Source organism: Dreissena polymorpha, chromosome 8 (assembly GCF_020536995.1).
Source record: "Dreissena polymorpha isolate Duluth1 chromosome 8, UMN_Dpol_1.0, whole genome shotgun sequence".
NCBI classification, from domain to species: Eukaryota; Metazoa; Mollusca; class Bivalvia; order Myida; family Dreissenidae; genus Dreissena; species Dreissena polymorpha.
The window spans coordinates 64,008,056-64,063,362 of NC_068362.1; the positions used below are offsets into that span (position 1 = coordinate 64,008,056).

At 36.1% G+C, this 55,307-nt stretch overlaps 1 long non-coding RNA gene across 3 annotated transcripts; it reads left to right on the top strand.

Moving 5' to 3' along the window:
* Nucleotides 1–31,362: 31,362 nt before the first annotated feature.
* Nucleotides 31,363–55,030, top strand: LOC127842012 (uncharacterized). Of its 3 annotated transcripts, none has more exons than XR_008031458.1 (7): nt 31,363–32,409; nt 32,774–36,653; nt 36,781–40,916; nt 42,234–42,545; nt 43,229–43,343; nt 50,733–50,886; nt 54,928–55,030. It is a non-coding gene; the product is annotated as an uncharacterized LOC127842012 (long non-coding RNA). The 3 variants fall into 3 exon arrangements; XR_008031457.1 differs by having other exon boundaries at nt 36,781–40,215; nt 40,647–42,545; XR_008031456.1 differs by having other exon boundaries at nt 36,781–42,545.
* Nucleotides 55,031–55,307: the final 277 nt, after the last annotated feature.

Here is a 55,307-nt window from a genome sequence, read left to right on the forward strand (position 1 = left end):
TGAACGAAGTCTCTTCTTAGCGGAAATCCAGTTTGGGCGGAGAGTGTCGACTCTAATTAGCCTGCGCAGACTGCACAGTTCTAAGAAATTGCATCGTTTATATTATGATTATATTGGCTTGTGCTTTTGTTGTTTGCTATTTTGTTTTTTCACTTTTATTGTTGTTGCTGTGCAGTCCGCACAGGCTAATTTGGGACGACACTTTCCGCTTGTATGGTATATTCTGTTTAAACGAAGTCTCTTCTTAGCGGAAATCCAGTTTGGGCGGAGAGTGTCGACTCTAATTAGCCTGCGCAGACTGCACATTTCTAAGAAATTGAATCGTTTATATTGTGATTATATTGGCTTGTGCTTTTGTTGTTTGCTATTTTGTTTTTTCACTTTTATTGTTGTTGCTGTGCAGTCCGCACAGGCTAATTTGGGACGACACTTTCCGCTTGTATGGTATATCCTGTTTAAACGAAGTCTCTTCTTAGCGGAAATCCAGTTTGGGCGGAGAGTGTCGACTCTAATTAGCCTGCGCAGACTGCACAGTTCTAAGAAATTGCATCGTTTATATTGTGATTATATTGGCTTGTGCTTTTGTTGTTTGCTATTTTGTTTTTTCACTTTTATTGTTGTTGCTGTGCAGTCCGCACAGGCAAATTTGGACGACACTTTCCGCTTGTATTGTATATTCTGTTTAAACGAAGTCTCTTCTTAGCGGAAATCCAGTTTGGGCGGAGACTGTCGACTCTGATTAGCATGTGCGGACTGCACAGTACATGTACTAAGAAATTGCATTGTTTATATTGTGATTCTATTGGCTGGTGTTTTGGTTATTGCTTTTTTTTGTTGATTGCTATTTTGTTTTTTCACTTTTATTGTTGTTGTATAGCCGCACAGGCTAATTTGGACGACACTTTCCGCTTGTATTGTTTATTCTGTTTAAAGGAAATCTTTTGTTATTGTTTTACTATTATTGTTGTTGCTGATAGAATTATGGAAAAGAAATTATTTTAAACAAATTTGCATTGCTCATATTTTGCTTATATTTGTTGAGTAACAGAGGCGTTTACATAACGTGCAAATGAATTACTAATTTATTAAATTTGTGAGACCTCCATTTTCATAACTACACAGACATATCTACGAACATAAGATACATAAGTCTTCAGACCAATTAAGTGCAGTTAAAACCCCGGTGACCGGCGTCCTTCGAACGTCTACAAATGTCAAATATTGAGAAGTTAGTCAACAGGTGTCACATTCATTATATTTGTATATTAAGTTGACAGATTTCGCACCTTTTTCGAACGCACTATCCCACAATAAAGGATAATCGGACAGACACTGTAACAGACCCCTGGTTTAACATGTATAACACTCCTTTCAAACGGTCTTTTGTTTATTCTTAAGCTTCTCATATCGTTCTTCAATTCTAACAAGTAAACATGGCAAAATGAAACTTTTTCACGTGTCAGAAATATGCTTGCTCCATTTTCTCCCTTGGATGAGGATTAATTTATGGATGATAACACAAAACAAGGTACAATCCAATTCTTTATTGCTCTACTGAGTTCGAAACGTATAATGCTTTTATATTTCATCATTTAATATAAATAATGACCACCCGCGCGAAACCTGCCCAATTAGTCTGCCTCCATATCTACATAGGCTGCGCTAAAAGCTGCGTTTACCATATATATATGTGCTGCGCTGTCAGCTGCCTTCCTGCTTACGCATTTAATTTCAAGTAGAAATCTAATTATTTAAATAATTTGAAAGCAATAAAATGTGTAAAATGTGTATTGCATTAATAAAATAATTTTTAATACAAATTAGTATTCTTTTATTAAAACGCGTTTACATTTGTGTGCTTTGAAGATTAAATTCAACTTGTTCGATATTCCGATTGAAAATATATTAGGTTAAAAGTTTTACAATAATATGGACTTTATATACTTTCATACATATAATGTTAATTAAAACCTTCGAATTATTGATACAGAGTCAGTCATTTTAAAATTTCACAAGTTTTTGATTTCTATTTCCATATTGGCTGCGTATTCCTTCTATGTCTATATTGGCTGCGTTTTCCTTCTATTTCTATATTGGCTGCGTTTTCCAAGGTCCAAGGTCGTTGGGATTTAGTGGAGCTTTCTTTGAAGCTTTGTATGCCTCTGTTTGCGGAAATATCGTTGGAATTGCACCAGCTTTGAGCTTTAACTCCATTCCAACACTAGCCATAACCCTTGGAGGATGAAAAAAAACAACTGTCGTCAAAATGTTTCAAGCACAATCTAGATGCCTTACTCGGTTTGAAATCAACCAGTCTCCCATCGATTACTCTCCTGGAATTGACTGCCTTTATCCATTTCTTACAAGTAACATCATCCATCGGAAAACGGAAAAAAAACCTTCTTTCCCTTTTCCTCATGTTCTTTGCACCCGAAAGCAACACACTGAACCATATCAAATAACGATTGTCATGCAAAAAATACAGAAAAAGCACACGATTTCAATAAAACTTGTGTAAAAGAATTGAATTATGCTAACGTGATAGATCTATTGAGTGTCAAATTTGACATTAAGCGCGAAGTGTTCACGCTTCGATTCGTAATAACAATGGACGAGTTTCCGATTCATGCGCGTTGAGTGCCTGTGACGTCACAACCAAAATAGGTGGCGGAAATACCCGGGCGGTTTACGGAAAACAAAAACATCGTTTTTTAGTATCGTAACATTTTTTGCCATAGCTCTTGATGATTCCACTCGTTTTAGAATATACATATTTATAAAAATGCATTTTTCGTTATAAAATCGACAGTTCACGAAATTTATCGATCCTGCAATGATTAAACGAAAAGATGTCATTGATTTATTGATTATATGCATGTGTTATAAATTACTTTCCTTTACCTGTGGAATAACATAATCAATAAATCATACAGTAATTCTCTGTATCGCCGAACTTCATCTCATTGTGTATATGTATTTATGATATGATTCATTTTGACAAAAGCATGTATCGCTGATTATGGGAATAAATAAACAATTAATGTACGTAAATTTCATTCACACTTTTTGGAGTAACGTAGCTAGTGGCCGCCTTATTGCGTAGATCAGATCTGGATCACCACAGCAGGTCGCTTATACCCAGTGTAGGCAACCGCTGTTTTATGGAGGGGGGGGGGGCGGGGATGGCGGGTGGTGCAACTAAAGAAGTGCTAATTGAGCTATTTTACTTAGAGCTGTAAAATATAATTGAGTTTATGTTAATCAGAAATATCATCCAAGAAATGCCGTTTGATGGATATATTTATTACATATTGTATATTAAACATTTTTTTTTGAAGTTGCAAACAAACGATTCATTGTTATTTAAGCGCTTACATACATAACAAAATTAAAAATGAAATTACTGTTAAAATACAAAAAAGCAATGCTCATGCAAGTTGTATAAATTGATCATATATATGCTATACGCGTTTTCTACATATATTGTTTTGTGTGTTGATTTATATTACGTATTGAATAATTCTTAAAGAAAGTTATTATATTGTTTGATTTTAATTGTTAGGTCGTGGTGATCGTTGCGGGAGCGAACGACATCGGCCAGTCGTCTCCTGCTGAGATCGTTCGCGATTTGCAGCAGTTGTTCGAAAAGGTTCGCTCTGCGAACCCATGGTTATGCCAATATTGGTCATACTTTAATAATAAATGTTTAAAAATAATGTGTAGAAATTTTGTTATGGTCAAGCATTTGTCTTTATATTTATTAGTTATCATCCTTGATTGGTCCTTAAATTATTCCCTTTTGTGCTCACAAATACTCCGAACAAATGCGATTTTACACTATACTATTATATACGTAAATACACAGAAACACGCACTGAATTAATATAAATCGTAATTGTTTTAAGTGCGAGCATCGTTCTTATGGGCATCCTGCCGAGAGGCAGGAATATGTTTCCTGGGGGCTCTGTTCCGGCGAGCGTACTTGAGGGATACAATCAGGATGCGACCGCCGTGAACCTGATACACCTGATTTAATTATTACTGTATAGTGCTTTTACAGGAACGGAATGTTTGTTAAATTGTTGCGTTCGTTTTTGTCTTGTATTCATTTCTTAATGGTTCAAACATTTTACGTTTTCATATGTCCTACATTAACTATTATTATATATGTATGATTGTATTTAACATGAAGTCAATATTCTTTAAAACAGGTATCGTCCGGGAAATGCTGAGTAGAGACGGGCTGCATCTGAGCATTAGGGGAACTGCAGTTGTAGCGCGCGTGGAGCGAACAGTGAGGCAGCTTTTATCCAGAGCTTCAGCGCATGCTCCTGCTGCAGCCAGAGCTCCAGCGCCTGCCGCAGCTCCTGATTGTGCCACAGCTCCAGCGCCTGTCAGAGCTCAAACGACTGCCAGAGCTCCAGCGCCTTTTCCTGCTGCAGCTCCAGCGCCTGCCAGAGCTCCAGCGTCTGACAGTGCTCCAGCGCCTACCAGAGCTCCAGCGCCTGCCAGAGCTCCAGCGCCTTCTTCTGCTGCAGCTCCAGCGCCTGCCAGAGCTCCAGCGCCTGCTCCTGCGGCAGCTCCAGCGCCTGCTCCTGCGGCAGCTCCAGCGCCTGCCAGAGCTCCAGCGCCTGCTCCAGCGCCTGCCAGAGCTCCAGCGCCTGCCAGAGCTCCAGCGCCTGCCAGAGCTCCAGCGCCTGCCAGAACTCCAGCGCCTGCCAGAGCTCCAGCGCCTGCCAGAGCTCCAGCGCCTGCTCCTGCTGCAGCCAGAGCTCCAGCGCCTGCAGCTCCAGCGCCTGTCAAAGAGGGGAGAAAGGATTCTCATCACCGACGCCGGCACCCAGAATAACACCAGCAACCACAACACCGACGAGGACAATTGGAACCACAGCATCGAAACCGGCCACCACAGGAGCACCTCGAACCATAAAGACGCGGAGTACAAGAGGGGGAAAAGGAACCGCAGCACCGACGCCGGCTTGTAGAATAACACCAGCAACCACAACGCCGACGATGAGTACTAGAGCAGATCAACCGACTAGAACGCCGTTGACTGGAGGAGGTAATGAAGTTCCCTTTTTTTCAAAGACTGATAGATTTTTAACGAACTCGGAAGCTGTAGATATTTTACAACAAGAATGTAGTAATTCTATAACAACTGAGGTGCCTTTTAAATCGAAACCAGGAATAGTTTATTTATATTCAGATATATTCAGATAATGGAAATACTCAGAACAAAGAGGATTGGCGCGCGGACGGATATACATGGAGACATTACGGGAAAAGATTATTTGAAAGCGAAGGTTTTTTTGTAGAAAAGCATTCGTTTAGGATTGTTAACAACGAAGTAAGTGCCAAATTTCAAAAACATGCATTTAGGTTTAGCGAAAAATATAATGGTAAAACGTTAATTGTTTATTACGGGGATATTGACGAATATGAAAATATGCCTCGTGGAAATCGCAAGCGTAATAAAAGACCGCACAAACGTGTTAAACCATCGTTAATTCAATCCATACAAAGGCGAAAAGACGAAAACCCACAGGAAGCATACAATTCTTTAAAATCCGACAATCCCGATGAATTATTGCAAGGTACTTCAGTACCTAGAAATAATAGGCAAGTGCAAAACATACAGGCGTATTTTCGTAAGAAAACTAAATTATCGCATGATTCGTTCTATGGTTTACATTTTTTGGTCAATCAGTTAGATAATTTCATTTTAAGTATGAAAACTACGCCTGATTTAGAGGATATTGTAGGGAGCAACGAAATATTTGAAAAGTTCAATCGCATACTATGTCTTAAGGACGAAACGGTGAACGTGTTTTATGACACTACTTTCTGTCTAGGCGATTTCTACGTATCCGTTATATCTTTTCAGCATTTGATGTTCCGAGAAAAACCAGTTATACCACTAGCATTCATGTTTCACGAAAGAAAATTTCAAAAGTGCCACGAACAGTTTCTTGAATTAATTAAATCTAAAATTCCGAAGATGGCTAATTCAAAATTTTGCGTGATTATGGACAAAGACATAGGAATCGTAAACGCTTTTAAGAATTGCCTTCCAAACGGTTAAGTTTTGATTTGTTGGAATCATATCTTGAAAGATTTAAAGTTTTGGCTCACGAATCATGGCGCTACAGCGGATGACAAAATGATTTATGATAAAGATATTAGATCTCTGTTAACTTGCGAATCCCTTGATCAATTCAATTTAAAGTATGAAGAGCTAAAAATAAAATGGAGTGAACCGATGGTAGAATACTTTGATAAAAACCTAAGCGAAACAATAAGAGAGCACGCGGGTAGATGGATTCTTGAACAATATGACAAGTACAATCCGTATTCCGGCATTACAAACAACGCTGCAGAATCTATTAACGCGGAACTTAAGCGACTTGTTGATTTTAAAGAGAGGGAAATTGATAGCATTGTTTTATTTTTTAACTACTTGCAACTTATACGCGTTTTTTTTGCGAAACTGAATGGTAGTTACTACCGCGATTCCATTACACTAAACAAGATCCCGACACAGTAGAAATTCCTAAAGCATGTTGTCAACCGGATAAGATCATAGATTTAGTAAGAGCTAACATAACTTCTTTAAATCAGCCTACTTCAGTTCCTTGTACGTCGGAAGACGTTGTCAATAATGCAGTTTCTACGGCAAACGACGTCCCGGATCAATTACAAACACAAAGTCGTACTCAACATTCATTGGCCTTAAATACACTCAGTAATAACGGTATTGTTTTAGTTCCAGAAATGGGCGCTTTCATGGTAAAAGGTTCCAAATATGATAAGTATTCTGTGACACTATTTCCAAACGAAAAATATAACTGTCCATCAACTACGCGCTGTTATCACATTATCGCTGCTATGCTTGCCATCGGAATGCCAATACCTAATGAAAAAAAGAAATACAATCTTAGTCAACTCAGGCGAAATGCACGTCCAAAACATAGCAAAACATGTGGTACTAAAAAGGGTCGCAAGGGGGGTCGCGATATTGAAGACGAAATAATTCCAGCACCTGATTCCGCGGTTAAGAATCGTTCATTGGCATCGGCCGAAACGCCAACATCTAAAAATAATACTTTTGACAATGTCGGTGAAATTCCTAATACAGCAACAACAAAAATATTTTGGGAATCGACACCAAAATCCATTCTTAAGAAACGCGACGAAGCGAAATGCCTCTTAGGTCGGAAAAGAAACGAAAATTAACATTTCATGACAATTTGGAGGCACAACTTGCAAAAATTCCACACAATGATATCGAAAGTAACATCGGCGACGATTTATTAGCACTGTCTCACCCGGTTAATATTGAGTCGCAAGACAACAATCCCTCTAATGATTTAAATGATTTAAATTTAGAAGTTAATAGTAATGTAGAAGCCAATATTGAACGAAATCAAGTATAGGGTCTGACACAAGCAACGTTGACGAGTAAATTGAATTAGACTCAAGTAGAGACGACATAGTAGTCGAAGAAACCATTTTCTGGAAACAGCACCTCGCTTTAAAAATACAGGACAAAAAACGAAATATTACAGAATAAAAAGCTGACTTCGTAATAATGGAGGCGGTAAATATTTTACTTAAAAAGCAATTTAGTAGTATTAACGGTTTACAGTTAACGGAACAGGTGCCAGCTGTCGCGGCGAAAAATAAGAAGAGATGGGTAAGCAAAGTCCCTATGAATTCAGTAATTGAACCTGCTTGTCAAATTCATCACACCCATAGAGATCATTGGGTTTCTACTATCTTATTCAACAACAAAATATATTTTTTGGACAGTTTGGGTAACGAACGCTCGGACGATGCAATAATTCCAGACGGTTTAAAAATTCAGTTATCATATATATATGGTCGCGATAAGAAACAAATTTGTATTAAACTCCCCGAGGTTATGCGTCAAAATAATAATGTCGACTGTGGGTTATTTGCGATTGCTTTTATTACTGCATTTTGTTTTCGAAAAGAGCTTTGTTTAGACCTCATATTCGATACGACACAAATGCGCCAACACCTTATTAATTGTATAGACACCGAACTAATGACCGAATTCCCATTAACAAATAAAACAATCAGCGTACGACGACAACAAAATTGTAAAACTATTATTATTAAAAACATTATACATATGTTGGAGGGAATGTGTGGATAATTTTGCTCTCCTCAAAATGCATTAAAATACATGTTTATAGTGAAACAAAAATAGTAATTTATAGTGCAACATGTGTATAAATATCTAGTGAACATTATTAGAAAGTGGAAATAAGGAAAACTTATGGGATAAATTAGTAGTTTGAAGAAGTTTCTACAGAGGAATATTATAATATTTGTGTGACACCTGAGAGATTACCTGTATGATACAATAAAACATCACCTTGAACAAATCCCTGGACATCAAGGTGTAGAAAGGATTAAAAAGGACTATAGCTATTGATAAGTGGTTGCCAATTAGTGCAAATTATTTACTTTGATACCCCAGGCAAGAAGATAACTGTTGCTTGAACAATGAGTGAAAATACAATAAAAGGCCAGACAAAATTGAATTTCACGGGGACAAAACCTCAAACAAAGCAGGCTATTAAGAAATCCCGACCTGACAGTGAGACAAGTAATTCAAGCATGGATAAGCTACATGCTATCCAAAGTTTACTTTTTTCAAGGAAAGAGAACTGGTGCGAAAACTTTGGAAACAACTAGACGGATCAGTGTACCGTGTGTTTGAACAGTTTCCGCAAGAGGTAATAAAAAAGAGACGAAAGTTAGTGCCTCAAATGAAAGAAGCCAGGCGGTTAGGAAAACGCGCCTATCTGGCATATGACACTCTTTACATAAATGGAACCGCGGTAAGAGCATAGGGGCACGATGGCGGTGAGGTGTCGGTTTTATCGTGGAACATTCATGGTTTAACTGATTTGAAAAGATCTAGTTCAGAGTTAACAAATATTTAAAGTTCATTTATATCTGTTTTTTGTTTGAAACATGGACAAAGCTCTCTAGTAACATTACGCTTGACGGCTATCTATCTTTTAATTTCTTTAGAAAATTTCAACATAGAAACGCTCGACGGTGTAGCGGTGGTATTGCTATTTATATAAAAGATCATTTAAAAAATGGAATTGAAATTATACGTAATCATTATGACACAATTATTTGGATCAAATTAAATCATGTGTTTTTTAATACGGCCCGTGATATTTACATATGTGGAAGCTATATATGGGGAGAGGACTCACCAGTCTACAATACAATTAATGTTGATCTTTTTGATATTTTAGAAAATGATATCACATATTTTTCTGAGATTGGAAATGTTTTTATAACAGGCGATTTGAATAGTAGAATCGGCAATAAAATTGATTTTATTGTACATGATACAATTAATACCGAACATGATGATGTCGATTATTCACCAGACCAAGCCTTTGCCAGGGCCTCAATAGATAAAATACATAATTGTCATGGCATTAAATTACTTGATCTGTGTAAGTCCTCTACATTACGTATTATCAATGGTAGACTAGGCGATAGTTGTAAACCCACATTTTTCTCAAATAACGGTTCTTCAGTGATTGATTATCTGTTGACTACAGAAAGCAATTTTCAATTGTTAGCAAACTTTACTGTCTGTGATTTTAACGAATGGAGCGATCATGCACCATTGCAGTTTTCATTGTATTGTAATAATTATTCACCTTGTTATGATTCTTTCACTGATGTTAAATATCAATGGGACAATACATTTCGAGATGAATTTCGTTCAGGAATTATTTCTCGACTTCCCGTATTGACAGAAATTGTTGAAAATATTGATTGTACAAGTAAACTTTCAATTAACGTAGCTGTAGAAAAATTTACTACTACAATCCGGAACGTTGCGGAGCCGTTGTTTTTAAAATCTCGTGTTTACAAAAATAAACCCACGTTCTTTGTTGACAGTTGTATAAAACACGCTGATTGGTTTGACAACGAGTGTATAATTGCTCGAAATCAATACCATGACGCTTTACGATGTTTTAATTGTATTAAGTCTGATATAAATAGGAAAACGTTGTGTGAAAAGAAAAGTATTTATAAGCAATTAATTAACAAAAAGAAAAGAGATGCATTTAAACGAAAAATGATAGAAATTGAAAATTTAAAGAGTAAAAAGCCGAAGGAATTTTGGAAATATTTTAAATCTAAAAACAAAATAAATGGCAATAAAATTTCAATACATGCATTCAAGGATTATTTTGAAAATTTGAGTAATACTATTAATCATACTAATAATGCCGAAGCTGAAGATTTTTGTTCAAATAATAATTTTAATCAGGAAAATTAAACTTTTCCAGAACTAGACCAGCCGATAACATTAGATGAAGTTAGGAATGCAGTTAAACGCTAAAAACGTAATAAAGCGGCTTGTAGTGACTTTATTTTAAATGAATATTTTCTTGAAAGTTTGGATATTTTATCAAATCATTTATGTGACATGTTTAATAGTATTTTAGTTTCTGGCCTTTTCCCCGATCAGTGGACAGAAGGAGTTATCATACCTCTTTATAAAAAAGGCTCTGTTGATTATGTTAGTAATTATAGAGGGATAACACTTGTTAGTTGTTTTTCTAAGTTGTTTACAAACATTTTAAACAAACGTATCGAATCGTTTTGTGAAGACAATGCTAAAATTTCTGATGCCCAATTTGGATTCAGAAAAGGATGTTCAACTGTTGATGCTATTTATATCTTGTTGTCTGTTGTGCAGCATTATTTAAATGAAAACAAACGTTTGTATGTTATTAATGTTGATTTGCTCAAATGTTTTGATAGTATATATCGCAATGCATTATGGTTAAAAATGTATAAATCTGGTGTACAAGGTAAACTTTTGAGAATAATTAAGAATATGTATGAAAATGTTAAATCTTGTGTTAAGTCGTGTACATCATATTCTGAATACTTTAGTTATGCTGTCGGTCTAAGACAAGGGGAGGTAATGTCCCCGATTCTTTTTTCACTGTTTGTAGAAGATTTGGAACTATTTTTGCAAGATAGCACATTGTCTGGCCTAAATATAGACGACATAACCTTAATTTTATTATTATTTGCGGATGACATGGCTATTCTAGGTAAATCACCAGAAGAAGTACAGAACCACTTAGATAACCTATATGTCTATTGTAATACATGGGGGCTTAATGTGAATACTTCAAAAACAAAAATAATGGTTTTTCGTAAAAGGGGTAAAATTCGAAAAGATGAAAAATGGACATATAATGGCCAAGATATAGAAATCGTAGATAATTTTAATTATCTCGGCACTGTTTTAAATTACACTGGTAGTTTCACTTTAAATCAAGAACATTTGGTTGGAAAAGCCCTTAAGGCTATGAATATTTTACTCTATAAATGTAAGCAGTATGATCTTTAACCGAAATTATTTTGCCAGTTGTTTGATTCTTTTGTTGGATCTATTTGTTGTTATGCCTCTGAAATATGGGGTTTCAATAAATCAAAAGAGATCGAACGCATTCATTTAAAATTTTGCAAGAGATTGTTAAGTGTGAAAATAAGCACATGTAACGCTACAGTTTATGGTGAGCTAGGCAGATATCCAGTATATGCAAATAGATATGTACGCATTGTTAAGTATTGGTTAAAAATTATTAACAGTAAAAATATTATTATACAAACTGTGTATATTCAAGCATTAAATGATTGTAATAAGGGATGCAACAATTGGGTTGCAAATGTTAAACAATTGTTAAACGATTACGGATTTTCCTATGTTTTTGAAGCTGCAAATATAACTAAAAGTCATGCTTTTGTTTGTGAATTTAAATGCAGAATTATTGACACCTTTAAGCAAGAATGGTTTGGAAATATGAATAGAGTTTCTACTCTAGATATGTATAGAATGTTTAAAACTACTCTTAAATATGTAAACTATTTAGATTTATTACCCAAGAGTCTACGTTTATACTTTGTGAAATTAAGGGCTTCCGCCCATCCATTGAGAATTCAGACAGGAAGATACTCACGCAACAATATCCCCCGTGAAGAACGTTATTGCCTTTGTTGTAATCAACGGGATATAGAGGATGAATTCCATTTTATTTGTGTTTGTTCATGTTACCGTTTTCTACGGCAAAAATTCATTAAACGTTTTTATTTCGTGAATCCATCGGTTGTTAAGTTCCATAGTTTATTAACATCAACTTGTAAATTTGAAATATTAAACGTGTGTAAACATGTTAAGGAAGCATTATCTGTACGAAATGCTATTTTAAATAATACCACTGAATTATAGATTGACTTTCTTCAAAGAAGTGTATGTATCACTTTGCAGTCACTGATAGTATTTGTAATTCTTACTGCCTTTGAAATTATTATGTTTCTCCTTGTCAAAATCGTTGTTTATCTCTGTTCTTATTTTGTTTAGAAATGTCATTTCATTGAAGTTAGTTCTGAAATGTCATTTAACTTACTAACATATATACATCATTATATTGATTTGGTTACCTACTATAGTATAAGGATACGTGACATTACTTTATTTATAATTATATGCATTAAAGACGATGTACTTATGTATAAGTCTTAATAAACTGTCTGTTCTGTTCTGTTCTGTTCTATCCAAACACAGCTGCAAAATATGACAGAGGGAATTACCAGTTTGAGGGAGGAGCTCAAGAGTATGTTAAAACAAGAAGAGATAGAAAAATTAATTACCAGCACAATAACAACAATTATGGCCAAAATTGAAGAGAACATGAACAATAAGATAGAGCACTTAGTTAGTTCAAAGTTTAATGAAATGCAATCAAAAATCGACTCCCTAGAGTTTGACAATACAAACCTAAAAGAAAAACTACAAAAAATAGAAGACATCACAACCTCTGAAAATAAATCACTACAGGAACAAGTAAATAAAGCATATGCGCTGAGCAAACTGGCACATCAAAAAGCAAATTACAATGAACAATACTTTAGGAAGAATAATATTAAGATATTGAACATTCAAGAAAATAGGGACGAATCAGAAGAATTACTAACAAAAACAGTAACATCAACCCTGAAGACCCATGCAGGGGTAGACTTACTGCTGACTGATATAGTGGCGATCCCGCCCAGTCCTCATTAAACTGAAAAACAACTCCGCAAAGTCCACCATTATGCGAAAGAGGGCCCCGATGAAGAACAATGGCTACCAACTGGTGGATGACGTCATCAAGCCCAATCAGGGGCTTATCAGTAGGCTTCACCTGCACCCGGACATTAGTAGTGCCTGGTACTTTAACGGTTCTGTATATGGTCAAACTGTTGCCGATGAGCGCATCAAATTTGACATTTACGACAACGTGAACAATGTAATTGAAGAATTCAGGCGCTTCAGAAGAACGGGAGTGAGTGGACGTTAGAGACACCATTGCTACCGTGTATGGAACCCATGTCACTGAAACATGGTATGATATTCTTATTAAATGGTATATGCTTTTGTAAGTTACACAATTCTCTGTAATTCAAAAAACCTTTGTAACTATATCCTATTAATTTTTGTAACTATACCCAATAAATAACTTATAGCATTTGTGGGGTTTTTTTTCTTTTAAACAATGCTTGATATATAACAGAAATGCACTTCTCGATACATTATTCAATGTTAGTATATTTTGTAAACAAATTAGCAATGAAACAGACTATAAAACGGCATATATATGTCAATCTTCAAACCAGACTATACATAATGATTGATATATAACAGAAATGCACTAATCGATACATTATTCGATATAAGAAAAACCTGTAAGCAAATAAGTAATTAAACAGTCTATAAAAAAGCATATAAATGTCAATCTGTAAAACAGACTATACATCCTATAGTGGGCGATAGCCAACAAGTCTATTGTTAGCATGTGGTCATTCACCTTGATAAATTGGATTACTTTAACCATCACAAACCACTAGCGAGACTATAGTCCTTATCTTATTTAAATGAAGTCAACATGTGTTTGCAATATGCAAATTTAAAAACAAGTAACATATAAACCTTTTCTGAAATAATAAAAACCAATAAATACTTTCTTGTAACTTTGATTGAATGATTTTGTTAATAACGCTGATGTTTATTTGTCACTCCTTATATGTCATTGCTATTCATATCATACCCTTATTTGTTTGCAAACAAAGTGGTCATTGTCTTAACTTTGTGTGCTTGTTATTGCATGTTTTTAGCTCCACTGGCCAAAGGCCAGCGGGGCTTATGTCATGGTCCTGTGTCCGTCGTGTGTGCGTCCGTGCGTGCGTGCGTGCGTTAACTTTTTCTTTAAACATCTTCTTCTCCTAAACTACTGGTCTAATTCTGATGAAATTTTTCAGGAATGTTCCTGTGGTGAACCTCTTTCAAATTTGTTCAAATTATGCCCCTGGGGTCAAATTTGACTTTGCCCCTGGGGGTCAAAAAATTGAAAATTTGCTTATATAAGGCCTATTTTGTGTAAACTTTATAAATCTTCTTGTCAAGAACCATTGGGCCTAGGGCTACCAAACTTGGTATGTAGTGACATATTATAGTCCTCTACCAAGTTTGTTCAAATTATGCCCCTGGGGTGAAATTTTACCCTGCCCCGGGGGGTCAAAAAATGTGCTTATATAAGGCCTTTTTTGTGCAAACTTTAAAAATCTTCTTGTCCATATCCGTAAGGCGTAGGGCTACCAAATTTGGTATGTAGTGACATCTTATAGTCCATTACCAAGTTTGTTCAAATTATGCCCCTGGGGTCAAATTTGACCCTGCCCCGGGGGGTTAAAAATTGAAAATTTGCTATATAAGGCCTATTTTGTGCAAACTTTAAAAATCTTTTTGTCCACAACCATTGGGCCTAGGGCTACCAAATTTGCTATGTAGTGACATCTTATAGTTTTCTACCAAGTTTGTTCAAACTATGCCCATGGGGTCAAATTTGAACCTGCCCCGGGGGGTTAAAAAATTGAAAATTTGCTTATATAAGGCCTATTTTGTGCAAACTTTAAAAATCTTCTTGTCCATAACCATTGGGCCTAGGGCTACCAAATTTTCTATGTAGTGACATCTTATAGTCCTCTACCAAGTTTGTTCAAATTATGCCTCTGGGGTCAAATTTGACCCTGCCCCGGGGGGGGGTTAAAAATAGAAAATTTGCTTATATAAGGCCTACTTTGTGCAAACTTTAAAAATCTTTTTAACCATAACCATTGGGCCTAGGGCTACCAAATTTGCTATGTAGTGACATCTTATAGTCTTCTACCAAGTTTGTTCAAATTATGCCCCTGGGGTCACATTTGACCCTGCCCCGGGGGGTCAAAAAATTGAACATTTGCTTATATAAGGCCTATTTTGTGAAAACTTTAAAAATCTTCTTGTCCATAACCATTGGGCCTAGGGCTACCAAATTTGGTATGTAGTGACATCTTATAGTTTTCTACCAAGTATGTTCAAATTAAGCCCCTGGGGTCAAATTTGACCCTGCCCCGGGGGGGTCAAAAAATTGAAAATTTGCTTACATAAGGCCTATTTTGTGAAAACTTTAAAAATCTTCTTGTCCATAACCATTGGGCCTAGGGCTACTAAATTTGGTATGTAGTGACATCTAATAGTCCTCTACCAAGTTTGTTCAAATTATGCACCTGAGGTCAAATTTGACCCCGCCCTGGGGGGTCAAAAAATCGAAAATTTGCTTATATAAGTCCTTTTTTGTGCAAACTTTAAAATCTTCTAGTCCATAACTGTATGGCATAGGGCTACCAAATTTGCTATGTAATGACATCTTATAGTCCTCTACCAAGTTTGTTCAAATTAAGCCCCTGGGATCAAATTTGACCGTTCCCCAGGGGTCACAAAATTGAACATATGCTTATATTGGGCCCATTTTGTGCAAACTATAAAAATCTTCTTGTCCATAACCATTGGGCCTATTATTATCAAATTTGGTAGGTAGTGACATCTTATAGTTCTCTACTTAGTTTTTTTCAAATTATGTCCCTGGGAACAAATTTGACCTTGCCTCAGGGGTCACAAAAATGAACATATGCTTAAATAAGGCCTATTTTGTGCAAACTTCAAAAATCTTGTTCTTAATTATAGAGCCTAGGGCTACTAAATTTGGTATGTAGTGATATATAATAGTCTTCTACCAAATTTGTTCAAATTATTCCCCTGGGCTCAAATTTGACCTGGCCCTGGGACTTTGTGCAAACTTTAAAAATTTTGGCATTACCATTGGGCCTAGTGTTACCACATTTGCTATGTAGTGACATTGAATAGTTCTCTTATTTGTTTGTTCAAATTATGCCCCTGGGGTCAAATTTGACCCTGCCCCAGGTGTCACAAAAAATGAACATATGCTTATATATAGCGTATTTTGTGCAAACTTTAAAAATCTCCTTGTCCATAACTGTAGGGCCTAGGGCTACCAAATTCGGTATGTAGTGACATCTAATAGTTCTCTACTAAGGTTGTTCATATTATGCCTTTGTGGTCCAATTTGACCATGCCCAGGGGGTCACAAAATGAACATGTGCTTAAAGAAGGCCTATTTTGTATAAATTTTAAAAATCTTGTTGTTCCTAACTGTATGGCATAGGGCTATCAAATTGGGTATGTTGTGACATCTTATAGTTCTCTACCAAGTTTGTTCAAATTAAGCCCCTGGGATCAAATTTGACGGTTCCCAAGGGGTCACAAAATTGAACATATGCGTATATTGGGCCTATTTTGTACAAACTTTAAAAAATTTCTTTTCCATTACCATTGGGGCTATTTGTACCAAACTTGGTATGTATTAAAATCTTAAAGTTGTCTACCAAGTTTTTTTCAAATTATGCCCCTGGGGTCAAATTTGACGCTGCCCCGGGGTCAAAAGAATGAGCATATGCTTAAATAAGGCCTATTTTGTGCAATCTAAAAATCTTCTTGTTAATAATTATAGAGCCTAGGGCTACTAAATTTGTTATGTAGTGACACAATTCCCAAAATGAATCTTAAATTTTATTTTTTTATTAATGATTAAAAACAAGCACTTCTGGACCTGTTCTTTAAGACACACTATTTATAAATTTGAATGGGTTGTTTTCATTTAAAACTTGAAAATAAAAAGCTATAACATAATTTTTAAAACTGAGTTGCGTCTGAAGTACAACAGCGAACACCTTCAGTGCCTTCAGCGCTTTGATTACGCATGCGCATAATCGGTGGTCGTAAGCGCGGGAAAGGTTTCGCGGGAAACAACAGCCGACATTTTGTGAAGCGGACGGTTCCAAAATTCAACAAGAAAATGGCAATGAAGAGGAAAGCGGAAGATGTGAATTTAACTGGATACATTTCAAACGTTAGCCCCGTGAAGCTTTCTTCGAACGAAAAAACAAGGTTAGTGAAATCCATGTTCGTGCAATTATCTACATTAGTCATTAAGTCTGATCTACACACGCGCGAACAATGGAAAATTTCCTTGAGGATAATTCTTTGTCACTAATTGTAATGTATCCGTGACCATTTGTGTGTGTGAACAATTCGAGTCATAATTACGTGTGTAACAATATGCAAACATTTTATGTCGCCGGATAATGTTAAGGCTCCTTTGTGCAAAACGATGTAGGCTTATTCGGCCAAAAAAAATAGACCAGTTCACGTGTGACGTCACGCGCACTTGCGTGTTTACATCTGGTTAATTTGGAAGGCAAAAGAAAGACAATCAGTGGGGAGAAATAGAGCGTGTTCGGTTTTTTTGTAAACTAATATATTAAGATTTTATTTTTCAACATGCCAACAAGTTATTCTACGTTACTGTAACAAATGAGATAGAAAACAATCAATAAATAGATCAATTTCAAACATACAACATTTAAAAATTAAGCATAATGGTATTTGTCTCGGAAAACAGACACGTTGACACTTTAAATGAACATTTTCAGCCTCGTTCTGAAATAAGACGAGTCATGTGATTTCTAAAAATAGCAACAGCGGTAGCATTGTGAAACTGGTCTATTAGACACATAGAGCAGAAACATAGCAGTCAGATATAAGTAGGTAAAGGGTTGATTAACCATTAATTGATGGCACATTTCACACTTAAGCTGTAAACTTTTTGATATATACCTAATCAGCAATCACCAATCAAATAAAGATCAAATACTAATAATCTTTATATTCATGATTATTTACCACACATTGATGTTGTCTTTTTACAAGATGTCGAACATGTTACAGATTTGGTGGCATTATTTTGTTTTGTAAAGAAAAGAGTTGTTCAGTCTGGTAATATGTACAAGTTTACCAGACGACGGTTCTGTAATATATGTGTGACTGTCCTGTAATATATTTGTAACTTTCGGAAAGACTGCAATATCCATAAGCATCCTTATCTGCACATCATTAAAGCAACGATCAACAAAATAAAAATTGGAGTACCGAAATGGTAATGATTGCTCTTCTGTATTAGAAACAGCAATTTTGATACACACAAATGTCAATCACACACCTTGTGTTGCTGATGTTAAAATAGTCTCTGAGCTATTCTTATAGTTTTTGTATTTTTTAGATTCTTCACTGCACAGTTGCAAACAGAGAAAACGGAAATCCAAAAGGTTGTGTGCTTCTGCCCCGAAAAACATGAGACGTTCAAAGGGGAGAAATTATGGACAAGCCATTTTAGATAATTAATGCGAAAGTCCAACCTGATGGACAAGGAACTACTACTATCAAATGTTTCAAAGAGGCAACTCTGTTGTCGTCAAACAGAAATCTAGGGTTTCAGAAGACCTACAAGAAACATTTAGACTTTGAGGCACGCCAAGAAGTCAGCCGATTGGGAAATATTGAAGAATAACAAATGGTAATATTGCCTTTATATTTTTATTCTCTCCTTAAAAAAAAATGGTGGAGCATATAGTTGCCGCTTTGTGCTTAAATTTGTGTCTCTGTCTATCTGTGTACAACTCTTGCCCTGGCTATTTTTCTGCAACTTGTGCCTGGAAGTCGATGAAACTTCATGGGAAGCTTCACTACCAAGAAGAAATACAAATATTATCATCAGGTTCTTGGTTGACGAAGTTTCAGAATTTTCACAGCGCTATGGCCTTTTGAAATTTTCATTAATTGTAGATAGAGTGCAATTTTTGTGCAGGGCCTCCGCTGTCGGTTGCTTAATTCACCAATTGAATATGTTTAAGAAATGGCAAATAAAAATGAGTTTGGCAAAAGAACAAAGATCTTGGATGTAAACTTGGCTATGTTTTTGTCTTTCTGTCCGTCCGTCCGGAGCCACATGTTGGAAGTGGTTTTGATAGATTTCATTGAAACTGGGTATGAGTATAGATATATATATATGGAAAACAGGATGATGCAAGCCAAATGGCATTGTACACCATCTGTTAATAACCGAGTTATGGCCCTTTTAACAAACACAATTTAGAACTTGCACAATGCTTAACATACACACTTTCCTGTTATTCTGCACCCATGAAGAAACGCACTTTCTTCAGCGGGCATATCAAATTGAACAAATTTGCTTGTTTATTCCAGGTGACGGTGCACATCAAAGTTGTTTCCCTTCCAGAAACGCATTCAGAGGTTAATACACAGTATGGGAAGAAAGACATTTATTCTGCGAGAGTAGCAGATTCTTCTGATCACAAAAGCCTCACAATATGGAGCAAAGAAATTTATAGACAGCTTAAAGTTGATGAATTCTACGTTTTGACCAACTTAAGAAGCAATATGTACGACGGTAATTTGACATTAAATACCACTAGTTCAACGACAGTCACATGTGCTACTCCATTGCCAACAGTGGTTAACATTGAACGGGAAGTTGTCAACAAAAGTTCAGTCCTTGCTGATTTGGAAAATGTCCAAGTGAAAAAAACACTTATTTGCAAAAAGTGTTCCAAAAGTGTACAGGAAGTTAACTTCGCTGATCCAACTTTCCTTTGCCCATCGTGTTTGTATAAGCAAAAAACAACCAGCATCTCAGTAGATATCCAAATTTCGGCAAATATGGAGGGAAATAAGCAGAAGCTGACCATAAAATCAAAGGTCCTTCAAGAATTTGTCAACATGATTGAAAAGCAGAAGCTGTTGAAAGACATAGATGCACTTGGAGACTTTCTACTCTTGAATGGTCCATTCCTATTTGTCTTTGATGGACATGGAAATGTTTCGAAGATGGAGCATCCAGAAGTTTTATAATGCATTTATACAAGCATAACATTTCCATCAATTTTTGATTAAAAGGGCCATTTACAAGATAATAGAACTTCGGTATGTGAACAGATGGTATGTACTGTCATGGATTGGTTTCAGGTCTCTGTGACCAAAGGAACTTGAAAGTCTGCCAGTGAGAATGTCAGCCTCATGATAAACGACATATTAAAGAACCAATAACTATCGACACAATCTAAATATGCACCCATGCACATCAGATATTTTAGTTTCTGTCAAGAAAATTGCAATTTTATGTGTTCGATAAGCTGTCTTAAATGCAGAAAGTATGAATGTACAAGATGATAAGGGTCAACATTTAAAATTTAATTTGAAACAAAAATTTGTTTTTGAAACAACGTGGAAAATTTCGTGTTGTTTTTTACCTCACCTTAGTACAACGTGCTCATTGTGAGCTTTTGTGATTGCCTTTTGTCCGTCGTCCGTTGGCTGTGTCAACATTTTGCCTTGTGAACACTATAGAATCCACACTTATTGTCCTATCTTCGTGAAGCCATAATGTTAAAGAAAGATAACCTGTACATATTTTCTAATAATTAACTAATCGTTAATTCCCTTGTTTAAACCTGGGACTTCTTCATCAAATGTGGTGAACATAAAGACAGTAGTTTGCATTCAATTTAATAAACCTATGTCATAAAATAACTGTACCTGTACTTATGCAATGTAGAGCCTTATGTATGATCTTTTCTGATAAGCCAAGTTAACCTACCGTGTTTTGGTGTATTTAGCAGACTACAGTGCTATGAAACTTTTTCCATGGCAACCGTGTTATTTGGCATTTTTTAAATTAGAAAGACTCTTGATTAAAATAACTTTTGGAAAATCTTCTTAATTTTTACATTCGAGACACTGGAGTTTTCCACTCTTCATCAATTGTGTTCTTTTGATTAATTGAGACTTATTTTATAAACTAAATTTTAAGCAACTTCTAACAGTAACTAATATTGATATCAGTTTTTTTACAGATTGTGAACTTCTTTTTACATACATTAAGGTATTTGCTGTATTTGTTCATGTTTAACGATGCATAGATTCTTTAGACTAAAGTTAGTTATTTTCATTAAAGCTGCTTTGGTTTTCACTTATAGATTAATTCTTTCATTGTATTCAGGCGTATCTGACTGGACGCCTTAAGTAAATTGAATTACAACCAGTAAGAGTGTTAGAAATAAGCAATCTTTAATTACACTCGACACATATTTCCGTATTACATAAGTGACAATCTTTATGAGCATATTTTTTGCTCGTGGTGAACTTTTGTTATCACCTTTTTTCAATTGTCTGTATTCCGTTTGTCATGGATATTTTCCTTTTTAACACTGTAGAGGTTGCATTTATTGTTGTATCTTCATGAAAATTTGTCAGAAGTTTTGTCCCAATAATATCTTGGACGAGTTCAAAAATGGTTCCGTCCGCTTCACAAAATGTTGGCTGTTGTTTCCCGCGAAACCTTTCCCGCGCTAGGCCTAGGATCATGAAACTTCATAGGTACATTGATCATGACTGGCAGATGACCCCTGTTGATTTTGAGGTCACTAGGTCAAAGGTCAAGGTCATGATGACCCGAAATAGTAACATGGTTTCCGGTTGACAACTCAAGAACGCATACGCCTAGGATCATGAAACTTCATAGGTAGATTGATCATGACTCGCAGATGACCCCTATTGATTTTGAGGTCACTAGGTCAAAGGTCAAGGTCATGGTGACCCGAAATAGTAAAATGGTTTTCAGATGATAACTCAAGAACGCATATGCCTACGATCATGAAACTTCATGGGTAGATTGATCATGACTCGCAGATGACCCCTATTGATTTTGAGGTCACTAGGTCAAAGGTCACGATGACCCGAAATAGTTAAATGGTTTCCGGATGATAACTTAAGAACGCTTACGCCTAGGATCATAACTTCATAGGTACATTGATCATGACTCGCAGAAGACCCATATTGATTTTCAGGTCAAAGGGCAAGGTCATGGCGACCTGAAATAGTAAAATTGTTTCCGGATGATAACTACATAACTCTTAAGCTTAGGATCATGAACCTTCATAGGTACATTGATCATGACCTTCAGATGACCCCTATTAATTTTGTGGTCAGTAGGTCAAAGGTCAAGGTCACTGTGACCCGAAATAGTAAACTGGTTTCCAGATGATAACTCAAGAGCGCTTACGCCTAGGATCATGAAACTTCAGGGGTACATTGATCATGACTTGCAGATGACCTCTGTTGATTTTGAGGTCACTAGGTCAAAGGTCAAGGTCACGATTACCTGAAATAGTAAAATGGTTTCCTGATGATAACTCAAGAACGCTTATGCCTAGGATCATGAAAATTCATAGGTACATTGATTGGAAATCTTTATCAACTTTAAATATGGGTCAATTTGCTGCGACACGGATCAGTCTGTAGATATTTATTGCATGTAGTTAAATTGATAGTTTTTATTTTTATTTTTAGTGATTTCGTTTGTTGTAAGTCAGGCAACCTTTGTTAAAATTTTATGTAAAACCTTGTATTCCTAGCTCTTCTGAGCATATTTTGTTCGAGGTCTACAATCTAAACTAATGTTTATTTCCATCCTTGTGCATTTTATCCTTGCATTACTTTTTCAGAACTGGTCCATCTTGGTGGCTCTAAAAAAAACTTTATGAAATTTCTCGAAACATTTGCAAATGGGCTTTCTTAGATTCTTCCCTTGGGTTTCGAAAATTTCTATTAAATAACAATTTTCCCATTTATTTTTCTGTGGCTTTCAATTGCAGTTAGAGGTACCATGCATAACTAAACTGCAGGTATTGGTACCTTAAAACTCTGATGAAAATATTGTAAGGGTAATGAAAGCCTGTTGTTTATTTTGCTAGTTTCAGTTCGTTGTAGATCAGGCAATCTTTTGTTTGCTTTGTTTTATGAAAAATGTGTATTGTTTTGTTTGACCACATGTTTGTTATTGTTTTTTTACGTTATTTTTCATAAAATGCTTGTTTTATAATTTTGACCAGGTTTTCCAAAGAAAAGTTTTGGTTATAAAATAGGTGAATGACAGCGATGTGTGGAAACATTTCTTCCCTGGAGAAACTTTTACATTTCTCTAAAGATTTGAATGAATCTTCTACAAACCTATTGTCAACAAGGGCACCGGCACATATTTAAGGATTTTATTATTTGGTCAAGGTCACAAAAGCTAAAAATATATTGAATTTGAAAATAATGTTATCAGTCCAACTTTTTTGTTACAACAGCTTTGGATGATTTCACTAAGATAATAACCATTGTTCATAAAGAACAAGGTTTTGTGTTTAGGTCAAATTTATTTGAGGATGCTTTTTATATTGACCAAAACCCACCGACTCTCTGAATTTGATAGCGTCTCGTTCCCTTTGATCAAGGTCAAGATTTATTTTGCTTTAAGTACAACTATCTACTTTTCTTTATAGAACCATTATTATGCCCCTCTTCGAAGAAGAGGGGGTATATTGTTTTGCACATGTCGGTATGTATGTATGTATGTCCCTCCACCAAATGGTTGTCAGATGATGTCTCAAGAACGCTTAGGCCTATGATCATGAAACTTCATAGGTACATTGATCATGACTGGCAGATGAACCCTATTGATTTTCAGGTCACTAGGTCAAAGGTCAAAGTCATGGTGACCCAAAATAGTAAAATGGATTTCGGATGATAACTCAAGAACGCATATGCCTAGGATCATGAAATTTCATAGGTACATTGATAATGACTCGCAGATGACCCCTTTTGATTTTGAGGTCACTAATCAAAGGTCAAGGTCACACTGACTTGAAATAGTAAAATGGTTTTCGGATGATAACTCGAGGACGCCTACGCCTAGGATCATGAAATTTCATAGGTACGTTGATCATGACTTGCACATGATCCCTATTGATTTTGAGGTCACTAGGTCAAAGGTCAAGGTCACAGTGACCTGAAATAGTAAAATGGTTTTAGGATGATAACTTAAGAACCCTTACGCCTAGGTTTATGAAACTTCATAGGTACATTGATCATGACTCGCAGATGACCCCTATTGATTTTGAGGTCACTAATCAAAGGTCAAGGTCACACTGACTTGAAATAGTTAAATGGTTTTCGGATGATAACTCGAGGACGCCTACGCCTATGATCATGAAATTTCATAGGTACGTTGATCATGACTTGCACATGATCCCTATTGATTTTGAGGTCACTAGGTCAAAGGTCAAGGTCACAGTGACCTGAAATAGTAAAATGGTTTTAGGATGATAACTTAAGAACCCTTACGCCTAGGTTTATGAAACTTCATAGGTACATTGATCATGACTCGCAGATGACCCCTAGGTCAAGGTCACAGTGACAAAAAACGTATTCACACAATGGCTGCCACTACAACTGACAGCCCAAATGTGGGGCATGCATGTTTTACAAACAGCCCTTAGATTTGGTCAATAGATTCTTCTCATTTCTACACTTCCTCAAGTCTATGCAATACTATCCTATGTGGTGGTAATTTAATGGCACCATACTATTGGACTTTCTTGTTGACTTGTTACTTTTAATCGAATATGTGATATGAAATTCAAAACCTGGTTGCTCATGTGACAATTTTGTCCCACTTTGTACATTTATTTGTGACAAGTCGTAGTTTGTGATAACTCATAGAGAGGGTGTCCCAGTTGTTTTGCTCAAGAATTGCATACTTACTAAAGAAAATTCTTAATGTTTATTATAATTAACCAGGTTTTCTAAAGGAAAAACTGGTTATTAGATTGGCGAATGTATGCGGGCGGGCGGAACAAGCTTGTCTGGGCCATAACTTGGTTGTTCATTGTGAGATTTTTTAATCATTTGGCACATATGTTAACCATCATTAGACAATGTGTTGCACGAAAGAATTACGTCAATATCTCCAAGGTCAATGTCACACTTTGAGTTCAAAGGTCAAAAATTGCAATAAATGAGCTTGTCCATGCCACAATTATGTCATTCATTGTGAGATTTTAAAATCATTTGGCACATTTGATATTCTGTCGATATCTCCAAGGTAAAGGTCACACTTTGAGTTCAAAGGTCAAAAATGGCCATAAATGAGCTTTCTGGTCCACAACTGTGTCATTCATTGTGAGATTTTAAAATCATTTGGCACATTTGTGCACCATCATTGGATGGTGTGTTGCTCGAAAGAATTACGTCGATATCTCCATGGTCAAGGTCGCCACAACTAAAATTAATTTATTTTGAAACAAAGGGAGTTCATTATATACAATCAGTTCAGCTTGAATTGTCTCCCTTTGTCAGGCTTCTTTGTTTTACATTGAAAACCTGATTTTGTGACAATTTTGTCCCTTGTTTTAATTGTCATCTGCAACACCTTTCAATGTTGTCACACTGTTAGTGCCAGTAAACTCTAGGTTGCTAAATCAACATGGAAATTCATAAACCAGTCTTACATGAATGAGTTTGTAGAAATGACATTTTTTAACATTTTGAAAGATTTTTTGTGTAATGAGCGATTTCTTTTCTTTTTTTCTCATGCCTTTGTCATGCATAACTTAACTGCATGTACTGGTACCTTAAAGCTGGATTAAAATATTTTAAAAGTTTAAATATATTTTAATAATTTTTCAAGCTCAACTCCCTACATTTTACAACAGATTAAGATGAAGCTTTCACTTAAAGTATAACCATAGAACAAAAACAATGAGGTTTTTTGTTTGGTCAATGTCAATATTGCTAAAGGTTGCTTTTTATATTGATCAAAATCTGCTTATTTCTCCACTTTCATGGTGTTGTGTCACTTTCAATAAAATCTAGGTTGCTATTGCTTCAACTAGAACAATCTAGTTTTCTCCATAATAATCTTTATTTATTATGCCCCCTTTGAAGAAGAGGAAGTATATTGTTTTGCACATGTTGGTCGGTCCGTCCACCATATGGTTTCTGAATGAACACTTAGGCTTAGGATCATGAAACCTAATAAATACATTGATCATGACTGGCAGATGATTCCTATGATTTTCAGGTCATAAGGTCAAAGGTCAAGGTTACAGTGACTTGAAATTGTAAAATGGTTTCCGGATGATAACTCTAGAATGCCTAGGCCTAGGATCATGAAACTTCATAAGTACATTGATCATGACTCGCAGATGACCCCTACTGATTTTCAGGTCACTATGTCAAAGGTCAAGGTCACAGTGTCTCGAAATAGTGCAATGGTTCCAGATGATAACTGAAGAATGCTTAGGCCTAGGATCATGAAACTTCATAGGTACATTGATCATGTCTGGCAGATGACCCCTTTAATTTTCAGGTCATTTGGTCAAAAGTCAAGGTCGCAATGATTCGAAAAAGGTAATTGGTTTCCAGATGATCACTTGAGAATACTTACGCCTATGATCATGCAGCTAAATAGGTACGTTGATCATGACTGGCAGATGGCCCCTATTAATTTTTAGGTCACTTGGTCAAAAGTCAAGGACACAGTGACTTAAAACAGTTAAATGGTTTCCTGATGATAACTCAAGTATAATTAGGCCTAGGATCATGAAGCTTCATAGGTACACAGTCAAGGTCACAGTGACAAAAACGTATTTACACAGTGGCTGCCACTACCACTGACAGCCCATATGGAAAGGGGGAATCATGTTTTACAAATAGCCCTTGTTGACTTTAATTCTAACCTTTGGATTGTAGGTTTCTTTAATTTACACTTATTGTCAACTTGCTGCAAAACTGTACTTAATGTTTGGCAATTGTTTAGAGAACTTTCCAAAGTATTGTTCCATACTTTTTTTAAAAATAAACTATTTAAAACTGATAACCCGGATTTTGTGTGACTTTTCTTCCCCTTTGTATACATTTGTCATCTTTGGCAAGTCGAGTTGAATATGTGATCACTCGTGGCGGGAGGGCGTTCAGCTGTTGACCACTCAATAACTAAAGTACCCTTGCATGTATGGACACCAAAATTGTGTCTAGATAGATGGTACAAAGAAAAAGTTCCCTACCTGCTGAATTTGGTCAGTCAGGTCAAAGTAGTTAATGCTATAATTAATGTCTGTTCAATTACTTCAGTCACAGCATGTAAGTGCATTAAACATGTTGTATATGTTGTTTTGTAAATCATTATACCCAAAAAAAACTTGTGACAATTGGAAAAATTACACAGCATGAGGTTTTCGAGTATTGTTTTCAATTATACAAAGATGCATAAATGTGTCTGCAAATACCAGAGAGTTAAGTCATAAGCTACTTGTCCCTTTGAAACCGGTAGTCCTGTTTTCAAAACGAAAACAAACTCTTCATAACGAATTATGGTCTATTGGAAGTTAGAGCATGACTTTTGGTACTTAATCATCCCATAAAGGAATTAAATTTATATGCTTTTTTCCGTTAATATGATAACCATCAGTTCAAAAGCACGATTGAAAAGATTCCTGCATATGGGCAAACCAGTCTAAAGACGTTGTTTACATAATTAGTTCCAGGGTTACCAGTGACTTTTTTACATGCGAGGCCCGAGTCCTGGACTCACAAAAATCAGGGAGGATGCAAAGTTTCAAATTATGCGAGTCCCAATGATGCATGGACATTTCTAACAAAATTTAATTTTGAAGATTGCAGAATATCTTAATATTAGTAATAATAATCAGTATGTGGGTTTTCAACAGCGTTAAGTGTAAAGAGGCCAGTTATACAAATTTCTGTAACAGGTTACTTTAATGTTGTTGTTTTTTAAACTGTTTGGACTTGTTCTTTCAATTTTTGGACTCGTACATTTACCAGTCATTGAGTCCCAGGACTCGTTTATGGCAAAAAAATCATTAGACTATATTGGTCTACGTCGTGAATAAATGGATTAAATTCATCAATGGACTTTGTGTGCCATGTGTCCCCACCCCACACCCACTATATATCTCAACGGGGGTAATTAAATTTGAAAAGATAAAATGGTTGAAAATTCAAACAATATGTTTTTGTTTTTTTTGAGTGTCATTATTTTATGATTTATAAACAGATTGCAAACAATATTTGTTCAAGATAAACTTAACAACATTGAAATAAGTGATTTTAATATTCAGTAGCAAAAAAGTAAAAAATATTACTAGCATCCTATCAGAGAATAGATCAGATACCTTATTTCAATATATGACAATCCACAGGAGTTTGAAATTCTATCCATAAAGCTAATCTAATGGCTAAATAAAAAAATACCCCTATATAGTATAAAGACTACAGGAATGAAACGCAGCAGACGCCGGACCCGCCCATTTTCCAGTAAACAAGTTAAATTACTGGAAAAACAGGGTACCCTACAACGACCCATGGTATAATAATCAAAAGGCAGGTGAAAGAAACTACGAACACTGCTTACCGTGAACTACCTTCCTCTTAATTCACAATTATTCAACACTTTCCGCTCATCGTCGGATCCATTGCGTGTTGTTGTTGTTTTTTAGGCTAGATTGCACTCTACCGGTACGCAGTTGTTTACCACTATCGACAAAGCGGTGGTTTGGGGGCGGTAGCTCCCGATACTAAGGAAATATATAGGATAAAAAAGGATTATTAGGTGTTGCGTAAGGTGTAAGGTATTGGGCGCTTAGCAACGATACAATTATACGCTTTTCCATTCTTTTTTACATACCGGTAACGTGCAATCTTCCCGTTTTTTATTCCCATCCTAATATTTATACATATATCACAGTGTGTCGTCATACATGTGTTAATCAACTCCATGTTGTCTGCTAAAATGTCTTAATATTTATGTTTTAAGTTTTTTTCCAAGTTATCTAAATTCAGAAGAATTATTGTTAAATCTTCAAACTGCTTGGAACCTGACCAGATCCCAGTAAAGGCTATAATGATTGACCTCAGCAGTTAGTTATCAGTTTGTCTACGGCAGTTTAGATGTGTCGTTATTCTATGCATTTAAACATACATGTTGCTTAATTAATTAGTACAATGTCCGCTGATGTAGACCTTACGATTGTGTCGTTACTTTATGCATTTAAACATACATGTTGCTTAATTAATTAGTACAATGTCCGATGATGTAGACATTACGATTGTGTCTATCTGGTTTAAGTGCTGGTGTAACCAAGCTGAACGATCAGCGGTTCTAGGGAAATGTCCGATCGTGCTTGGAATTATATCCTCCGAAAGAGACAATATATGACAATAATAATATCACAGGAGTTAGCCTATATAGTCTATAGAGACTATATAGGAAGGGAGGGGTATATTTTTATTATTTAGCCATTACATTAACTTTATGAATAGAATTTCAAACTCCTGCATCAATATACATGTACTGTTTAGTAGCTATAAACGCTTTGTTAGACAGGATATACTCTATATGTTGATGATGCATTATGTACACGAATACGAGTACTAGTATGTTCGCAAAGTATTTGCGTGTATAGTAATCATTAAAGCTGTAGTGATATTTACTAAGGGTGTTCGTTATTATTTACTTAAAAATAACTATATCATTTCCCAGTCACTTATCATAACATTCGTGACATATCATAAGGTCAGTTAATACAGTCAAGTTATAAGTGCCAAGCTGGAGTGGTCTATGAAGACATCCATGTGACTAGCAGCGGAAGGTCGGTTGTTCTAGTAGACTACCAAGGTCGCAGCCAGTCCGAGTCCGAAAGTTGGGCGATTCATATCGTATGCCAAATGTGAAAATCAGGCACCCGTATAAGAAAATGTCTCTTGTCTAAAAAGGAAGCTATTCATATACCTTGGAGCGCACATAGAAAACATACCATATCGCTATGCTTAGATGACTGGCCATGATAAAATACCACTATCTAGGAAATTTTCCAATATCCCGCTTCATGATCATTGGGTTACGTGTCTTTTGTTTACGTTAATACAACATCAACAACAACATCTTCGAATAAAATAAACATTTTTATTAACTGAAAAATAAAAACAAACACATTCTGTTAATTTATAGGACTTTTTATTATAACATATAAAATAAAGAATATATTTCTTATGACCTGTGCAACAAATCCCGGGCTTTTAAGTCTGTTTAGTTAACACTGTAGTAACGTTTTCCATATATAAAAATGCTCGCCCTTCCAACTTTAAGCGCCCAGTAGGACAAGGGATGAAAAGAGAAAGTCACTTGCTTGGGTACATTTCAACCCATGCGCATTGCACGCTTTTTTCGCACAAAAAACCAGTGGAGCGATACAGGGCCATCATGGCCCTCTTGTTATTATTAAGAACGCACAATGACAGTAATGTTAGCTGTGCGGCTGAATATTATTAAAAAATGAAATATCTATACTATTTTTATTTAAACAATTAATCTGCTCAAACTGCCTGTGTAAGCCATGTTTTATGATTAAGCATCCACAATGACTGTAATGTTGGCTGTGCGGCTGAATATTATTTAAAAAAATGAAATATCTATACTATTTTTATTTAAACAATAATCTGCTAAAACTGCCTGTGTAAGCCATGTGTTTTTATGATTAAACATGCACTATGACTGTAATGTTGGCTGGGCGGCTGAATATTATTAAAAAATGAAATATCTATACTTTTTTTATTTAAACAATTAATCAGCTAAAACTGCCAGTGTAAGCCATGTTTTATGATTAAGCATGCACAATGACTGTAATGTTGGCTGTGCGGCTTAATCTTATTTAAAAAATGAAATATCTATACTATTTTTATTTGAACAATTAATCTGCTAAAACTACCTGTGTAAGCCATGTTTTTATGATTAAGCACGCACTATGACTATAATTTTGGCTGTGCGACTGAATATTATAAAAAATGAAATATCTATACTATTTTTATTTAAACAATTAATCTGCTAAAACTGCCATAGTAAGCTTCTTTTTATATATGCTTGACAAAGTTTAAGCTGCATGTTATAATACTTGATTTATTGATGCTGCTTTATTTGTTGGGTTCTTTTCTTCTCACTATAACAACTGTATTCTTGATGTATACTTTAAGATGCTTTTATTTAGGATATATATATTTAGCTGTAAATGGGTATGTTTTTGTGTATGTGACGGTGTATGTCAGTATTTATATAGATGTTAATATATATATATATATATATATATATATATATAGTTTCAGATTGGGTAAAATGGTGGGTCAAACGTCCATTTTACCGCCGTATTGTTGGGTCTTTAGTCGATTGTCGGGTCCCAAAGTCGATTATCGGGCACTTGGACCCGACAGTTGAAGACCCACTTAATAAAAGGCTGCTTAACATCCTCATGACTATTTTTTAATTCAAATTTGCGTATGTAATTTTACTCGAATTGTCGGGCCTATATCTCCCATTCGCAAACTTTAGATCAAACTCCTCACGGCAGTTACTTCCCTTGGGCATCTTCTAGAATAAGGGAGGCCACTGAGCCCTTTTCGGAAAGTCGCATATCTCCCCTGAGTATTCTCCGGAATTGGAGGTTCTCAATCGCTGGCATTCGGTACCCCTCGCAGATTATCATAATACTTATCCGATGTTTGACGGAAAGGGCCGAGAATGTGCGATTGAATCGCTGGGTAGTATTGATTTCCAGTAACAATGGCGTCGAATGAGAAAGAAAACGATCGTTATCTGTCTGACATCGAAATTGACAAATTAAGTGTTGCACAATTGAAGGATTATTTACGATTTCATAATCATTATGTGTCAGGGAATAAGAATGAACTTGTCTTGAGGACAAAAGGCGTACAAAAGCTAGGATTAAATGATCGACAGCTGCACAGGAATGCGGAAGTAAATTATGAAAAAAGGAAAACAGAAAAACTTTTTACGCCACTCGGTGAAAAGCTGCCACATCCAGATGTATTAAAAACGTTGAGTAGTGACTTAATGGACTTTCCTACATTAATAGATAGTGACATCTACAATTATTTTGTGCTGAAAATGAACACACAAAAACAATTGAGATCAAAAAATTGTATTATGTTTACAGACATAAACACAGTATTTTGTACCATGACATAAGTGACAAATGGGAACATTGTTTTGTTAAATGCAAAGTATTACCATCACTACCGAGTGCAAATGTGAAAGAAAACCCAGATCACAGTGTGTGGCTCTGTCTGTCAAAGGTCACTGGACAGGTTCATTCAGCGGAATGTAATTGCACAGCCGGGTGAGTGTACACAGTTTTTCATATAAGTTCTTGCAATATTGAAACGAGGTTATAAATAATTTATCAAGAGACATGCCTCTGTTACAATCCTAGTTGCAATAATCCAACTCCCAGCTATATTTACCCTCTGGGTTGTGAGGTGTACGAATGTACTCATAAACCCTCAGAGCATTCAAGAAGAACTAGTAGTTACGATCCCCGAATCGGCATTATACCAATCATTTTCATAGATCTATATACTGGTCACAAGCTATTCTCGGGATGGACCAGTTTCTGGGAAATTTTCATCAAAATTTAGATGCTCGAGCAAAAAAAAAAGTGCAGTTTGAAAGTATGTCTAATTATTATGTTTATATATTTTCAGGAGCGGAGAAGCATGTATCCATATTGGTGCATTTATGTATGCCCTTTCTGATCTCACTGCTAAAAAGAAGGACGGCACTCTAAGATCAACCTCAAAAAAATGCGTGTGGGACAGATTTAATAATCCCCGGAAAAGAAAGCGAACGCCTAAAAAGTCTAGCGAATTTACATTTCGGAAACATACCTTTGAGTCAAAATTAGAGCCAGTCGAAAATAACACCAGAAAAGAACTTCTTGCGATTTCTGTAAATGAGAACAGTTTCCGTTCAAAACTCGAAAATATGCAACCCAACAGCTGGATGGCTTTTGAACTTTGTAGAAGAGAAGGAAGAGGTGAAATTACCAAAGTTTATAGAAATTGGATATAACTTTAGTGATAGCGTAGATCTGAATAGTGAAACTGTGAAGGATAAAATGTCGAAAATGATGGATATGCTACAAATGGATGAACTTGAATGCCAAAGTATTGAAAAATTAACCAGAGGTCAGGGAAAGAACGTACTTTGGGAAGATGAAAGAAAATTACGTGTAACTGCATCCAATTTTGGTGAAGTAATTTTACTGAAACAAGAGACTGAAAGATTTAAAAGAAATTGAGTGCAATCTTTAAAGAATAGTAACAAATATGAATTTAAGATCACAATTGTGAATTTCTCGCAAGCTTACCCTTGCTCCTAGAATATGTTTTTATAATTTTGATGTCTCACTTTTCTCTAGAGATTAACCCTTTACTTCTTAAATATGTATTTTCAAGCTTTTGTAGTTCCTTAAAAAGTTAAATGTAATAAAGTACCTTTATTACTAAATTTAAGTTTTAAAGGCTTCATTTCCAACCCTTAAATACTGATGAGCAGCAAACAGTATAAAACCTGAACAGACTGCGAGTTACTAGCATGCTGTTCTGGTTTTATGCTGTTTTCACTGTGCTTCCAAGTGGAATAGGGTTAAATAACAAAAGTTAACGCCAGATCAGAAAATAATTTAAGTAACAACAGTACAGGACATCATTGAGGTCCCTCCTTTTTTATGTTTCAATAGTCATTTAGCTCTACAAAGCATATAAATATTGTACATAAAAGTGTATGAATGTATAAATATTTATCAACTGTTCATATTATGAATTTTACAGTAGTACATGTAGAATGCTTTTCAACGATTTGTGTACGGTTCATTAATACCATCACAACGTGATTGTCAATTGTTATTCCGCTAAATTGATTTGCTCTTAAAATGATAAATCATAAAAAGAACTTTTGCTATGTTATTATCCATCACTTATTACCTTACCTGTGTTTGGAGAAAAACCGAAGGGTTTACGATAATAATCTGTTTCAAAATGTTAAAATGATATGAAATTAATGAGTGGCAAGCATGAACCAAATTAAGAAAATCAACACAGAGGTATCAACAGCTGCATCTTATTAAAAATCTGTGCACAATGCTTTTTGTCCAAGTATAGATCATTTCAGAACCCCATTGAGTTAATAGACACCTTGGAAGCTTTGCTGGTATGACTTCTGCTTTACATCTGACAAGTACTCTGCAGGTGTTGCTACTTGTATCAGAAATCTTGGTTTTAAACAAGAGCTGTCACCATAGGATGACTTATGCCCCCTATATACGCTTGATAGAAGTTATGAGCATTTTCCCAAACCTAAATGCATATTTCGAAACCTAAACACGGACCCTAAGTTTAAGGTCAAGGTCACAGGGGTCAAAGTTTGTGTGCATATGGAAAGGCCTTGACCATATACACATGCATGCCAAATATGAAAATGCTATCTGAAGCGACATAGAAGTTATGAGCATTTTTCGAAACCTAAACGCAAAGTGTGACGGACAGACCGACAGACAGTCCGATCACTATAGCGACATAGAAGTTATGAGCTTTTTTCGAAACCTAAATGCATATTCGAAACCTAAACGCGGACCCTTAGTTTAAGGTCAAGGTCACAGGGGTCAAAATTTGTGTGCGTATGGAAAAGCTTTGTCCATATACACATGCATGCCAAATATGAAATTGCTATCCAAAGCGACATAGCAGTTATGAGGATTTTTCGAAACCTAAACGCAAAGTGTGACGGACGGACAGACCGACAGACAGTCTGATCACTATATGCCCTCCTTCGGGGGCATAAAAATTCTTGACGGGTTTATTGCTCCCAATTATAAATTAACTGTTGATTAAGTCTTCAGTAGCAGTACTAAACCTTAAAGACAAACATTTACTTAGGTATACAAAAGAAATCTGTGTTTTCAACGCTCTGTGTCAATTAATGTATGTAAACTTGAATCCAGTACAATATTTATCAGAATTTCAGTCTTATAATTTGTTTGGTCTTACAAAACTGCTTTCAAGCAAGAAAACATGTATAAATATATTGGCACAAACACACAAACGCAGAAACACAATTTTCTTTTTTTGCCTGAAAATGTTTGTATGGAATATGAGACAAGAAAATAATAATCAGTAACAATTTTATTTTCACAAATGAAAGCTGACTGTAAAATGTGAAATTAAGTATTATTCACATAATTACATAGTATATTACTTATACATACATGCAATGGTCAAACACTTCTAGTTAAATTGTATACTGAATTTCTCACAAAGTTCACTTGTTCAGCTTCTTATCAAACTTAATTTGTACTAGTTTTAAGGAGCCACTTTTCCAGTTTATATTAGCATGACTATTTTCAGTTTATAAACACACTTTATTTTCCGGGGACAGGTTTTTCGTGCTAACCCTGCTTTCATTCCAACACTGACCTCATCAAATAAACACTCAAAAGTTCCAGCAGTTGGGATACCAGTGTAGAACAACACCTTATCGTCATCATCCCTTATATCCTCAAAGGTGAAGCTAGGCCGATCCACTTGTATCCCAACTGTCGACGTTTCAGTAGAAGTCTGGGTTGATATACTTCTGGGAACTCTCGTATCGTCGGTTTGAGTAACCACAGAAATCAGCTCCGGTTGCACTTGTTCACACTGATGACGGATTATGGCGGGTACTGGTGTAAACCTTCCATAGTCATGGAGCTGAAATAAATAAATACATTTTTACAAGCAAAGTAAATGCAGTTTGAAGTAAAGATTATAGGTCTTTCTGTATTTTACTAAGGCATCACCAAACTGATAACTTCTTCAGTTTTTTTCTTTAAAAATGGGAAGAGCATGAAAAACAACTATCTATTTATACTGCCAAGTGCCCTTTCGAGCATGGTAGGCAGACATGGACATTATCGAGTCGGTTTCCTGGGAAGAACCAGTACTTGGTGTCCATGGAGGAGATAATTAGAATGCTTCCCAAGTAAGGAGTGAACCCACTAACACCCGATCGCTAGGCGGATATCTCATCCACTACAACACCGCGACCTTGAACTACAAATATTTTTTTATGTCCCCCACTATAGAAGTGGGGGACATATTGTTTTTGCCCTGTCTGTTGGTTGGTCTGTTGGTTGGTTGGTTTGCGCCAACTTAAACATTTTGCAATAACTTTTGCTATATTGAATATAGCAACTTGATATTTGGCATGCATGAGTATCTCATGGAGCTGCACATTTTGAGTGGTGAAAGGTCAGAGGTCAAATATATGTGGCCTAAATTGCTCATTTTATGAATACTTTTGCAATATTGAAGATAGCAACTCGATATTTGGCATGCATGTGTATCTCATGGAGCTGCACATTTTGAGTGGTGAAAGGTCAAAGTCAAGGTCATCCTTCAAGGTCAGAGGTAAAACATATTTGTCCCAAATCGCTTATTTTATTAATACTTTTGAAATATTGAAGATAGCAACTTGATATTTGGCATGCATGTGTATCTCATGGAGCTGCACAATTTGAGTGGTGAAAGGTCAAGGTCATCCTTCAAGGTCAGAGGTCAAATATATGTGGCCCAAATCGCTTATTTTATGAATACACTTGCAATATTAAAGATAGCAACTTGATATTTGGCATGCACGTGTATCTCATGGAGCTGCACATTTTGAGTGGTGAAAGGTCAAGGTCATCCTTAAAGGTCAAATATATGGGTCAAAATTGCTCATGTAATGTCACTTCTGCAATATTGAAGCTAGCAATTTTATATTTGAAATGCATGTGTATCTCATGGAGCTGCACATTTTGAGTGGTGAAGGGTCAAGGTCATCCTTCAAGGTCAAACATTATTTAGGGGGACATTGTGTTTCACAAACGCATCTTGTTTCAAATTATCTTTATTCAACAACATTTTGTATAACGATAAAACAACTCACTCTTAGAGATACGTCTAGTAGTGATGCACTGCTTTCAACCAACAAACCATCTGCCTCGTTCTCGAAACTCAAGTCTGGTGAACGGTTATCTGACATTTCCTCAGTTTCTGGTGTGGAATTCGTCTCATCTGCTTCAGGGCCATTTTCCAGAGTCTGTAAGGTAAACAAATAAAATTAAATCAGCACATCAAAGACCTAGAAATACACATACTTTTTCAAACTAACATGAAAGAATGATGTTCAGATACGTAATATTTATGCTTCTGTATCATGTTGTAAACACCGTCAGATTCTATACCGATAGAGTAACTGACCCATGTTCATTCTTGAAACCTCGTATAGCCTAGTGGCAACATATCCGCTTCAAAATATCAGATACCATTGGTTCGATCCTCGGCTGTGAGCTACATAAAATAAATCATGAACTGTGCCATGGGTATGTCTGCCATTATCCCATGCTTGATTGTACCACAAGGAATCACTGATTTGAATAGTAAGCTCGATTTAATAATCCATCGGAATCGTTTTAAGGTGATAATCTGATTACACGCAGTGCGCAATCTGATTATGTGATGACTTAAATTAGTATAAGTATTAATATGATTTAATAAGAATAGTATATGTGCCTTTTATACACGCGTTCAATGCCATAATACCGGTAAAATCATAAGTTGATTTAGATATCAGTACATTAAATAAATGTCTATATATTATAATCATACAATACGCAATTTTACAATGCCGAAGTAATGTTATTTACTGAAATAAGATCTATTTTCGCATGACACTGGCTGTATAGCAAGTAGTCTTATATAAATAAGAGCAACATTACTTCAAGCACGTACACTTAACAAAAAGAGTTCTCCGTTTAAAAATGATGGTATTAAGGTGTTACTAAATATAAAATACCCAACAGCGGGCGAGCGTTTAATGCACTTTGCGCTTGATGAATAATGTTATACAATTATTATGGGCAAATTTATAATTTCAAAACATTATTAGTTGTTGATGTTATTCGCGTTCAATAAATACATCAGTTCTTCTTATCAACCTGATGCCTGTTGCCTGCTACAGTTTCTTATCATAATTGTATAAACTACAATACACCATCAGCGGCCGAGAGCAGAATACCGGCCGCTAAATAAATTGTGACTTGCATCAAATCTCAGGTCAAATTTCGATTGTTTTACAATAAAATACTAATATTTTATAATGTCAAGCACGTGCACTTAATAAAATACGATATGTCTTTATTTATTGTAGAATTTTGCAAAAGTAAAGCGCTTTATATATAGCAATGTTTTATTATTTCTTTCTAGTTACGTAAATAAACAAAACATAATTATGTATATAACATTTAATATTTGTACATAATTTATAAAAATAAATACAATGAAACGTGATGTTTGTGAAGTGCGCGTGACATTGAACTTCGAGTTAAGCGAAAGATGCGAATTAAATTACACATAATTAAAAACTGATACTATTCTGTCAGCATGTTTTATACTCCATCGCGCCAATAAATTCATCAAATTGTGTATACAAGCAAAACGATGGAAATTATGACAGAAACCCAGCTTTTCAAATAAAATGACCCTTAACATAACGCTAGCAGACCCGAATGAATATACTTTATTTGAGTCGTGTTCTGAGAAAACTGTGCATAATGCATGTGCTTAAAGTGTCGTCCCAGATTAGCCTGTACAATCCGCACGAATTATCAGGGACGGCACTTTCCGCTTTTATGACATTTTTCGTTTAAATGAAGTGTCTTTTTAGCAAAAATCCAATTTAGGGTCGACACTTTACGCACATGCATTATGCCCATTATTCCCAGAACGCGACTCATTTAATCCAATCAGGTAAATAACAAATACAATAATAAAACAGGGGAAGTCTACACTGTGTATTAGCAACCTGCTGTGGTGAATATATCTTATCAGCTAAATACACAGGCACCTGGCTACTGTACTGGAAAAATTGGATTTACTGCCAAAATAATTGATTTCATTTATGGCTAAATTGTTGTGTACATGTAAAATTAAAAACGAGGATGTATCCACATCACCGTTGCACATTGTTATTAATTTCACAGTTATCTGTTCTTTATTAGAGATAGCCTAATTAAAGACGGCGCTAATAAAATGTGAAGGTGGATATAAAGAAATAAGGTCAATTTCCGCACTGACAGTATAGCAAGTAGTCTTATATAACATATTAAAAATATTCCATGGTTAAAAATGCACGATGTTATATAGTAAAAGAGTGTGTTTGAGTAATCAATAGGATATTTTGTATTGGCTATATTGTTTCACTCGTAAAGAAAATACCAAAATCGACGTGCGAAACGTAAAAATTTATATCTGAAATAATATTGTTAAGGGCGTTAAGCTAGTTAAAAATAATCACGATTATTTACTATGTATAAATTAGATAAAACGTTAAGATGTAAATTCTTATCATAAATATAAAATGCACATAATATTATAATATTCATTCATATTTCATTATTTCAGGTAAAAGTACAAACATATTGTTTTAAATCCTATGTAATCAGCACTTTATGTTGGATTTCAACAATGCTTAATTAATTATCGGGTGTAGCAGCGGTGTACATTACCCATATGATATAACGCAAAGGTAACGGTCAAGCGACTTCCCACATTTATATGACATGTTTTATTATCGTTATCAGGTATCTGTTATGTGTCAACGGATTAACGGACATTGGTTGATTACCCGATAATATGCAAGTATCAAATGATTTAGATTCATAAGTTATGGGAAAACATTATATGCCTGACCTGAAAAATGTAAGTCATAACAAATAATTATATTATAAGTTCACTTACCAGAATCACAACCTAAGTGTTGCCATCGCTCGCAGGCATCGCAAGAAACAGCACGTTGCCTCTGCCCAACTGTCTTTCCACAATGTATGCACTTTACCACTTCTGCCATTGCAGAAACACAAAACTCACTTACTCTCACAGTAAAATTATTGTATCCTACATTTAAGAAGCACAAATGTTTGAAATATTTATATAAATTAGTTCAATTTATGATTCACTGTGTGTGTTTCAGAGTTTATTTACAGGTCCTACTGGCCTCTTCACGAGGTTATGGTAGCCCGACCTGCCCCTGTGACCTCTCAGGGGAAAAAGATTAATTTAGAGCCAAAGTAGGTCAAATTTACCCCGGCTTCCCGGGTATTCGCCAAATAATTTAATTTTAAAGAGAGTTTCGTGCACGTTGGCCAATGAGACCTTAATGTGTTATTTACCGTAAGGTGGTGATGAGGTGCGGATCCCGCCGAGTGTCCCGCACACTACTTATGTACAAGACACTCAACGCGACCCACATACCAACACCACTCGGTAAGTAAGACCCGGAATACACACACATAACGCTCTCACAACCCCCCACTCATAACGGGTGATGTGTATGAGAGTGCCACGCCCATGTGTTCCGGGTCCCTTGATGTTGATCTGTGTATGGTTGTGTATAGTATGTGGTATGTGATTGTTGTGCATTTGTCTGGAGCGGAAGAGGAGATGTCTGTCGGTTATTTACGGTCGTCGGTCAGTCGTGAAGGGCTGTATATCGTTGCAGTTCCCAGATCGCAGAACACGCCGCCCCCGCACAAGCGCACCCACGCCGAGCGAGCCCGAGCCCCCCCCCCCCCGCGCCCGCATACGGCCCCGGCCCTAGCACCCAACCGCTGAAGACCCTCGAGACAAGCACCCTCATCCACCCTCTCGCTGCGCGCGACAACAGATCAGTCAAGAACCAACCATGGAGCCCCCCAAAGCCCCACCCGGAGTCACCATCGTTCTTTCCCACCCACCTGCCAAACATCCAGACCATGTATCAAGCTGGGATGTATTTATTTTGTAGTTATGTTATATTTGCTATTATAATTGGATAGGTAAAGTAAATAAATGATCTCAAAATGCCGTTGTTATATCATATGATTTATTTATGTTTTATATTAATTTGTAAAACTCATAGTATTATAGTTTATGTCCCGTATTCTAGCTTTCATTTACCCAAGTGTGGTTATTGTGCTCTCCGCCCCATGAGAGGTGTTAGTGGGGGTTCGAGCAGGATACAGGAAACGCCCCGATTCCAGAGGCGCCCCTGGTTCTTTTAAGTGCCCGGTGTATAGCACCGATACACTGCACCCCCGTTTAACGTCTCTCGCGGAGGACATATTAGTACATAGTGTTAGTATCGGTACTTATATACATGTGTAGTTCTGCTGTCTTGTGTCATATCTTACGGTAACGTGGGCTCTCTCTGTTGCTATTTGGTATATAGTTTGAATGTTATTGCGAAGGGCAGGCTAGTTTTTGAAAGATCATGTATTTGATGATAGAAGAAAGGGACTATGTTTGTTTGATTGGGCCGATGACTAGTTCGTTGGGGGTAGAAAATTTCTTTGTAAATTCTTTCTTATTGCTGTGTTAAGTGTCTTGTGAGACTGTGGTGTTGTAAGGGCCAGACTAGTTTTGATAGGTCATTTATTTGATGAAAGAAGAGAGGGCTGAGTTTGAGATGATAGTAAATTTGGTATTAGGGAGAGCGCACACGTTAGTGTTTCTGGTTATAAAAGCAAAGACAGCATTCCTATGTGTTTTTGTAATATGCCAGGTTAGTATCGTGGTCTGGTCTGGGGCATATGATTCACTGAAAACTGCCCGCTTTATATACAGACAGCCCTCTTAAATGATCAGTCGCCAAATACGCAATCGCTCCGCCCACTAAGTTGTGTTTTCATAAAACGCTTATTCCATTACTCCGTAAGTCTTTGTTTGTCGGACCATGTGGCCGCAATAAACGAAATCTGATTGATTATTACGTGAGTTTGATTGACAGCTGGCGAGTGGTCAATTACTTTAAAAAGAGCATTGTTGTCTGGTTAAGCTTGTTAATAACCTTATGTAGTCTTTTATCACGCCAAACTGTGATACCATATGTCTTACTCATAAATCTGTGTCCAGACAATCAAAGCATGTCGGCATAATTAATTTTCATCAACTCACACTTTTACAAAACATAACTAACACAAAAGCATTCAATTATTCTTCTATATTTAAACCAAACTATCATACAATATGTCTGATTAAAAAATCTTTGAACAGAAAATGAAAGCATGCCGTCAAATTAAACGTCGTTTAACATTTCACGCTTGTTCAGATTTCAGGGGCGAATTGTCTTGGGGTGAGATTTCTTTGGGGCGAGTTGTCTGATTCCCATTCCGAATGGACTTTGAAAGAAACGAACGACAACTTTGTAAGAAAACCCGCCAATGGGGCTCGCGACCAATCGGATGGATGCTATGCCTGCTGGGATAGCCATGCTCTTTTTCGACGCGGACAGTGGACCCGACATGACCGACTTAACGGACTCGACGTGACGGACTCGACCTAATCAATTTTCTTTATTCTTAGACTTAAGTCTAAGAATTGTTTGGTGAATACGGGCCTAGCAGATTCTTTTGTGCACGAGGTAATATACTGTATTGCATTGTATTTGCCCCCAGGCCGTATTTATTGCTGTTTACCCATTGATATTGGTGGTGATAATCTTTAGTTTAAGTTTATTTATATGTTTAGTTTAAAATTATTCTGCAAATTACTGAATTTAAACTGAGAGATTGGTTCAGGGACATTGTATTTGTGGGTCATTCTTCCCCAACCTCTGAATGAAGTGGGTCACTTGAAGTTGGCCGGTACTGTTAACAAGTTGTATGAAAGCTGGTTAATGTTCTATGCAATATTTTTATTATTTTCTACACTGGATCTGGTTTACTTATATATTTGAAGGTTAAACAAAAATTGAGGCAAAAATTTACCGGCTGAGGGGAAAAAAATTCCAGTGGAAAAGACCATTTTTCGACGGGTCACAAAGGAGATAAAACCTGTCCTTGATTACATGATATAAAATAAACAGATTGCATTCTTATGTTTATCTTTTAAAGTATATTTTAATAAGCATAATTGTGAAAGTGGACAACCTGTTTTCGCTGTGGGCAAGTAGATGTTCATAGTGACTTGCCCCCAGTGCAAGTGGAAGAAAAGTTCTTAAGAAAATCCCTGGAGATTGCACTGTGGCTCATGCATTATTTAAGATTCCTCTTTGTATCAAAATCTACCAAGGAATGTGAAGGTTTTCCTTGTATGTATAAACAGATGCGGTCAAAAAGAAGAAAAGACGAAAGAACCAATCCAGACTTGGTGGCAGAGGAAAGTATAAAAAAGAATGCAGATCTTGGTGGATTTTGTGTGGATACAATTCCACCTAAAGGTATTTCTTGTTGACAGATAGCCTTGACCTTAAGTCATTTAAAGAAGTTTATTAATTTCAATTTCAGCTGGCACTATATGTATTTGCCTGTATATGTTTAAAGAAATAAAAAGGGCAAACAAACAATTAAACCTGGGATACAGCCTTAGCCTCTCAAAAGGGGAAAAATACCATGTGACCAGCACTTTTGGGGAGAAATTGCAATAAATCGTCATAAACTAAAGGTTAATTACATGTTATAACCATTATTTGCTCCATTTAAAAGCTGAATCTTTTTATATGGCTTTCCCCTACCACAAGTGATTGGGGCTAAATGTATACTGGAATCACTGTGTCTGTCTGTCCCACATGGGTTTATGAATGGAATCAAACATTTCAAATGCTTAACTGTTCCCTAGAATTGTTCATGTGAAATGCCTTGTATTATTTTTAAACCGATTTTTTTCTCAACTTTCCCTCTGTGTCCTTTATAAAGGACTAAGTTGAATATTTCTTTGCAAAAATGTACAGGAAAATTTTAATGGAATATGGATTGTTGTAGCTTTCTTTAAAGACTTTATGATAATCATATTGAAGCAGTAACATTCAGCCATATGTATCCATACGGCTATAAACTAATACCAAGCTTCCCCTTCCAACACTAAAACTTGTTTTACATCTTAAATAGTTTAATCCAGAGAAAGCTATTGGAAAAAAGCTAAATTAATTTGAAATATTTCAAAATGAACTTAAGCACTGTAGCTTGGACATTTGTCAGGCCTTTTTCTGCCTATCTCACAGGTACGATAGTCGGACCCATTCCCAATGCCAAATATGGATGTTTTTTTCGCAATTATCTAAACAAAAATTCCCAATTTCCAACCGAAATAATGGAGCCGAAAAATGCGTTTCTCAGTAGATACTGTGTTTTAAATAATTTGGGCACCGTGTTTTAACATGCCAATGCGTAAAATGTCATAGTATCGAGCGTTCCATAATGCAATTTTGGGATCTTGAGACTTCAGACAAACAATGACGGACGCTTGTGTCTATGCATTTCTTAAGACACATTTACGGTCATTTTCGGTCAGAATTAGCTTTTAAATATTGAAGTGCTGGATTATTCAGAATTATCAGGTATGTATACAACAATTGATAACAATGTGTACGCATTAATTACTGTAAATTGTTTGAGAATCGTTATCAATGGCCTGAGGTAAATAAATGTGGACTAGTTTAACTTGCAACGTTACTGTGGTTCGGAAGAGTAAGTTAAGGTAAAAAAATACAGAAATCTGACGCAGTTTAAAAAAATGTCGCATAATTCTAAGTATTATTGAAGTAAAATACAAAAAAATGACCTGAAAGACACACAAAAACTGAATGTTTTGTGGGGAAATACTACCGCCAATCAGTCTACTCAACGGTTAACCAAGAATATGACTCATTTTCCACTGCCAGATTCAGAGTCACTACCCTTTGCAGCTTCTTAACATTTCAATACTATACATTTATGATGTTTAGCTATACTTTTGTGTTTCAAATAATGGTTGCCTTCAGACATTTGGCAACTTGAATTTTGAATAACAATATGTTGGATGCAGGTCGTTCGACTGAATGTTCATAAAAAATACTTAATGACATATCAAGCTATGTATATCATTTGAACTTCAAACGTAACAAAGACTGTGTTTTATTATCATACTCATACTTACGTTAGCAGTGGACAATGACTGTTGCTGCAGCTGCTTGTTGCATGGTAAAAAAAGAGTTTAATACTTAAATAGCATTTTTAGGCAATACCTATGTATGAAAACATTTCATAAAATAAGAAAAAAAAAGAAAAATAATTTCCCAAACAATGCTTTTGTCCATGAAAATTCTTCCCAATTCGGAAGAAACCGGGACTGGTAAAATCCCAATTTTTCCAGGTACTTTTTCCCAGAATAGACAGAAAAAGGCCTGTTTGTAAATTCTATAATATAACCCAATTTATCCAAGCTTAAGGTTGTAAGATTTTTACTCGGTGGTAGTTTTTTATTAGTTCGATGTTTTCGGAGAAAACCCCCGAGGTTTTGTCATAGCCAGCTCGTCGTGTTGTGTCATGCTAAAACCTTGACATTTTACTCTACAATGAAAGTGCTTCCACCTACAACTTTGAAACTTCATATGTAGATGCACCTTGATGAGTTCTACCAGGGCTTGACACTAACTTTTTTACGTACTGACCCAAAGGACCACCAGCTTTCAGAATTTACTGGTCCTCCAAGATTCAAGTGGTCCGACAATGTTATTTGACATAAAGTTCAGCTTACTTTCCGGACTATTCACAATGTATTGTGCATTTATAAAAAGAAAACTACTATCTTCTAAACTATCTCTTATCCTTTTCATATTTTCTCTGTACTTCAAGCTTCTCTTCATTAGTTTAAGGTTTTTAGGCAGAGGTTCAACCACCCTTGGAATGAAATTCCACATTGCGAAAACTTGAAAATCTTGAAAATACATACGCTTACTCTCCTGCGATATCAAAACATTATTCGGCGCACTCCATTGTAAATTTGCACGGTCAGGGTTCGACATAAACTTTTTTACAGCCAGACCATCGGACCAGCTCCTCTTAAAATGTACTAGCCCGAATCTGATGTCTACTAGACCATTAATGACATAGCAAATAAACAGAATTGTGTTGTGTAACTGTTTAATCAGGTTTCATCAGAAAATTAATAGTGAACACAAGAAAGTTATTTGATGCACAGAGTAAAAAATAATATAAAACTATTTAACAACATAAATTGTTTGTTATAATTTCACTGTTTATCACCAGTTAAACAAATGATGTCTGTACAGCAGGTGACATTTATTAAACGTTATCAAATTCTAGCCTCCTTGACCGCTGTGCTCCATGCTACCACAGCTCCAAGGCCCTCTTCCATCATAATCTGTGTCAGTTTTACCGTCTGATTCTTCTTTATTAACTTATTTGTCGGACGAAAATCCAACCTTGAACAAAGCCATTCTTTAAATTACATTCTCTCGTCTGCTACGCGGTCACCAAAATGTTTACATCGACGATAGCGATTTTGGATAGAAGTCGTAAAAACATGATGTAAAGTTCTATGACACTGTAGAAAATCATTAACTCTTTCAGTGCTGAAAGGAATTTTGAAGGTCTTTACAAACAGTTTGGATCCAGATGAGACGCCACAGAACGTGGCGTCTCATCTGGATCCAAACTGTTTGCTATTCTGATAGTATTCTTTGAAAAAAATTGAAAATGCTAATTTTAAAAATTCAGCAGACAACATTTTAGCAGACTACAAATTTCCCAGCATGCAAAGGGTTAATATTCATGACAACCAATGGAAACAAGCTATTTCTGCGGGAAGCTCTCCTTCGCGTCTATAAATAGCGATGAATCATGTGAATGCTCCGCGTTTATTTATATACGCTAGTTTTGTTCTGATGTAAATAATGGATACAATTGTTATTTTACACATCAAGAGAAAAAGGTTTTCGGTTAGTTATAGTTATATGAATCAGTATAGATTTTGTATGTACGACCAGTCGGACAAGCTAGCCCACAGTTTTACTAGCCCGACCACCGATCTTACTAGACAATGTCTGTCGGACGTGCCTTAGTGTCGAACCCTGACGGTAAACAAAGTAAATTCTGATGGTACTAAGATCGATACAATGCTAATTATTGCTGCTTTTTCAAAATAATAAAACACCATTTTGTTCATTTCTCAATCCAAACGCTTCGAATTTTATGTTTATTTGTGTATTGATCATTGCGAAGTCTGGAGACATTTGCGGGAGACAATTGCGAAACGCAAATCAATTTTTTGATCCGACAACAGGGTTTTGTCATCCGGGCTTCTAGACAAAATTGAATTTCCAATATATTGCTATTTTTATGCCCCCCCCTTCGAAGAAGAGGGGGTATATTGCTTTGCACATGTCGGTCAGTCTGTCGGTCCGTACACCAGGTGGTTTCCGGATGATAACTCAACGCTTGGGCCTAGGATCATGAAACTTCATAGGTACATTGATCATGACTCGCAGATGACCCCTATTGATTTTTAGGTCAAAGGTCAAGGTCATGGTGACCTGAAATAGTAAAATGGTTTCCGGATGATCACTCAAGAACGCTTAGGCCTAGGATCATGAAACTTTATAGGTAGATTGATCATGACTTGCAGATGACCCCTAATGATTTTCAGGTCAGTAGGTCAAGGTCACGGTGACCCAAAATAGTAAAATGGTTTCCGGATGATAACTCGAGAACGCGCAGGCCTAGGATCATGAAACTTGATAGGTAGATTGCTCATGACTCGCAGATGACCCCTTTTGATTTGCAGGTCACTAGGTCAAAGGTCAAGGTCGGGGTGACCCTAAATAGTAAAATGGTTTCCGGATGATAACTCAAGAACGCTTATGGCTAGAATCATGAAACTTCATAGGTACATTGATCATGACTGGCAGATGACCCCTATTGATATTCAGGTCACTAGGTCAAAGGCCAAGGTCACAGTGTCAAAAACATATTCACACAATGCTAGGTTGGCGCTAAGGAAAAAAAACTTAGTCGCCAAACCTAGGGGGGTCCGGGGGCATGCCCCACCTGAAAATGTCCTGAGCAAAATTAAGACTATTTTTGTCTGAAATTAGCCCTTTTTTTGCTTGAAAAATTTTCTTCGCTGGTGAGCCACTTGCTGACATTTTGCAGGAGATTTTTTTGTTTACACAGACACCGGTGGCGTAGTGATAATGATACATTACCACCCAGGGATCATATTTTTTTCGGTTTTGTCGGTCCTAGACCGATTGGGGTCATGAAAGACTGATTGAAAATCCCTAACAGTCGGTCCGATTCTGTTTGCTATTAAAATTCCCATGTCATGAAATCGATTACACAGTGGACATGCTAACACACCCTAATGACATTCTTATCTCGATTATGTGTGATAAACCATTCACTGCAGTCTCTAAACCGGTCAGGACCGGTTTATTGCACGTTAGACCAAGAATCAAAAACTTGTGAACAGCGGATTAAAGACGCACCCGAAAAGACGCGTCTGAATGCACGCGCTGTAACTAAACCAAACATGCCGATACATTTTCCACCAGCGTAATAATCCGGTAATAAAATTATGAATGAAAGTCGCGGATCTGATCGACAGAACAGCCGAAAGTTATTTTTATGGGCGGAACTTCACATAAAATAGTGCACAAGAAAAATAAAATACATTGAATAAATCTTTAGTAAAACCGTGTTAGAATCGAAATAATTCTTGTACTTCGTTGTTGAATAACTCACGGCCGGAAAATTAGATTCGTGGTTTCAAATGCTTTGCTCTGGTGATTAAATCCCTGCGCATCTAAACTATCGGACGTGGGTTATTTGACAACAAATTATTTCTTAATTATTTGGTTTGTTGTTGTCAGTAGCCAACCTACGCACATACATTTGTTTGGTTCAGTGCATGTTTGTAAGATATTATTGTGTCGACAACAATTTAAAACATGGGTATAGACTTTCACAGATTAATAATATTGACAACGATGAAAAAAGTCTGATAAAACAGCACACGAAACAACAATGAAATACCAAATGATAAAACCATTTGAGAAAACTCGTTCCGTTTAAAAAAATGCCTATGGGAATTGTACTTGTACATGTATTTTACCACCTTATTTAATATATTTTAACGTAATTTGTCATGATTTCGGACACACATTTTCGGATACTTTTATATCCGGACCGATTGATGTTGCGGGAAAATATGATCCCTGTTACCACCGTAAAACAGTTTTCGGTACATGTGGTATTTAGGTTAGAAACCACAGCCCTCCCGTCTCGGTAGTAATTATACAACATTTAATGTAATCCAAACACTACTTTTTTTCATTTTTTTTTTGTTTTTGAAGAAATGCGTGAGAAATTACTTAGTCAGCATGAGACCGTCATTCCATGTCAAAAACCGTGAGACTCACGGCGAAACCGTGAGACTTGACAGGTAGATGTTTCCGATTCTGCATTCAGGTCTGCGCTATTTTAGACGTCTTCGGATTGCGAACCTAACATTTGGTAATTTCCTTAGCTTATTCTGTCCGCTTTCTTTTCTAAAGAATTGTGTTAATTTATGTTGCTTTGACTTTCCATTTTCGTTCACAGCATCCATTTTTCCCAGAATCTGCAACTCGCTTTCGAAATCGGTCTTTCATGTCGCATAGCTACCGTAAAGGGAAGTTACTCATATCTACTTTTTTAGCCAATCAAAATCGTTGTTTCTTTTGAAATTAGTTTTAAGTGGCTATGTCAATGCCATAACTCTGCCCATCTGATTAAATGACAATTCCGTACTGGTCGATTCGATGACGTTGAATCGTAACATCTAGAGCATAGGCCATTACACGGCACGCTTCAGTGATTATCATGTAAATCTCCAAGTAACCCAAATACTCGAAAAGTCTGGTCGCAGTGTAAAGCATGACCACTTAAGACATTAGCCATGTGGATTATTGACCTAGGCCGTCGTCATTATCCCCTGGGGCCTTTCCGGTAAGGGTAATGATTGTGTAATCTTAGCGATGTTTTTGGCGTTTTATACGGTCTGAAAACAGGCATTTAGAGTGTGCATTTGTAAAGCATAGGGTCTTTTTTTCAATCGCCAATTTCATGAAAATCATATTTTTAATCGCCAGCCAGGAATTGTAAACGCCAATGGCGATTTTGGCAATCGGTAACGCTAACGTAGACAATGGCTGTCACTATGGAGAGCCCATATGGGGGGGCATGCATGTTTTACAAACAGCCCTTGTTTATCCTGGTCTCGAGATTGCCCACAAAGTAATGATGAAATTATCGGTTTATTATGAACATATGAAGTTGTTTTATTGATAAAAACGGCTTTCCACCAGTATTTACGATAAGTTGGTCGGGATTTTTAACTGGTCCTACGGATCAACCAAATTCTAGTTTAGCTGAATATATTTCCTCCCTTTTTTTTTACTGACCCCGGGTCAATGGACCACCGTTAGTGTGGAGCCCTGGTTCTACACTCCACACCCATTTGTGGGTCACTAGGTCAAAGGTCAAGGTCACTGTGACCTTAAAAAAATTATGACAAGCTTTCGCAGCTGAGCGTGGCACCCCTTATGTGGTGCTCTTGTTCACACTTGAGACAAAGTCAATTGTCTTTTACCATACATTAACCTGACCGATGTTTATATGTACTTCACTTAAATGTCATTATATATATAGCAGTTTCAAGGTCAGATGATAAATGATTGTCATACTTAAATTATGTAATTTTCCTTGAGTGTAAAATGCTCCCTCTGCTGTGCTCTTGTTCCATATGGCATATAGGTTGTTAGCATAATGTTTTATACAACTTTTACCAGGTAGAGGAGTTAGAACAGAAGTTCATAGAAACAAGGGCGACTTTCTCCTTACCTATCATGGAGAATTAATCACAGGAGAAGAAGGCAATAAAAGAGAACTAATGTCTGTCTCTGTCTTCAGATTCTTCTTTTCTTTCAAAGGGAAGCAGTGGTGGTAAGCAGATGACTTTTATGTTCTTCCATTTTTAAAAACAGCAGCTTTTGGTCTGATGATTTACATTAATAATGATAAAACATCTTTAGAAGATAAGGATGTATGAAAGCTATTAATTCCTTTTTCTGAAGCCTTGTATTTTAATTTAAAGAGATACGTTTTTATTTGGGTAATTTCAATGATCATTGCATATAGTCCAGGGGCTCATTTTATCAAACATCGTATGTTTATCTTAAGATCGTCATACGTTTTAAGCGTAAGATCATCGTACGCTTCTTCGTACAACTGTTCTATCAGACCCATCGTACATTGACATCATAGTCGCAACAATTGTTTACCATCGTACATTTAGATATAAGCTTTAAAACATAGAACATGCTAAAAAAGAACATTAAATAAAAATACTTACCTCGCTCGCACATCCAGGGGTGCGATTGTTCCTCTTTTCAGCTGATTTCATCTTTTATGACAAAATTTCATAAACAAAATGTGACGGATTCTGCTGGATCTGTTTGGAAATGCAATACATTTTTAAACCCTGGCAGGGGTAGGGGCTATTTCCTGAAGGCTTTTTAATGTTTTTTTTGATAATCACACCCCTGACAAGAGTACCTTGTTTATTCCAAGTAATTTTAGCAAATTTTATTTTGAGTGATTCAAAAATTTGATTATAAGCAGAATCTTTGTAAGTTTTTCGTGCAACAAAGGGCGTTTAAATCAAAACAAAACTGACGCCAAATTACCCGAATACTACTATAAAGATACGCTTGTCCTCCAAAAATAGAATTACGAATCCACATGTCAATAATTTTTAACACACCGACCTTCAGTTAATCCGAAAACACACATTTGTCCGAAATTGGTCTCACTTATTATAATTCCATGTCTTAATCTTTTTCGCATCAGACTCCAATTTTACTTTGCAGAATTAAAAATGTACACATACTGGCAATGAAATAAACTGTTCTGTTACAATAAAATATTTTTTCTTCGATTATTCCATGTTAAACTTTGGCATGGGCGCTGCTATAAACTCAATATGCAAAAATAAGGGCATGCTGAAAGTTTTAGCAACATTTTGGTTGAAATTGTGAAAATTTATTCTAAAAAATGTTTTCAAGTAAAACAGATACATAAGGTCTGACGGACAAATAAAGCAATTAAGCTGTGATCTTTGCCATCTTTGTACAAAATTGCCGAATTTCCAATTTCAGATTTCCAGTTTGCGAAGTCATTTTTTGCCAATTCCCAATGGGCCTAATATTTATTAATTAGGTTGTTTACAATGTATCCTAGTTTGAAGCTTTATTATTGCAATATTTCTTCCTCTGCCTAAATACATGTAATAAACATTGTTGGGCCTCTTACAAGTAATAAACATTGTAGGGTCCCATATAAGAAATAAACATGTTTACACTAATTTTCGGGTCTCATATAAGTAATATTGTTGGGTCTCGTATAAGAAATACTGTTGGGTCCCATAAAAGTAATATTGTGGGGTCCCGTATAAGGTATATTGTCAGGTACTTTATAAGAAATATTGTTGGGTCCTATATAAGAAATATTGTTGTTGTTTTAAATGAGGTACGGCTGGGTCTGTCAATTGTTGAATTTTGGCGAGATCTTGCGATAATCATACGGTTTTTATGTCCCCCACTATAGTAGTGGGGGACATATTGTTTTTGCCCTGTCTGTTGGTTGGTCGGTTGGTTTATGATCATCGTACAAGAATCTTAACATTTGGTTAAGATTTGTATTTTGGTCCAGTTTACTTCTCTAAAGTATCATAGCTATTGCTTTCAGACTTGGAAAACTCGCTAACTATTGTAATGGGACTGTACAGGCAAAGTTGCATAACTCTGGTTGCCATTTTAACAGAATTATGGCCCTTTTCTGTCTTAGTATCTTTGAATATTTTGTAAAATTTTATGTTTAGATCCACTTTACTTCAGAAGTATCAAGGCTATTGCTTTCAAACTTCAAAATTTTTCTTACTATCATGAGGGTACTGTACCAGGCAAGTTGAATTGACCTTGTTCTTTGATTGACCTTGATTCAAGGTCAAATTATTAAATTTTGCTAAAATTGCCATAACTTCTTTATTTATGATTAGATTTGATTGATACTTTGACGAAACTACTCTTACCTGACATACCACAAAAGACTCCACCCAAAACATCCCCCGTGCCCTCCCCTCCTCCGCCCTCCCCCCCCCCCCCTAATTTTTTTTTTTTTTTCGAGATCATCTCACAAATGACCACCACACCCTCACACTATCCCCCCACCCCACCCCCCCCCCCCAATTTTTTTTTTTTTTTTTTTTTTAATCTCATCTTACAAATATCACCACCCCCATCACAAAATAACCCCCCCCCACCCATTTTTTTTTAAAAATGGTTATGTTTGAAATACCGTCCAACCATCGCACCCAAAAAATACTCCCCCCCCCCCCCCCCATCGCCACCGCCACCCCCCCCCTCCCCCCGCCCCCTATTTTTTTTTTTTTTTTTTTTTTTTTTCGCTTTTTGGGAAGATAATGTAATAAATGTCCACAACCCCACACTATAAACCCCTCATCACTCCACCCCTCCCTTCTTTGTGATTGAAAATGAGAGTCCCTTCACCTTTGAAAAGAAAATAGATGAGCGGTCTGCACCCGCAAGGCGGTGCTCTTGTTTAAAATCTGGTAGTAACTTAAGAATTTCACATAACCTTATCTGGAGCTCTGGATCATCTAATAGATGACCACTACCGCACATTATACCCTTCTCTCAGACCCAAGCCCCCACCAAAAAGGTTTTTTTCTTTAAAACATTGTAAAAATCAACAAATATTTTTTTATTTTATTTTTGAAGGACTGTCCAACTATCCCACCCAAGCTATTGCTATCAAACTTGAAATACAATCTTATTGGTTTGTTTTATGTCTTCACAAATGCTCAATAGATTGTGGAAAATATACCTGAACTCAGAATTGTCTATAAAGTACAACTTGTTTAATACATAAGTGATCAATATGTTTCAATTATTGCCCTCTTCTACTTATAATATGACCATATTACCTTGAACTTATTGAATATGAACAATTACCCCATGATGGCTTACGTTATACTGTCAAGCACTAGAATAGTTGAGCGCGCTGTCCTCTGACAGCTCTTGTAATGCCTATACGGTTAAATGGAAGTTACTGAAAAAGAAAATATAAGCAGCACATTTGCAGTAAGTTTTCCAATACTCATTGTATGATTTACATGATCATAATGTGAGGAATGTGACACTTTGCTGGGAAACATTTTGATGCAACTTAGTATCAGAGGTAATATTTCATGCCTATATGTGTATATATGAACAAACTGGTGGGGATATGTGTGCAAGCAAACAAATGCACCAACATAATATATGAATGCTGTTAATGTAGGATTAGGTCTACATAGAAAGTAAAGTTAACCTAAATGTGAGGCCTCTTTTAATACGCAGTGATTTTTTTGCTCAAATTTACAGCCGAATTTCGGCTGCTTCCCAATCGCAAAAATACATGTTTTTTTCCCAAAATTCTGACCAAAATTTCCCAAAAAAAGCCCAACTTCCAAAAAAAAAAAAAACAAATTATTTTTATTTTTTTATTTTTTTTTAGAATGAAGTCTCATATAACTTAATTATGATTTCTTAAATCTAGTTCTCAACTTTATTTTTTAAACATCTTACAAAATATATAACTTGAATTTAGTCATTTTTGTCCATAAATCATTCCCAAACTTGCCACTTTTATTGATTAAAAAAAAACAATTTGACCAGACTCCTTTTCTAGAAAACTCCCTGAACATGCACTTAAAAACAATATCACTTCTGTTACTTATAATCCTATTTATAATGCTTTTCATTTTTCCCAATTTTATGGTTTATCGCGCTATTTTTCCCCAATTTCACGGTTTATCGCGCTAATTTTCCCAATTCAAAAGGCACAGGCTGTAACAAATTAAAGCAAAAAAAATCACAGATAAGGTCAAGACTGATTAACTAACTTACAAATGTATGTTTTCAGCATCGATTCTACCCTGGAAGTCAAAAGTGGTCAGTTCTTGGGTCGACTTGTTAATCATGGCAAAGGCAAAGAACAAAACTGCAAAATGAAATGCATAGAGGGTCAATAAAAAACCATACCTATGCTTATTTGCTCAAAGAGACATTCAGACAGGAGAGGAGCTTCTTTATGACTATGGTTGTGTTGATCTACCATGGAAGGTTAGTTATATCATATACATCATATTAATAATAGATGATGCCATTATCATGAAGAAGCACACATGAATGGATGTCAAAACTACTAACATAACATTTTGTCATTAAACAGCTTATGGCTTTTCGCTAACATAATTGTATCCTCAACTAAAATGGCGCGGCAGAGGCCGAACGCTTATCCCC